General features: G+C 38.5%; 1 protein-coding gene across 1 annotated transcript; it reads right to left on the reverse strand.

Annotated features, from left to right (window-relative positions):
• Nucleotides 1-27,917: 27,917 nt before the first annotated feature.
• Nucleotides 27,918-54,390, reverse strand: smad6b (SMAD family member 6b). Its single transcript, XM_016550535.1, has 4 exons — nucleotides 52,904-54,390; nucleotides 50,311-50,367; nucleotides 49,011-49,088; nucleotides 27,918-28,838 (listed from the first exon to the last, which is right to left on the reverse strand). Exons 1-4 carry the CDS (start codon nucleotides 53,688-53,690, stop codon nucleotides 28,297-28,299), a joined length of 1,464 nt encoding a protein of 487 aa, XP_016406021.1. The 5' UTR covers nucleotides 53,691-54,390; the 3' UTR covers nucleotides 27,918-28,296.
• Nucleotides 54,391-72,089: the final 17,699 nt, after the last annotated feature.

Here is a 72,089-nt window from a genome sequence, read left to right on the forward strand (position 1 = left end):
TAAATCTGATTGATTTCTACAGCTTCGGGGGGTATAATAAAATACTATAGCAATAAAAAACCCAATGCTATTTTATGGTTTAATAAACACAATGGATGTAAATTGCTTTGCATTCATTCTATCGCATTTTCCAATGAGTTTCGGTGTCTATAAAGTATACCAGACTAATTATATCTTGCTAGTAGTGATGGGTTTAATCTAGTTGCTGAATCAATAATATCTCCTCTTTGGTTAACTGAGAAGTTATTTACAAATCAAGCAGCTTTGAAAATATAGATTTTTTCTAAGCTTATTTAATTTTTACATCCACTTTCTTCTTTTAATGCTGCCCGAGGAGCCGCTCTTGGAGTACATTAATTGACTTTTTACGAGTGCATTTGTTCCTCTTCCCAGCTGAAAGGGAGGGCGATGACCTTTTGATGCTCGGCCCACCACCGTTATCCTCTTTACGCTGCTTTACGGGCGGTTTGCTGTTGCCTTCATCTCCCTCCTCTGGCAGAGCAATGGTATTTCCTGACATGATATGTGCCTGCGAGCGTGTAGTTACATGAGAGCCCGTGTGTGTGAGAGCATATGTGTTTGCATGTAGGGGTCAGAGGTCAAACTACGGTGCCTGGAGGAAAGCAGCTCGAGATTGAGAGCACTTTAACTGGTTATTGCAACTCTACTGTTTATTTTAGCAAGAGGTCTGTAAAACTCGTCTGGTTTGGACTGTGATGTATGTAGATATAGCGATATGGTGTTAGATCTTGCGACAGGGGGAGAAGCTGAGGAGGAGAAATGGGTTTTCTCCTGCTTTATCTTTCATTCTTCATTTCTAACTCTTTTCCTGTTTGTTAGATTTTGCATACAAGTTAGAGAGAGCTTGTGTGTGAGCTTGTTCTGTCTCATTACACACAGACTGCATAGCTGTGATGGCTGTATGCTCTCGCTTCCATATGTAAACCATTTCCCTCCTTCCCAAAAGCCTGGCCTCATTAGCGCAGCCTTTATGACACGGCTCTACCTAAATGCCACAGATTTTTCCATTCCCGTTCTCGGTCCAAATACACACTGGCAAACCAAAAGCTCACAATGGTTTGCAAGACAGAGGCAAGAAATTCAAATACACATTGTGCATGAACAACATGAACAGTCAATATCATTTCTGAATATATAGATAATGTTTTTCATATATTTTATTATTTGAATATATTTAATTAAAAAAACATGAAATATAATTATTTAATATGAAATATAACATTTTACATTGAGTGTATGCTCACAAAACATTTCGTAGTATTATTACTGTTGAAAACGGATGTGCTGCTTAATTAATAAATAAATAATTTATTCATTTATTATTAATTTCTGTAGAAACCATTCCAGTTATTTTTAAGGATTCTTTGATGAATATACAATTTAAAAGAAAAGCATTTAATTAAAATAGAACATTTTATAACATTATAATTGTCTTTATGGTCACTTTTGATCAATTGAATGCGTTCTTGCTGAATAAAATTATTAATTTCTTTTGAAAACATTACTAGCAGAAAAAAACAGGGGAATGTCACCTATTCAGTAGTAACTACACTGGCTCTCAATTATATGGAAACACAGAGAAAACATTACTTTCATAAAAAGAGGACTGCATGAACTGTGCTAAACCACCAGAAGGTGGGGATGAAATCTCCTTAAAAAGTTCATTTCCGAGCAGGATCCATGAGCGCAAACGTTCCTTCAAAAGAGGGAGCCCTGGTAATGCGTGTCAGTAATGAAACGTCCCCAATGTGATGTGTGTTAGCTACTAAACTCACAATAAACACACAAGACAGAGAGAGTGCCACCTCAGCACTCTTCACTGTTCTGAAGTTTCTAGACATCACTAAATATAATGAAAAATCACTTGTCCTACATGAATGCATGCACGTAATGTTCATATGCATCCTTCTTCCAAACTTCAGTCCTTCAAAACCCACAAATGAGCGACTGAAACACAAGTAGATTGCGAGAGAACATAGTGAAGAAAAGAATGAGGGAAAAATACAGCTCTCGTTGCAAATGCTGTGAGGGCAAGTTTTGTTTTATGGTTATAGCTGGTTTAAGCATTCCACTAGTTTCATTTGAACAAGGAGATGCCATTTCAGCGCTTGCTTTTCCTTTCTGAGAGTGAGACTGAATGTAGACCATTTTGAGAGGCTTATCCGCTTTCTTCCTCCAGCCGCCCTTGAACCCCACACATATGTTTCTGATAGACCTTAGCACTCCACAGCACTCCTACTCAGCCTCTCATTCAGAAAGAAACGGGGGGAGAGGGAAGGGGAGGTGGTGGGGGGGAGAAAAAAGTTTCCACTGAAACACTAAACAGTTTATTTTCTCTCTGTCGTTCTCTGGGGCATGCTTTAAAGACTGCTCAATCACACGCTGATGTGCTCTCTCGGTCACACCGAGAAACAAACCAATGATTTAACTCTCCTCAAGGTCTCTCCATTCACATTTTGTTCCTCTCCTCCGCCTTATTTTCACTTTTGCAGCTGAGCTTGGGAGCAGTCTGAGTGCAATATTTATTAATTTAACATAAACGCAAAAATAAATTTTTCATCAGCAGCACATTTCATACATGCATTTGTGCAAAAGTTTGAACCATACATACACACAAACTCAGTAGAAATCTGTAAAAATACGGCACTGCATTGCGTTGTTTTAAAATAAACAGTTATGTTCGTAAAAAAAATTAATGGATAATGTCCCATGTAATGAGCTGGCAGTATATAGTTTTTCTGCTATTTTAATTTTTAAATTTTTTTTACAGTGTATATAATATATATAAGAATAAATAGGTGTGTCCAAGATTTTCACTGGCAAGGGCGTCTATAATAAAACCTGTGTACAACGAGATGTGTGCCATCACATATTTTCCCAATGTTTTATGTATTTATGAAACATGCAGTCAGAGAAGCTGAATGGTTTCACACATAAATGTGCCAGGAGCTGCAGCACTGGCATGCTTACACCACACACGCCGCCAGTCCTGCAAGTATCTCATACACAAAGTAATCCTTCATGCCTAATTTCCCTTTATCCTGTATAAATCACTATTAGACCTGTGCGGACAGATAGGGAAGTGTAAACACCTGTTGTGGTGCGTGTCAGAATTCGGACAGGCAGGAGAGGTGCATATGTGCAGGAGCCGGGAGAGGCAGGGTATTATGGGTTTAAGGGGAGTGTGGGTGGCAGATGGGTAAAATCAAAACCAGCCGAGACATCTTTGCTAGCAAGCTCAGCTGGAATAACTCTCTCTAAAAAGTTACTCATTCTCTCCTGAGTGTGAGCAGATTTGCCTGTCCCAAAAGCCAGGAGGCCAAATTCTGTCTAGTTCAACTCCTTAACAGTGTGGCTCAGGAGCCATGCTGATTTTATTGACATCTATGGAGAAAGAAATACACAGACTAAGTCTTGACTATCAGCACTTCAATTGATCCAAACGGTATGTGCCTCCCTCCTGAATAACACATCAATTATGAGCTGTCACTGGAGTTCTGTAGGTTTCGATAGCTTGTCTCTTATGGCTCAGATTACAGTAAACATTATTTTGGTCTAAAAAGAAGTTTGAAAAAGTGCTTTTGTGCAGTTTCATGACAAATGGCTCTAGCTTTCACAAATGTTCTGGTCCCATTTTGTGATCATTGTAAATCATATACATTTTCTTAGAATTATTATTTGTATTTATTTAATAATTACATTTAACATATAATTAAACCATTTTTTATTTTCTGTATTAATTAATTAACTTAGTCTGTAATGTTTCCAACTTGGTTATTCATTATAATATTTACTTAATATTACTGGTTTATGTAAATTATGTACCAATGTCCTGAATTTATTATATTACCATCTGAATAGAATGATAGATAGAAAGATAGAACAAGAGACAGATAGGTGATAGATGATAGATGATAGAAGGATAGAACGATAGATAGATAGATAGATAGATAGATAGATAGATAGATAGATCTGGACAAAAACGTTCCCTGACAAATTGATCCACATACATCGGCATTGAATTGATAAAACAGATATATACTGTAGTTTGGTAGATAGATTGGTAATACTGTGTTGTTAGCTCTGGCAGTCTGTGTTCTACATTTGGACATCAGCTCCACACTTTAGGGAATAAGGCTACACTCAGTACATGACCCTAGCAGGCAGAGAGTTAACCTTAAATAGCCTTTCAGAGAGTCCAAATTGACCCTATATCAATGTGTACAAGAGAGCAAAATGTGAATGTGAAGAGAAGTGTGTCTAAATATTCTCTGTTATGAAGGAATGAAAAGAATTTATGACATTTCAAAAACTGTAGGTGTATATGGAGGCAGATTTAAAGACACTTTAATGCTCATTTGATCCCAAAGATGCATTTACCTGCCTGTCTGTTGAACACATGCTGTATCACCTCACCTACATGACCGATTTCAGGACAGTTACATTTGAAAGTATCATTATTTTTTAAATTTTTCTTAAAACTGAAAACTCATCACTAGCTCCTCCTAAACTGCATTTAAAAGTATAAATTTTCCCTTTTCATAAAAATACCAACAGGCTACAACATTGGAAAAGCAGACAAATTTCAGTAATGTCTTTATAAACACAATTAGCTGAACTAGAAAATGCCTGAAAAGACTGTGCTTATAATCATTCAAAAACAAAACAGAAATAAAAAACAGCACTGTTTCATGAAAAAATGTCTGTCTAGCATCAGATTAACTGGGGGAGATAGTGGGGACATGTTGACGCTGCTCAGCCATTCACTAGTGCCACTGCTCAATGATCCAAAACATAATAAATCTAACATTTCAAATATGCTAAATGCAAAGCTGTTTATGTCATTGTGTACAAGTATGTGTGTGTGTTTGCGGGTGTGTATGTCTGTGTTATGGCCTGCAGGCTGGTTTAGCTGACCTCAGTGAAAGCGAGCCTCATGACAGAAGGTCTGGCATTGTCTCTGTGCCCAGGCTGCTGTGGAGCCAGCCGGTCTGCCGGCCGCCAGCTTTGCTTGCTTATAACTGCTGAGAACATCCGATCCCCTTGGGGAGGCCAGGGAGGGAGAGAGAGAGAGAGAGAGAGAGAGAGAGTGAGGAGGCCTCTACAGCACTCTACATTCTTTCTTCAACCATTATCTCTTCTCTTTAGAAAAGCAACATGCATTATCCACAGCGACGGCCATGTATGTTTGCATGTGTGTATTTATTTATCTGTCAGAGCCGGGAGAGGATTCAGAAGGAGTGGAAGAGACAATAGTAGAATAATGTGGAGTAACAGTGGAGGAGAGAACAGAGAAAGCGAAATATGGAGATAAGCACATATATCTTAAAAAGTAAAGAAATGGGGGGAAAAATTGAGAAAAAAATGACCCTTTGTTGCAATCCTTTTACAATTATGTCACTCTATTCAAAAATTCACTTTTATGTTCACATTTTCTTAAAGGTAAAGTGTGCAATTTCTTGATGTAAAAAAATAAATCAAATTGCAATATATTGCTTCATATTGCTAAGAAGTTTATAGACAAAATATTTGCTATCAAAACATATTTGTATGTTTTTCGCTTCTTGACCAGCTTGGTATATTAACATCATCTCAACCAATGGTGTGAGTTTAGGGTGGGGCTATGTGTTGGTCAGTAAATGGAAAACCTGTTTGAAGACACAGTCTTTAATTTTGAACATCCATTTGTTGTCATTAGTAGCATAGAAAGTACACAGTTGACATTTATGTGCAGTCCCTTTTCTTTGCTATTAAAGTTTAAAAAGTTTAAAAGTGCTATACTAGTCACTTACCCTATAGTGAAAAATAAATATACTAAAATGTATCTGAAATACATTTATTTCATGCTAAGTATACTACAAATACATTTGCATATCTGTGTACTTAATAAAAATACCCTTCAATTGTACTTTTAGCATGCTAAACTGGTATACTTAAAGTCTTAATGTCTAAACTGGAACAGCTAATTTTCTGCTTAGGGCACTTTAATTGTGCGGAAGTAGTGTTAAAGTACAGCTAAAGATATACTGAAGTATATTTGATTGTGCTAAAGTGGAACTATTGCAAGTATTGCTTTTGGTACACTTTAAATATCTTGCATTTAAAGACAGATATTATTCAAAGATCATACAGTCCTCAACAATAGTGAAATTAAAACACATTTTAGGCTTAATATTAAGCTTAATATAAGTAGTACTTCAAATAATGTTTAATTATAATTTCTATATCAGTAAGTCTAGAGTGATATGTCAGTAAATATGTTAATATATTTGAACTATACTTAGTATGAAATAAATGTATTTTAAATATATTAAAAAGATTTTTCCAAGTTGTAAACAAAACAACATTTATTGCAGTACATTTACAAGAAAATACCATTTCAATCCTTGTACTTTAAAGGAGACATATTATGCCCCTTTTTACAATATGTAATGTAAGTCTCTGGTGTCCCAAGAATGTGTCTGTGAAGTTTCAACTCAAAATACCCCACAGATAATTTATTATATAATTTTTAAAATGCCTATTTTGAGTGGAAGCAGAAACACGCTGTTTTTCGAAAAGACCATAAACATTACAGTTCACGTCTGCAGTAATAATTAACTAACAGACATGAATCCTAAAAACTAATAATGCCTGAGCAAATCATGACTTTTCACTTTACACCTACCTCTGACTAGGCGTAAGATTTAGTCTCAGACGTAGCACTATGCCGAGATGGTGCAACGGGTATAAATTCTACGCACGAGTCACGACTTAAAGCGCATTTTACGTCCAGCCTAGTCTTAAAACCGGGTGTACGTCCAGCTGGTGCAACCGGCCACTGATATACGGTTTTCTGAGTGCACACATCCGAAGCACACGTACAGAAAGTGGCTGTCACAGCATGTGAGTACTAAACTAAGTTCTCATTCACACACAAGTTTACGGGAAAAACACACATGAGTTACAAAAACAGTCGGTTATGTCTGTGAAGGTAAACAGCTGGGAAATAAATTGCATGTTTATTTTAGATCTGTGTGGCAGCAGCTATATACAGTAAATAAATCAATAAATCCACTGCTCTCTTGTCTCCTCTGAGGCTGGGACTCTAAACAGTGTTCTGTGCTCGTCTGTGCAGCCAAAGACAGAACAGTTAGCTTGTTTTGCTCAAACTTTCTCCATGGCATTAGAACTGGTACACCTTTGTCGCTTGCGAAACCAAAATGACGGCGCCGTGGGTTGAAACGTGCAGATTAAGGGGCGTCGACATGTAGCGCCGTTGTGCATCAGGCGTCCTATGTTCGAGTCCTGGCTCGCAGACCTTTCCCAATCCCGTCGCCCACTCTCTCTCTCTCCCTAACTTCATTTCCTGCCTAATTACTGTCCTATCAAATAAAAGGCAAAACCGCCAAAAAATAAATCTTTATAAAAAAATTCACATTGCGGGTACGTTCACCCGACAACGCCGTGCTAAAAATGGAAAAGTTATTTTTTAGCATTTTTCGCGTACAGACTTTCACAACAATGTTGTCAAAACGATCCCTGTTCACAAAGATCCATGAAAACACCTTAGAGGGTTACTCCACCCCAAAATAAAAATTTTGTCATTAATCACTTACCCCCATGTCGTTCCAAACCTGTAAAAGCTTCGTTCATCTTCGGAACACAATTTAAGATATTTTGGACAAAAACCAGGAGGCTTGTGACTGTCCCATTGACTGCCAAGTAAATTACACTGTCAAGGTCCAGAAACGTATGAAAGACATTGTCAGAATAGTCCATCTGCCATCAGTGGTTCAACCGTAACGTTATGAAGCGACGAGAATACTTTTTGTATGCGAAGAAAACAAAAATAACGACTTTATTCAGCAATTTGTCTCCTCTGTGTCTCTCTGCATCTGCATCACCGTAGTGACATTTTGGAGAATATCCGTCGAACGCAAACTGCGTACACTATTCTGTGTCAGCCGCGACACAAGGATACATTTTCTACCATAGATATGTATAGATGCCCCATTCGACAGCTCCAGGCACGTACAGTAGATGCGGCCGCCATCTTGGAACGGTCAACTTGACGTCATTCCCCATACTGTAGGTTCTCACAGAGCCGTCGAGCCATTCTGTGCAGGATTGTGGCAGCTTTCGAATATTCAGTGATTACTATGGTGAATGACGTCAAGTTGACCGTTACAATATGGCGGACGGCTTACATATAGCGGCCCATAGAAACAGTCGCTAATGAGGCATCTACGTATATATATATCTATGTTTTCTATGTGTATTTACGCTTTGATTTGAAAACAGCGCATCCGTGCAGCGCGGCTGACACAGAAGTGCGTACGCTGCTTGCGTCCAGCGGATATTCTCCAAAATGGTGCTACGGTGATGCGGAGAGACACAGAGGAGACGAATTGTTGAATAAAGTCGTTATTTTTGTTTTCTTCGCGTACAAAAAGTATTCTCGTCGCTTCATAACGTTACGGTTGAACCACTAATGGCAGATGGACTATTCTGACAATGTCTTTCATACTTTTCTGGACCTTGACAGTATAATTTACTTGGCAGTCAATGGGACAGTCACAAGCCTCCCAGTTTTCATCCGGACAGTCACAAGCCTCCCGGTTTTCATCCAAAATATCTTAAATTGTGTTCCGAAGACGAGCTAAGTTTTTACGGGTTTGGAACGACATGGGGGTAAGTAATTAATGACAAAATTTTCATTTTGGGGTGGAGTATCCCTTTAAACTACTGTAATATGCATGCCAGACCAGTATTTGGCAGTCACATTGTGAATAAAAACACTATGCAAACACGTAATATGCATGCGCATGACATCACCGTAGTATTGTATTAGTATTGTATAACAGTATTACTTTCAAAAACTTGCACTTTGAAACCAATTTGCATTTTCAGGCCCCCAAAATTACATTTTTAGTTGAAAACGGTGTTGTGTAATGCCCCCTCATTCAATTAGTTGTTAGCTGTTTCATTCAGTTTGTGTTAGTTGCCATTTCTTTGTAGCTGCTTTTCAAATTTACTAACAATTTTTCTAAATGAAAATTTGTTTCAAACTAAATCCTACACTAAAATTTGCAGCGAGTAAGACTTAGGTAGCTGTTCAAATTAACATATTCAAATTTGTTGAAGAGAGCATTATTGGCCATCCTAGCAAAGCAACATCAGCTCAACTAATGGCATGAGTTTGTTTATCTGACCAGTGGAAGACATGAGTTTTGGTAATTTCCCTTTAAGGCAGCAGTGCCACAAAATTACACACTTCAATGCCGTAAATTGGATCCAACATTACATTATATTGTCAGTGTGTGAATCATATCTTTAGTTGGAGGGCTCTCTCCAAGGGCCTCGTTCAGTTACGCTAATTCATCTATCACAGGACAGGCAAGTAGCCCCACACTCTGACAGAAACCAGTGAGCTTTAATCGTGACCAGACGCCCCTGTTAGAGCATGAAGCACTCCACACTCACTTTTGCTACTCAGTGTTCAGTTGTCAGCAACAGAGGCACTTCCAGGACAGTAAAGAGCACATCTTTCATCCAGCCCCAGGCCTCATAAAAAATCCGTCTTAAACAGACCTACATGAATGAAAGTATTAACAAAAAAGTGAAAAAGCGTATTCTGTACTTGTAATTACATAACCTTTGGGAGGAGATACCTTTTTTCAGCTGTATTTTCTAGAAATAGTAAGTTCGCTCATTCTTGGAGTTTGGTATAAGGTTGCTATACTGGGGAGTGGTGTTAATGAGAGGAAAGTAAACATACGGAGAGATGAGAGACCTCTAGGTTCTTCTATGGGAAAGGACAGACGTAGTAGTGCCACTTTTCTGAGCACATGGAAAACGCTTCAGCCAAGCGGAGAAGAGAGACACATCGTGTCCTTCACTACGGGACCTGAGGGGGGAGAGGTTGGAAAGAGAGATGAGACGGAAGTGGGAAGTACAAGGGGAAAAAGAGACAAATTGACCTAACATGAACTCAGCCAAATGTGGATGATAAACAAGGCACCACAGCTTATTTCTGTGTCTATTTGTTTAGCATTTCTACTATATTTGTAAGCGTTGTGTATGGAAAAAGAAGTGCAGAGCTGTGGAAATGTTATGCTGCTGAGTAAATGAACAGTAGATGTTAATTTAGGAAGATGTATGGGATACAAGAGCCCCTTGTTAAGTATTTTAGCCTTTAAAGGTGAGGGTTTTTCCATATCTATTCAAAGTTTTCCCATATTTGTATCCAGCCAGATCAGGAGAGAATATCAAATGAAATCTGGCATGTGCTCGGCAGACCAGCAGGGTCTGTTCAGGGTAAGCCCTTATTGTAAGAACATGATTCCACTGCCAGACATGGCCCCAAACAGAGCCGCACATCTGGGGTATCAGCTGGCCAGCAGCCCCCTAAAACGCTTCCCCTTCATGCTCAGTCAGTTGTAATGCCTTTGGATCTATAGCTCACACCAGAGGTCAGTGCAGGGCGCAGTGACTGATGATGGCTACTATCCACATCAAAGGGAGGTTAAAGCTCTGCCTGGCCAAAAACCCACCGGCACTCAATCAAACAGAACTTACAGTTGGGCTGGTTTATAGTGTAGCTTTATCTATAGAACCTGTTACATAGTCTTTAAGTTATGAAATCAAAATTGAGCCTATTTACTTTCTAAATGCATGTTTATGGTCTTATTGTGAATGATACATCAGTGAACGTTATTCCAAATAAATAAAACATTTTGTTTGTTTCCGTAAACTTTAAGCTAAATTTAGCAAATTGCTCCAATTATAAAGCAACTTTTCTTTTGCTATTGACATTGATTAGACCTCAAAATTGGATAACGTTTGCCAATCAATTCCATAGTTTGGAAAAAAAAAACATTTGAAGTTAATGTCTACCATGTCTACAATGTATTGTGACCTTATCGTAAAGTGCAGCCAATATACTGTTTCACTCTAAAAACATATTACGGATTTAAAATGGGTTGTGAATGGCAAAGGCAACACATATGTGGTTTGAAGGCAACACAGATGATCTTTTGTAATTATCTGTCCTCACTGGTCCCACTATTTGGCCATTTGGAATGGCAGAATGGCTTCATTGAGCCTGTGCACTTTAGATGTTCAAGATTTCAATTGGGAAGCACTTCAAAGCAGACTTGCTGTTAGCGTCGTACATCATCACTGTCCTCCATCAATGTTTTTGTCAGAGCTGATGAAAATATTTCATCTGCAACTTTTAAAGTGAGAAGCACCTTGAGCAATGGATTGAGCATACATTTTCTATGCTATTGTGGTGTTTATGAGGATATCTGTCGACACGTCAGCCATATTCCGTAGGCTACATTCAGGGTGATGAAATCTATCTTCTTTGTGTGCTACTCAACAGGTTTTTAGACTGTTAATAAACATTAGTGGTATGAATATATTGAATTGTCATTTCTTGTCTTTTACAGGTATAAAGTATACAACGCAAATAAATGAAACATAAGTGAATGACAAATGATCAACCAACATGCCTTAAGCAGTGAAAAAAGCAGTGACACAGCTGATGCTGGCAGGTCATATCATAATAACAAACTAACAATATTCATACTTTTTAACAGTAAAAAAGGATGTACTTATTCAAAAGAACCTACTCAATTTTGGATACTGCCATTGTTCGTTTATATCTGACAAACTTTATTTGGATGCACACAAAATGTTCCCCATTATTTTATAGCATTTTAATCGCAGTCTGGGCTAACAATTACATACTATAATGTGAAACTTTTGAAAGGTGGAAATTAAAGTGCTGGGAAAGGAAGCTTTAACAACAAAACAAAAAAGTGGTTTGAATTGAACTTTGAATGGAAATTTGACTTCAGAGACCAAAAGGCAAACACAGCTCTTTGATTTTTTCTGAGAACCATAGTGAAATACAGCTGACGTGACATGAGATCGTACATTTTAATTACAGACAATAAATAATACAATTGAAGCAGCTACTCCGAACATGTTTTTGGGAGGAAGGTAAACCTTTTATTCAGTTCCTCACCACACAGATGCCGCACACCCCGAGGATCTTTGAAGAAGTGAGGACGTTGCTTTCACTCCCTTTTGTGTCTGTAGTACACAAAAACTTCCCATGTCATACACTGAGTTTTGTTTAGCGGTTGTGCAATGTACATGACAATACAAACCACATCCTCAGGCAACGCCTGGCAGTTGAACAGCCTTTTAGATTTTTAACTACACAGGTCTCATTTAATCAGTTGTACTGAAGTATGCTTTTCATCTCTAATATGCCAAGGCAGTTTAACTGCTGTAAAAACCCTCCTCTCTTCATCCAAACGCCTTCGGGAGAGTAGGGCTATTTTCATGCTGTTAGAAGTCATGATCTTGTAAATAACAAAGTGCTGGGGTGGTTTAAGAAAAAGGAGACTTTTGTTACCCGTCTCTTGTCTGCCCCGACAAAGTGAAATTAAGTTATTCAGTTTCAAACCTGTGCCTGAACCAGACAGAGAGAGAAAAATCTCTTTTGTGCTCCACAGACGAACCTCTCTCCATCCTGGTCTCTTTTTTTCCTTGCATCTCGCTTTCACACCGAACAAGGGTTGACAAGCTCTTGTCGTCCCTGGCTGGTGCTAGAAAGATCCAACAAAAGCCCCCTTGTTCCTGACTTACTTCTGTCAGACAGTGCACTTTGATATTAAAAACTCTGGAGTAAGGGAGAGAGAGTGAGGAGTGACGGAGGGAGTGAGAAGATGAAAAGGATGAAAACAAACTCCTACTGTCTCCTAAGCTGGTGTCTGTAGGTGTAACCCCATAATGGACTCACAAATATTTGTCCAGTCAAAACAAAATAAAAATGGCTCTTTGACATTTTATAAAGTGGGCTTCGTCAGTTGTGACCTGCGTGTCCCTCAGCTCCATCTCCTCATAGCAAACACCTTCTGAAGCCTGCAACACTGATGCCATTGACACTTACAGTACCAGCCGGGAACTTCATCGGGTATCGCACCCTGACATCAAAAACGATCAGCACCAAAATTCTTCTGATGCTGTAGCTGTGTAAATGAGGTGGCAGAAAATTCATTGGAAGATGCTAAGGATAAATATAATGCCATCCAGTGTGCCAGCCATAGGGATGTAACAACCTATTCAGTATGTGTCTAAAGGGATAGTTCATCCAAAATCACCCTCATGTCGTTTCAAAACGGTATAACTGTCTTTATTCTGCGGAACACAAAAGACGATATTCTGAAAAAAATGTGTTTGTATAAATGGGGTCCAATGTTCTTCAAAATATAACAGGTTTAAAATAACATGAAGCTGAGTAAATGACAGAAATTAAATTTTTGGTTAAACGATGGCCATTTAAGAACCAGTGTTATGGACCGTTCACACAGGACAGGTTCTTGTGTTCAAAAACAGCTAGTACAGTACAGAGGAATGGAACAAAAAACAGGTGTCTTGAGACACACTTTAAAGGGGCTGTTTATACGGAGCTATTTTTAGAGTGTTTTTTTATATATAGGCCTAGACGTTCTATATGGACACTAAACAATATCATTTTTTTTAGCATCTGACATCTAGAATCTAGCATGTTGACCAGTGGTTCTCAACCATTTAGACTCGAAGGCCCTCCATTGTACAACACAAATATTCAAAGGCCCCCCATACTGGCTAAGATATGTCTTCTAGTATTTCTACTGACAACAATGCTTATTTTCAAACTTTTTCTTTAACAAAAATTGGGAGTATTGATATATTAAATTGAATTAACTACAACTCATTTTGTAATTACAGAAAATCCAAGATTCTCATTATGTATGTTCTTCAATAAAAACAATATAGTAATTGAGGGCAAAATAAAATAAAATTAATCCATCAATAAATAAAATTTCAGTTTACATCTCGATTTGTTTTTTTTTTCATTTTTTATTTCCAGTTTGAATAGCTCTCAAACGTTTTACTAAAATCTTACTTTTAGTACATTTTAAGTGAATTGTGGAGATACGAATCACTTCAAAATGACATTAATAGGATTATTTTTTAGAAACCATTTTCATTAACGCAATAAATTTGCCTCTCCAGACCAAACATTGGTTTGAAATGACTTGAGCTTCACATCAGGACAGTCACGATATAGATGTTGGACTAAACTACTGTTGCACGGTTGGCTGGCTGTGTGAACAGCAGAGAAGCGTGTTAGCAAGACAGGCTGCACACTTTTCAAACAGCAGCAGCAAGCCTGAGCATGCAGGTCTCTCAGGAAGAATGCAGAGGCCTCCTTGTCTCTCTCTCTCTTCTCAGGCGCCTGCTATTATACTGACTCTGGAGAAGCCTCTGGGCAGTTATTACTGCATTTATATTAATAATCTTGCTTCATTTTGTTCACACAAGCAGAAAAAAAAAACACAGACATAAGGGGAATGCCGACAGGGATGAAATGTATGCAGATAATGAGGTAAAAAGGAAATTCATAGGAAACAGCATAAGCTTTATAAATGCATTGCTATTGTAATGTTAAACATTTTATTTTTATTTTATTAAATTTTAAACAATGTAATTGTTTTTTCTTTTGCTAATGCCAAGTTAACCCCTGTATAGCTACTATGGTAAATCACAGGAAACACTACCATTCAAAAGTTTGGGTTAGTATGATTATTTATTATTTATTTATTTATTTTTAAGAAATTAATAATTTTATTCAGCAAGGACTCAAATCGATCAAAATGACAGTAAAGACATTTATAATGTTACAAAAGATTTCTATTTCATATAAATGCTTTTATTTTGAATTTTCTATTCAGCAAAGAATCCTAAAAAAAGGAATCACGGTTTCCAAAAAAACATAAAGCAGCACAACTGTTTTCAACATTAATAATAATCAGAAATGTTCGCGCACCAAATCAGCATATATTAGAATGAATTTTAAAGGATCATGTGACATTAAATGGCTGCTGAAAATTCAGATTTGCCAATCAAGATAAATTACAATACAAAGGTTATTTTAAATTGTAACAATAATTTACAATAATACAGTTAAAATTTTACTATAATGTTATCACATAACTCCTGTTTACAATGTTATTTTTACCGTCATACCGCACTGGCAAGCACAATGTTGTGTGGGTTTCAGAGCAATGCGTCTGTACACGCCGTGTATTGAGCCTGAGGTTAAACCTGCTCTCTCGTAGCTGCAGGGTCATTCCTAATAGGGATTCTTGGCCGTGTTAATGACTGTTTGAACATTGTCAGTGTCGTCATCCCTGACAGACTGCCGCCACTCGTACCTGCCGCCACAGGCGAGGGGAAGGGTGCTTGCATAAATCCCCCCGCAGGAATCCGTGAGAACCAGGCCAGGAACATCTTGCGTTCCTGTGACACAACTCTTTTTTTGTCGTTTGCAAGAAGGTTGTATGATTTGGTGTGACTGCCTGGTGTACCTGTGGGTTTAATGGTATACGTTCTACAGACATCAGTCTGTCTGTGAGAGTGTATGTTAGGTTTGGAAACTAAACCGCCATGGAAAGGGCCAGATGGAAACACTTCGCTGCTCCCTCTCACTATAAGCAGGCCTGCAAAGCTCACCAATGACATGTAATATATTTCTCCAATAACCTGCCTTAACAACCTCAAGGTCTCCATCAGGCCAAGACCTGATTACAAACTCCAGACATTTGAAATTCATGTAATGCAATTATCATATGGCCGATTTTCAAAATGAAGCTAACAGAAAAGCCTCGGTCAGTAAATGCAGCACACATGAAAAACCTTCACTTGTCAACTGTGCATTTCTGTCTTCCTCCCTCCCCCTTACCTTTCCCTCTTTTTCTATCTCATTCACTTGTCCCCCTTTCCGGCCCCCAAACCTCAGGTCTTTACTCCCAGGCGCTGACAGAAGTTAGCATTCATAGTCAATCAGTTCGGGCCTTAACAGGGCAGAGCTGACAGACAGGTCCAGATTAAGGCCTTAAACAGCCTCCAGTAGGATGGCACAAGACAAGCGAAGCAGTCAGGAGCTCCGGCAGTCTCAAAAGCTCAAAACTAAGTCAAACAAAAGAGAGAGGAATGCGAGCGGGGGCTTGGGTTACACAGCGGCTCAGGAATAAGACAGGTTATTAACACAGGGTGCTGCCAGGGCCTTTTAAAGCCTTTAGCAGAATTTTTTGTTCAATTTTGGGGGCCCTGGGTTCCTCCGTTGAAGATACAGATGGGTAGAGGTACACACAAAGAAGGATAAGCACATATTCTAACTTTCTGCTCTTTGCTTTGTTAAATAACCTGAACAGGCAATAATCATGTCAGGGAGATTTTTTAAAAGGTGAGAGGGTAAAAAAGTGAAGCAATTTTGTTCTTTTGCGATATACTGCAATGCTGAACTTTCTATATGTTGATTATAATTTAAGCAAAAACAACAACATCAACAACAACAAAAAAGCAAGTATTGTTGCAAATATCATACAACATATTATGTAACTTACATTTTAAACACAATATTGTTGTTACTTCCTCTGTCCAGCTTCTCAAAAAATCCTTTTGCATCTCACAGTGACTGGCTTACCCCCAACATATTTGGTCTGACATTTGCATAAAGTTGAGATTTTTGAACTTCCTAATGCTCTCAGTCACATGCAACACTTTCTCTGATCTGCTGTCATGAATTGAAAATGACTGTTCACTCCCCACCAGTAGACATGCACTCACCGTCACTTGTTTCAATCCTGAATGAATCAGTGTTTTTGATCAAATCAATTGAGTCAATCATTCAATGACTTGCTCCAGAAGACTTTTTAGTTGCATCCCAAATGACGCACTATGTAGTTATGCACTCAACTGTGTAGTGTAATTTTGTAAGGTTATTTTGTAATTCATCATCAGAATCTGATAGCCCCTCTCCTCCACTGATTAATTAAAGCTGCAACAGTTGAGTACATGAAGACTCCAACATTTCACACTTTTTTTTTCTCGATTAATAAAGTGCACTTTTTCTTTTTGTTAACTTCAGTGTAATCACATTATTCACACTAAAAACAGCATAGAATAGTGCATAAGTACGCAAATTGGGACACACCTTTTTAGTTCCTGAATGAATTTGTGGTTTTGAATGAATCAGTTCACTGAATGATTCATTGATGATGTTTCAATGGAACCTGCAAAAACTGGAAGAAAAAAAAAAACACTGAAAAATCCCCACCACTGGTGCACGCAACCAAACATAAAAGCAGTGTTATAAACAATGAAAAGTGCCAGTGCTGTTGTACTAAATACTGGCGAACAAAATGTGAGTTTTGGAACAAACTGTTAAATAATAAGCTGATGATTATATAACTTAAGCTAAAAAATACGTGTAAGTCATTTCCTCTTTGGATTTGCTGTTGTATCCTTAAGCTTTGTAAGAATGTAACATGTCAAGTACAGCAAGTCGGTTTGCTTCATCTAAAGAACAAAAAAAGACATGTAAATATCTAAAACCCCCAGCGAATCAGCTGGTTTGGATGTTTAATAAACAAAAATGTCATTTGCTGTACATCTAGTTCCCTTTTCCTTGTTCCTCTGTGTGTAGAAGTCAGAAAATAGTAAAATAAACAGTATTGTTGCCTTAATCAAAGCCACAGTGTGGAAGGGCCTGGTCCTGCTCTCTCTCTCTCTCTTTCAATTACACACATACACACAGCAGTCCAGTAGGCACCAGCAGCACTTAAAGCCACTCCCGTGGTTTCTCTTACTGGATTCCTCAGAGTTTTAAGGGCACAAGCTTTTCCACAATTTAGACTAAAAGAGCAGCGCTCTTTCTTTCTCTTCTTTTCTGTTCTCTCTTTCCATTTTCTTCCTTCATTTAGTCCCACGAATGCAACTGTTTATGACTTTCATTCTACCAGATACATGCGGTAGTGAGCCTGTTACTTACAGTAATGAAATCAGTTTGAGACTGTACACGTCTTCAGCTGTTTACCACAGAATCTGGGAACACAATTGCATTATTATCTATAAACGCTTCCCCATGAAATTGAAAACCAAACTTTCAGTTTCCTGCACTGAAGTGTCTTTATAAAATCGATCGTTTATCAAACAAACAAGTAATTGAAGATTTTTTTGTAAAAATGCAACAGATGGGTGTGGCCACTGTGACTCAGATATCAGAATGATTGAAGAAGGCGTCCAACATCTGGAAAGTCCATGTGTGGGGGTTGGTCCCTGGGGCTCTCTGGACATTTACAGCCCAATTACAGTGGCTGCCTCTGGGCTCCTCTCTCTCATTACCCCTCTCCACAGCACTGCTCTGGAGCCTGGCCCTCATACCAGCTTCATTCTCTCCCACAGAAATGTCAAAGTCTTCTGCACAAAAAAGCCCTCCACAGACGAATGCCGGCCGGGTAATTCGCCTCTTACAATACTGTAATTATATGCTGGATATCATATCTGGAATGAGTGTGCGTCTGTGGATTTATGAAAAGGAATACTGTGTGTGCATCAGAGTACTGAAATGCAGTTGTTTGCACACAGGTATTTTAGTGTGGAGACAGGCAGTAGTGTGTGCCCCTGGAATGTGTAACCTGACCTCTAAGCTGAAGCTGAATCTATTCACTCATCTTTTTTCTTCAGAGAAGGACTCAAATCCCCCTTTTCCCTTCTGCGCACACACATATGCACACTCTTTCTGGAGTGAAGCTGCAAATAGCCGAGCTGAAAACCACAATAAGAATATTATTTAGAGTCGGGAGGCATTTTCCTCACGGGCAATTCTGCATGAGATACAGCCCGAGATAAAGACATGAATGAAAACTACAACGCTGCTCTGTCTAATTCCCCTGCAAGAAGCACTTCAGATGTTTGGCAGCAGCAAACCGAGCTCTGTGATTGATTAGCTGGAGTAGAGAAAGAGGGAGGTATTCACAGAACATCTCTGATCTCCTCTGCTCCGCTGAAGTGTTCTTGAAGTTCTCCAGATTCTCTGAAAATGAAGACAGGAATCTTTAGGATATGCAGTGGACGGCATGATCTCGTGCATGCACAAACACACTACTGCAGCATTCTCACACATTGTGCCACAAAAATTATTTGCAGACTTTTATGAGTATAACACAACCTCACTAAGCTACCATAACTGTTTCAATTACCCTGTGAAATGTCGAACAACTGCACCTAATTTGCAGAAGGATTGCATTGCAAAATAGCAGCAGAGAACAAACTATTCTGCATATAACCAGCAAAAACAGGCGACGTGGACACCTATTCTCCCAAGAGGAAACCCGACACAGGCTTGCCCAGGAGCCCGGGCCCGCAGAGCCACCACCACACTGGGCCAAACCTCAGCCTGGAATCTTGGAAAGGCAAGCCAGTGTGACTGCATTTCCTGAGTTCACCCTATTTAAACTCACAATATGGAACATATTAGGAGGGAGAAGAGAGGGAGAGAAAGAAAGAGAGAGGTGGTTAGCATTGTACATTTTCTGTTTAATAGGCCCCCTTGGAAAAAAACTGTCTCTCTTACTGCTGATGGGACAGGCTGGTAGAGCAGCATAAAAGTAAAGGCGATTCTTCACCCCAAATTAAAGTAGCATTACATTGGTTAAAATCACAGAATGCTATGCCTTGTAAAAACAAATGGTACACGAGGGAATGTTGTGGCAAATATACGCAGCAGAAAAGGGCATCAAAGAATGACTTCACCAGCTTTTTTACAAATTTTTAGTCGCGAGTGATTTACATTCATTTTTGTTTCATTGTTTGTACCCACAATCCACATTGACAAATTTAGAACCAGTCATAAACTCCAAAACCTACTGAGTTGTCAAGCTCACTGGCAACATATAAAACCATGCCAATCATTTAGCTAAATATTAGCCTGAATTGGTAAGCTAGCTAGTTTTTTTCCAAAATGGCAGCTATGGGCCAAAGAGAGCCAAATGCTGTGATGTAAATTGAGCCAGCAACTTACCCCACCTTAAGACACTGAAGTTAGGTTAAATCACTGAAGTATAAACTGGTATTTTAATGTGATATTACTCAACTGGTTTAATTTATCATATATACACATATTGTTAGTAGTTTATTTGATAGGGACAGTGTAGAAATACACCAAATCCTTCTCTGATAAGAACCAGAAGATACTTTTCATCACTTTATAATCATATAGTCCCTAATGGCCTGTTTGGCATTGCAGAAAAGCTACCATGCCAAGAATATTTTGACAAAAATGTTTATTAGTTTTAGTAACATTTATTCCTTCTTTCTAATTCAGTTTTTATTTAATTTTATTCAACAAACTCTCAGTTTAGTCTGTTTTTGAGAAGGTTACAACTTTGTGGTTCAACATATTGTTTCAGAAATGCAAACAATTAAAGATTTAAATTTAAACTTCATTTGGTTGGTTTTATGTTGTTTACGTTAGCTTTAAGAAAAGAAATGATTGTTTGTAAAAGGAAATTTGATTATTAAATTCGTTTTTAAGAGGTAAATTATCTTTAAAATTTCACATGGGTTTGAATCAAATACTGTTAGATGGTCAGTTTATATCCAGATGGTGCATCTTGCTCGGGTCACTTTAGATACGTTCATTGTACTTCCCTGCCTCATTTTCCCTTATCTTGAGGACCACATAAGTAGAAACTGGTTCATCTTACCCCAGTCTCCCCTATGTATGTGTGTAGTTGTAGTATGAATGAAATTTAGACATACTACATTTGTTGTCACTGTCATGTGACCTACAGTGCCAATTGCGTCACTTAACTGCCATTCACAAATCCTCTCCTGTGGCCACATGGGATAGTAAAGTGTCCATCAGATGTGCACTTAAGTATCTCACTGGAAGTAGCAAGTCATCCGGGTACTTTTTGCCTACTGTCTTATGAATACTATGAATTCAGACACATTGCTCAGCTCACACTGTTCTATCACTCTGGATGTAGGAATATTCAGATGTAGGGCTAGTCAGAATCTGCAGTCATTTTTGTTAATCACTTATTTTGAAGGAAAATCTAATTGTGCCAAACAGACATTTAAATGTGGCAAAATCTATTAAATTAATGGGATAGTTCATCCCAAAAAAATGTTTTTGTCATCATTCACTCACCTTCAAGTTGTTCCAGACCTGTATGATTGTAGCCATTGACTTCATACAGTTTTGGAACAACAAGAGGGTGAGTACATTTTGATTTTTGGGTAAACTATTCTTAAGATGAGTTTCCTGCTGTCTAAATTGAAAGTTATGAATGATGGGTGCAGAAATCTGTGGGCAGATCATGTGTAGGCGTACATTTATCTGGAACGCTCAACAATTGGAAGTGAGTCATACGAAATGCAGGAGACTCAACTCACAAATGAGTTTAATACAGGGCATTAGATGAAGGCAATAGTCTTAATAAGTACACACACATTTGGGGTGAAATTGTATGCTTCTAATTATTAAAAAAAAAATTATGGATGCTTTGCTCTGTTAAATAGATTATATTATTTTATAAAAAAAAAATTGTTGGAACATTCTACTCTTACTATTTTTGCCTTATAACAATATGCTAAAAATAGTACGCTAGTACACACTTGCTAATTCAGCACTCCTCTTTCATTTTAAAAACCAAAAACCATCTAAGACTAGACTAAAAGACTAAAACCATCGCAATGCATTCTTGAATTACTTTCAGGTTTAAAGGAGGCATAAGGTAGGGTGACCATACGTGTCATTTTCCCAGGACGCGTCCTGGCCAGGATTTGTTTTGGCTTTGTTTTTCTGTTTTCATGCTTGCTGAAGGTAATGATCGAAAAGTAGTTTGACCAATAACATGCAAGGACCAATCCAATACATAATGGACCAATCATGGTGTGTGAGAAGGTGGGATCTACGGTCAAAGCGATGCAATTACGCGTACATATTAGGTGTGTTCGACTTAAAAGCAGTGCGGCTCAGACCGATCAGTGTTTGACATCAAAGTACCTCGAGAGCGTTTCGAAAGCATAACCGTCTGTATGGTACTTTGATGTCATACACCGATCGGTCTGCACACGCAAACAAAGCCAAAACCTAGATATTTTAGGCAATATAGAAATCCTGGCCAGGACGTGTCCTGGGAAAATGGCACGTATGGTCACCCTAATCGAAGTATAAATATAAATATAAGTATAAAGTTTAGTAATCGTTTTAATTATATAATAGGAAGTCCAGACCACAACTACATTGATAACGACACAGAGGAACAATATTGTTATCGTTCTTGTTGTGAATGGGCCTTTAGTCAAAAATAATTAGGCTAATGCTTTATTAATATTTAATAATATTGTATGCACAAAATCTGCGTACACACGTGGTGGACCGTCCATATGAAAAACCACCTTTACTTTCTTTAAAACTAAAGGACTGACAAAGTAATTTAAGTCTGATTCCATTTTAATGGAGCCTTTGTAGGGGTTAACTGAAAAAGGAATGCCTTTCTCATTCTTCAGAAAAAGGGGGGTCTTGGCCAGGTTTCAGGAGTAGGGACACGGTCCACTGTCATGGCTACATGCTGCTGAAAGCAAAGATTGTAGTGGAGTCTGGCGCAACGTCTCTGAGTTAAGAGAGAGAGAAAACATATGAATGTGCTCCATTTTCAAATAGAACCTGAAGACAATGAGTCAGTCTTTAAAATGCAAAAAAAAACAAAAAAACAACCCAAGTAGTTTACAAAGCCAGCCCATTGTATCAGTGCTTGCGCTAACAAGGAAGCCCTTTAAAGGAAATATTCTCAATGAAATTGTGCAGTGACTATAAATTATCAAAAGTCTTTAAGTTTGGTGAACAGCCATACTGAAACCGCAAAACTAAACAAGGTCTATTGTGTGTGTTTTTGCCTACACTCTTAAAAATAAAGGTGCTTCACGATGCCATAGAAGAACCTTTTTGTCTAAATCAGGGGTGTCAAACTCAGTTCCTGGAGGGCCGCAGCCCTGCAGAGTTTAGTTCCAACCCTGCTCCAACACACAAACCATGTAGTTTTCAAATTAAGCTGAAGGAAGAGCTTTGAGTGAGGTGAAGGCTCTGAAGATGTACCGGATGATTTATGTTATCAGAAATTTGCCCAAGGCTGTGTGAGTGTGTGTGTATTTTTGAGTGAGTGCATGCAGGGGAATGAGTGCATTTGTATTTATTGCATGTTAGACCCAAAACTCTCTATATGTGAATGTGTGTGTGTGTGGAGGGTGTGCTATGACATTCTTTTAAGCTCTGTGGAAACTCACTAAAAAAAATCCTGTGTGTACGTCAGTGAGGCCCCTCTTAACCCTGCAATTATAGAGTGAAGGGAGGGAGCAATGCAAGAACATTGCTGCTGCAATGCTCTCAAAAGCACCTCACGCTTTCAGCACATGCATTTCACCTCATGGAGGAAACTCTGCAAGGTCAGTTTGATCTACAGCTGAGCTGATATTGTCATAATATTGCCCAATGTACTTCTAAACAACACTTGTTGCCCAATCGTTTTCTCGAAAGTCAGAGAACATAGATAATGAACAACATGACAGGAAGATGGCATTTTTATCATGCTCCATTATCTGGGGTGTGAATGATGCACCTCAGCCACACCAAGGCATGTTAATCCAATCTTACGTTTCAGAAAGGGAGGGAACATCTCCGGCATTGTCTTCTCTTAATACCCCGAGTGTGGTCTCATCTCCTGCTCTGTACATCCCAGAACCATCAAGCTCGAAAGCGTGTGCGTGCATGTCCGTCTAACTGCTGTCAGGTGAAGTAATTAGAGCGCCCTGAGCCAAGGTGAGAAGACTTCCGCAGGTCTCACTCATGAGAGAGAGCAAGCAGGAAGTCTTCCAGGCGCTACATGTAATCCTCCTCCTCTCTCGCCCGCCTTCAAATGTGCTATTACTCCAGTGTGTTTGTGCCAGCGCCAGATGTGCCGGGCTGGATCAGGTCATCAACTACAGCAGCAGCTACTGTGCAGTACGGTAATCAGGCAGCTGCTGCTAACTGCTCCTCCACTCCCTGTCCGTCAGAGCTAAACATGGAGTTTGAGCAGCAACACAATTTGGTTGCTAGTTTGTGCAGTGCAATTCAGTTGAACAGTTGTCATGGAAGTAAAGGCAGGAGAAGTAAATAGTATACATGAGGCTGTTCTGTTAAGCTTATGTGTTATCATGGCTGTGTAAAAAGTGAGTGATTAACAGGATGTGACAGCATGCAATAAAACAGCAACTGAACACATTCCAGTGCTGCATCATCAAACACTCTGATAACAGCCTGGGGAATTACCTGGGAGTGGTGTAATGGCGATTTCTACAAGAATAAACCTGACGTCTTCATATAATTTCTCATCTGGAATTCTCTTAACACATGTATTATGATCTAGTAAAAATCAAGGGAAAAGTGACGTTCTGTCATCATTTATTCACCCTCATGTTGTTCCAAACCTATGACTTTTTTTCTTTCGCTGAACATAAAATATTTTTTATTCTTTCATAAAATAGTCAATGGTCACCAAGACTGTTTGAAAGTAAGTCATACAGGTTTTTGAGTGTACTATTCCTTTAACTGTCATGTTTACCAGATTTTCTCTTCAGAAATTTACCAAGATAAATCTTACATGTGTCTTCTCTCTAGAGTTTTAGAAGAGATTTCATCAGCATCTCACAATGTGGTCATGTTTGCCAAGATGAAAGAGTCTGCAATCAAAGGTTAGCTATGTTTGAGACCAAATTATCAAAGCAACGCTATCTACATTCCTTGTTTTTACTGTATGTAAAAAATGTATGTCTTACTGTATGTTAGAAATGATCTAATTTGACATCAAAAAGTTAAAAGACCTTTATGAAGTCAATTAAGACTTAGAGCAACTTATAATAATACATGTTTTACTGGTTTACGTAGATGTAAAGCAAAATGCACTTCTGTGAAAGATGGCACAGGACAAGGTGAGTCATAAAGTGAGTCTAAGCCATTGTTTAGTTTATAGAAAGACAAACGTGGGTGGGTACTGTGGGAACCTTTTAAATATCACTTTAGAAGTATAAAATTATAAGTTATCATCAGTGCAACTGACTAAATGCATGCATCTGTAAGATTAAAGGCAACCGCCTGCACCTGGGGAAGAGATGCTAAAATTCAGGATCAGGAGAAAAACACGTACAAAAAGGTTCCAGAAATATTGCATTCCAGACTGCACAAATTGTGTTTGGTTTGTTCAGATGGCCTTTTCGTGGGGGCGATTCTGGAATAAGCTGCAACAAAAAACAGGCATTGTGCTGCAAGCATGCAAGACTACTCTTGTCATCATTTCAGTTGACTTTCTGGATGATTTGTGACAAAAAACAAGTCCATTTTTAGTGTTTAGCAGTAATTACCCTGTGTGCAACAGGGGAGCAGACTCAAGGAGGGAGAGCATCTTGAACTCTGCGGCCTATGGAATTCATTGAGGGTTTGGCAAGAAGCACGTCATAATCACAAAGCCTCCTAACTATGCCTAAAAAAAGTAGTCAGATGCAAACTCGGGACACTCAAGAGCAAGCACGAACACTCAAAGACACTGACTTTTTGAGACTTTTGGAATTATTTAAACGTAGAATGATGCTAGAAATCTGGCTGTTGAAGACCCAATGGCATCAAAATCTGAGTTCTTGTGGCTTTTAGTCCATGTGTGTTATGGTTTGAAGCTATATGCTAGTGCACTCCTAAACACTGACAAAATCTGCTTTTAGCATGTCTACACAATTAAAACAGTCTTTTTCGTTTGGGAAAACTGGGTCTTTGTCAAGAGTGTAAAAAGTAAGATTCATTAGTATATTTCATTGCTCAGATGTTGCTCATTTAAAGCTCAGGTGTTTTTTTTTTTCTTTTTTGAAGATCTCAGTTATGTTTCATTGAAGTCTTCAATCAGTTTATCATTGAAACATCATTAACTTATTTTCTCAAATGCTAGAGGAAATGTGTGAAATTATCAGGGTCTTTTTCTCAGTAGAAAGATCTGAGAAGCAGGAACACTAAACATGTCTCCATTAGAGAGACACAAGAGTCTCAATTAAAGAAGAGGGAGAAAGGACATTCCAAAGAACTTTCGTGAGGCGCAAAGGCCACTGAACTGTACATTAACGGGCCAAACAAAATGGCGTGCTTGGCCCTCACCAGCTCATAGCAGCTTAAGACATCTTTGGCAGCGAGAAAGCTCTGAAACCCTGTTAATCAATACCATCCCTGAGGTAGCAGCACACTCGCTAAGCTGCTTACATGGCTTTTCCGTTTCTCCTCCTCCTTTTTCTTTCTCCCCCCTATCCGTCCCTCTCTTACTCACTCCACGCTGGAGTTGCTGAGGAGCAGGGCGCGTTCCCAGGCCTGGTAGCTCTCGTTCTCGCTATTTCTCTGGACCTCACCCAGGCCTGGTCTAATTAGGCCCCCTTTTGTACCCGCTGAGGTGCCTTGTGTAATCTGTGTACTATGTGTCTCAGGCTCTAGCCCTGCCCAGTATAATAGTCTGCCAGTTCCTCCCCGAGTGGTGATCCGGGCTCTCTTCCCATAAAGCAGACACAAAGGAGCAGGATAATGGCCCCCAGTTGCAGTTAGAGGAGCCACTCCTCTGGGCCGTTTGAACTTGGCACGGGGCTGGCGGCAGACACCGCGTAGGGAGAAAGAGCTTTGCTCTCTGTGTGAGATGGCAAAGCCGTTTCTGCAATACCTCCAGTGTTGCGCATCTCTTTGTTTACGGCACTGTAAAATTTACAGTCCACAATCTCGTCGCATTGTTTGCCTGTGTGGACCAGAATGTTGTTTTTTTCAAACTGGCTTTTGGCAGGTTAGTCCACAGCCCCCTCCTCCTCTCCCCCAGTGACTCTGACAACCAACACCCACAATTAGAAAGGAAGCCAGCCCTACCACATCCACCTTGGAAGTAGTTTACTGGCCTGCGCATAGTTTCTTTTAAAGGTCTTGGTTTTGCCATCTGCATTCATGGAGATATATCAATGCACTGGGATGGGAGCCACCACCTCCTCTCCTCGCAGAAGAAAGAAGCACAGCTGGTCCCATAAACCACTGACCACGGCCACTGTGGACGCTAGTCGGTGAGGAGCTGCAGGGACGGAGCAGAGAGGAAGCCATGCTTGAGGATACATCATCTTCTCAAAGGAGAAAAACTCCTCCTTTCTCTTCAACACCGGCCAGCAAGGCTCTCAAGGACCTCAAGGAACTCTGGCTGTAACCTCCTCTCAACCAACGTGTAGATGTGAGCTTGGCTCTGAAGCGAAATGAGAGATTGATGCCTGAAATAACTTTGCGCCACCAAAACGACCTCCCTCGGTTTCGAAATGTTAATTCCAGAGGTTTGAACAATTTTTAGAATGACAGCCAATGCCCAAAGCCCCGGTTTGAAAACTCCGTTTCAGCAGGTTGTGTGAAACACCACGTCCTAACCAGGCACAACGTTTCCAGCGAGAAGCAACATTACAAAATTACATTAGACAGCCAATCAGAGAAATTTTTAATGTTTAATGTACTGTTATGCAGAACGGGATTTTTGGACCAATCAGATTTCATGATGTTGCATCTGGTTAGGACACCATGTAAAATATAATTGAGGATGCGATGATAAAACACAAAGCCTAATATCAGATGAATTTGATAGTTTACACTTAAAAATAAAGGTTATTTATTGGCATCTATGGTTCCACGAAGAACCTTTAATATCCATTGAAACTTTTCATTGCACAAAGGTTCTTTATATTGGAAAATAGTTCTTTAGATGTTTTCACACCAAGAAAAAAAGGTTCCTTTAAAAAAAATATTCAGTTGGATCAAGTGCTTTGAAGAAACCAAAATGGTATCGCTGTGAAAACCCCCTTTTATTCCATTCACATTATCTTATTTTTTCATGTAAAAATAAGCATCTAGAAGCAAATATTTTTATGGGTGAAAAAAGGGTAAGTGAGAGACAGAAAGCACAGCAATATTATGCGAATACTTTATTATCAATGTGTGAATGGTGTTAGCTTTTCATCTGGATATTAATAGTATATGAAAACTATACACCAAAACCAGGCTCTTCCTATTTTTGCTGTATAATTTTTCAAATTGGTATTGAAAGATTCTTTATCTTTATAGATATTTATATATATAATATATAAGCCAAAGTGCATTTCCCGTTTTTTTCCTCTTGTCCATGTACACATTGCACCATACATAAATAATTACATCGTAAAAATGACTCAGTATTTACAAGTATAATATATATTTCTTATAATATATAAAACTTTATATTAAATCTAAGTAGATGATATTTGGGATAGGCTGTGGAGTCCAAAAGTCTCTCAACACAATTGAGTCCATGTGTGTATGTGTTATCTGTGGTTGTTGAGGAGGATCTCGAGCCAGCAGGGGCAGGAAGTGATGAACTGGCGGGAGTAACAAGGGCCCCAGCCTTTCGCGAAGCTGATGCGCACACTGTTCGGGTCATACGGTCCCTCTAGCAGCTCGGACTCGGCCCCCAGCCTGAGCATGGACGAGCGTTCGTAGTCAAACACTTTTATGGAGTAGCCGGGCATCACCTTGCGCACCACCAAACTACGGCTCCCCGGTACGTCCAGGGTAGGTGAGTTGACGAAGATGGGGTGCTGACTGCGGTTGTAGGCCCAGACTCCGTCTGGCTCTTTGCTGAGAAGCAAGCCATAACCGATCTTGCCGCGCGTCCGCTGCACGGTGCTGCTACGCTGGTCCAGGCTCAGCTGGCCGAGGCAGAAGCCCGTGCCTTGAGGTAGGTCATAGAAAATGCTGACGGCGGGCTGGTACACCGTGTAGAGGCGGCCTACCCGTGTCCGATGCTCCCAGTACGCCACGTTACACCAATGACTCTGCTTGGGGGCGTCAGGTGACAGACTGGCATCTGAAACAAGAAAAGAGAATGGGTCTGTTAGTAAGTTTGCAAATAAAATACAATGCAGACAAAATGAAAACATTTACTGGCCAGAAAGATGGTTTATTATGTGAGTTGAATGCTGCACTGTCATGTGCTGCCTCAAGAGGGCGCTACTTCAAAACTTAATTCATTAGTTATTTACTTATACTGAATGCAAAAGCACAGCTGAAGGTGGGAAATTGTACAAAAAAAAATTTACCCCAAACCAAAAATTATTAAATGACATTAAAAAAAATACTTCAGTTGAGGCTTTTATGCTCCAAAAAACATGCATACCTGCAATGCACACATTAGACAGAACAACCAAACACCCTTTAAATCAGCTCATTTAATTCACTTTCATGCCTTGGGAGTCTGTCTGCAGACTTCCATTTGGTGCTAAACCCTGAGTGAGTTACAGCTCCCTGAATACACGTCTATCTCAGCCACACACACTCTTAAATGTTTCTGAGTACAATGCGCCACGCATTGTGTGCATTTCTGCCCGCTCTTTCTTGATCCGGGGAGAAAGTAGTTGTGGAAGGGGGGATATGGAAAAGCTATGAGCTCATATCCGGCGACAACTCCCTCCCCCGTCTCTATTCTCCTCCACATTCCTGTGGGTGGGTGATGGTGGTGATGGCTTGGGTGGAGTGGGAGCGTCCCCTCCCTGCCAACTCCCGCTGTGGGCCTGGGGAGAGCTTTCAGCTCCCTGACAACTTAGCACGAGTTTGTGACCCCCCTGACCCCTCAGGCTTCACGCTATCAGCTCAGATTAACTTGCACATTGAGTGATGCCATTATTTCGCTCCTGAGAGGCTATTGGCAGGGAGATTTTAAGGGCCAGGTCTATAGTCCCTGTTCATTCAGGGTCTAACAAATGCCCAGGTCATTAAAAAATGAAACTTTTGACATCACTTACTCACCCTCCTGTCATTCTAAACCTGTATGCTGTACGTTTTCTGGGTGAAACACAAGCACAGGAGAGTTTAAGAATCTTTATTAAGCTTTTCTTCATATAGCAACAGTTCGCAGTGATCAAGGCTGTTATGCTCCAAACAGGATTTGTGCACTATATTTCCTGTCTTCTGAAGCCATACAATATTAGTGATGTACTGAAATTTCGGCAAACGTAAAAATAGGATTTTTCGGTTTCGGCCGCAACCGAAGGGCCATAATCATTAATCATTAGTAATCGCTACTGCAATAATGCATTTTGACTGTCAGAATTTGACATTGACTTTATGCAGACAATGTGGATAAGCTACAATGGGTAAACTTTCCTGTGACCAAAAAAGATCCTAGAACAGCAAGTAAAATTTGTTCTGCTGAAAAATTGAGATGTTGTGCATTGCACTACAACTGGTTTATTACCTGTGAACATTACACCCTGAATAGAATAACGAGAATCAGCCAATTAGCCTGAAACCTAGTTACAGTTTTTAGTTAAATTAAAAGTTTATTTTCGGTTTTGGTGTTATTTCAGTCACATCACTAGCCAAACTTTAAGATATTATTGACTCGCTGAGTCGCTGGTAGGACAACAATAACATGAAACATCAATAGCATCACTCATCAATAATATGATGTTATTAGTTCTTGTATGTCTGGTGACCAAATAGTGCCATATTTAATTTGACAGCCTGAATAAGTAAAAAATGTCTCAAATTTTGGTATGTTACTCAAACAGAGCAATTGCAAGGCTTTTGAAGACTTGGAATATATTTTAAAAGTCCTGTAGGGTCAATATGAACCGATTTGGTTATTGTATAGAATAGAGGTGCAAAAAGATTCTTCAAAAGCCTAATTTTTTATTTTGTTTATCAGATTGAAGATAAATAAATATTGATAGAATTTGCATTGTTGGATGAGCTATCCTTTAACCAGTGCCAAGATAGACAATCAACACAAACACACAAACTCATGAACACAAAATACACTGGAAAATAAACACCTCAAACAAATTCGAAAGAAATGTATTATAGGACAACTACTGCCCATTCAAGCACAACTGTTTGGATGTGTGGAATCAGGACCAATTTTAAACACACTTCTCTTTACCTTGCGCTGGGCCCCTGCATGTTAACATTACAGAATTCCTTACATCCTCTTGCAAGGTGGTTTTTCTGCCCGAATGATCTAATGAAACCATTGCGCTGGCCGTTTTCATCCAAAAACACTTCATGGAGAATGGTGTGAATAAATCATAATAATCATGCAGATTTTTCTCTACGTTAAGCCAGTAGCTCTATGTTAGGTCAATGGAAAGGATACAGGAATACATGCTTCCAGCTATGCCGCCTAATGAGGGCTGAATTTGAACTTATACCTAAATCAATGAGATGAAAAAAATGAAACAATGCGGCAGGAAGTTTCACATGGCCGTCTAACATAGAAGTGCTGTGATATGATTAATGACCCCCATTTTAATGTGAGCAAGAGGGAGAGAGATACAGAAAGGGGGTGGTTGAGTCTGCACTGCCTGCTCTGTGGGTTTAAACAGAGGTGCAAAGATTAAAGGTTAATAATCTATTTAATGTTTAGCTTGGGAGCGAACAATGCTCAGCCCAGAGACCGGCCCTTTTCCTGAGGGTGTTGTGCATGTGTGGTCATGTGTTTTAAGTATATTAGAGCTGAAGAGAATATCAGCAAATGTTTGTGTTTGAGAGAGGAGTGTGTGCTTTGGCTGTTCTCGCCTGAGCGGTGCCGTGTGAGTGTGTGTCAGTGGGAAAGGAGACGGGGAAGGAAGAGAACTAATCGGGCAAACTCATTAGAATCTTAGAACTCAAATCCAGCCAGTGCCTTCTCTTTGTTTTGCAGATCTACTCTTCCTTTACACTCCCTGCTGAAAAATCCAGTCTAAGATTGGAACATGGTAAATGCTTTCTAGTTGGTCAAAGCTGATAGACCATCCTGGACCAGCAACAAATCACCTACCAGTGTTCAAACCAGCTTAAGATGTTCAAGATGTTTTTTTGGAATATGTCCACCAGCTAGCGACCACATTGCAAAACATCAATACATTTATCAATAGTTTTTCTTTATTAGGTTCATTTTACAGTAAAAAAAAATTCTAAACATTGTGAAAACCCATAAAACAAGACATTAATCCTTTACCCAACCTTACTCATCTGGATTTAATTTTTTTTCTTATTTATTTTAAAATAAAACAACTTATTTCTAAGTTGTTTATTTTTTTATGCTACTGGCAAATGTTTGCTTACATTTACCTGTATTATATATATTGCATTTCTTTTGTTATATATAAATTATAACATATAACATTATATAAATTACAACATATAAATATGTATATATTTTTTACTGAAGAAAACATATAATAAAACATCTAAACCTAATTAAAACACTTTTTTTTTTACCCCAATGGCAAATATACTTGTATATACAATACATACATTTAACTTAATATTAACTTTATACACTTAAATTAATATATAGCTTTTGCGTGCAATGCATTAATATATATAATTAAATGTATGTATCTAAAGTAGATAATTAAATAGGTTTAGATATTTTATTATTTATTATTGTATTCTTTTTCTTTAATAAAAATATAGGCAGCGGCTATTTGCACTAAGTTTAAATAGCGATAGATGCTATTTACACTAAGTGAAAATAGCATATTTTCTTAGCGATACGCTATTTACACTAAGTGCAAATAGCCATAGCTTCCATTTACACTATGTAAAAATAGCAGTATTTTCTGCTATTTAGACTACTTATTGCAAATAGTGGCAAATATCTGCACCTCAGTATTGAAATACATTATAAAACAGTATGCAGTGCATTGAGTGTAAATTATAGGTTTTATTACAATTATTAAATGGATGCTGACTTGTTGTGACAATAAAGCGCTACCTACACCTAACCCTAACCCTACCCGATACTTCATTTTCAACTTTTAGAATATTTTCCTTCATTTTTATTGAAAACAAATGCCTTTCCGATGTGAAAAGGGACAAGAATGAGTTCTGCAAAAGGCGGATTCGAACTCGGGTCGATCAGTGGAGCTGTTCTTTGATAGCCGTCTTTTGTAATATTGTCTAGCCCAACCACACCTTGGTGGGCAGTGTTAGTGTAAATAGCCTCTGCCAACAAGGCGGGCTATTTGCACTTAGTGTAAATAGACACTCCGACTTTCAAAAATTTCAAAAAATTGACCCTTATGGCTGGTTTTGTGGTCCAGGGACACATATAAAAAATGATGCACAATATAACAAAACTACTCAAGCTACCATTATAAAGTTTTCCTTGCTAAATATTCATATTGCACAATGTCTGTCATCTCTGCATCATCCTGTGCTTCAACGGGCCATTTATCTGCGCACTTCAACTCAAGAAATAAATTTGGCCCTTGACAGAACGTTAAATGACTGAACCGCGTGGCAGTGTGTTTGTGTGTGCGTGCATGTGTTCAGGTAGGGGCTGGAAAATGCACATCAGCAAGCGCACAACAAGCAGGATACAGAGTTCCTGTCTCCCCCTTCCCTGGAGGCCTCACTCATGAGTCAGTGAAGAGCCTCTAACAAGCCGCCAGAGCTGGAAATACAGTCTTACTCAGACCAGGGAAGACAGACAGACGGACGGCACCGCGGCTCTAATCGCAGCCAATGATGGTACTTTAGTATAATAAACCTCATTTAGGCTATCGACTGCAGAGAGTAGGTGTTAGTTCAAAGGCAGTGGACATCTAAACTCATGTACCTTAATGACTCAGCAACAGTTTAGTTAACGACACTTAAGCGCTGTGGGCCTATCACTTTGAGTACAGATAATAACGGCAGACTAAGTGCTAACTAAAGTGAGAACGCCTCAGAATTCTTCAGTTTTTCTCTCTCTTTCGACACACCCGGACACACTTCACGAGGGGTGGAAGACAAAAGCTGGGAGCAATTACGCTTCTCTGCGTTCATTTAACCCCAGCACCTTTCAACAGCTCGGTTTACCCATTAGAAAGGTAGAGTATGTTATTATTGTTATTATATTCTCAAAACTGTCTCCGCCGGTGTCAATCTCCTCAGAGACACACGCTGTCAGCGGCTCTGAGGGGACGGCATCGTCTGACCCCTTCCCGAGCTCAGCCGGAACGACTGAAAAACACAAAGATTCACAAACATGCTGTTGTGTGCTGTAAACTACAGGGTTAAAAACAATTAGTTTAAAAAGTATCATTCTGTGCACAGCCCTGTGCAAAATTGGTCAAAAACGCACCAGTTGCTTGAGGAAAAGATTATATTAGAGTAGTAAACCGCTCAAAGGAAAGCAAACATGGCCAGCTGAGATCAAACAACGGCTAGGGCCTTGTTGACTAAGAGCTTAAGGAGGCCGTGAGACTAAAGGTTACTTTGTCAGAAGGCTAAAGTCTTTTATTTAGTCCCTATTTTGTTTTCAGACAAATACCAGCCCCTTTTACAAAGCTTGAAATGAACAAAACACACACACGCTCAGCTAGACAGCCACAAAGGTATTTCCTTTGAAATTCAGAGCTTGGTCATAATGCTCTGGTGGACGTGCTACTCGATCAGTAAGGTAAACATGCAATTCACAGTCCATTCCCAGGCCAGACGGTCACATTCACATCAAAGGAAAAAACAGTCTATGTTGGACTGGGCGGATTTGTGATATATACAGTGTGTGGCCATTAGTGGGCAGGACCATTTTAAGTTATTTACACGTGAAAAATGAAGAAATGTAGAGTAATGAGAAAAATACAGAGTGGGATGTGCCCCAGACAAGTCAAGACGAGGAATAACGTGTTATTAAGGGGTGTTGTTAAGCACAATTGTGTGGTTGTTTACGGTTGTCAAGCAACAGTGCAAGGATTCAACTGATATGCAGTCACAGTCGTGGGTATATTAACTATTTTACAATGCTTTGAATGTGGCAAAATATAGTTTTCACAATTCAATTTTACTGTTTTCAGTCCTATTTTAAAGTCCTGTACCTCTAGGGTTCAAAGCTGGTTTTGCACTGATGCCAGAGAATGAGATGAATACAAAAATTCGATGAAGCACATTTAATTTGTTAAATTTGGGGTCAATCTACTAAAGATTTCTTTAAAGTATTAAAGAAATTAAGACTTTTCAGAAACTTTCATTTAACAAGGATGCATTTAATTGATCAAACGTGACAGTAAAAAATATTTATAATGTTACAAAAGATTTCTATTTTTAAAAAAAAAGCAGAAAATAAAAATATTAAGCAGCCCAACTGTTTTCGACATCGATAATAGTAAGAAAGGTTTCTTGAGATTAGAATGATTTCTGAAGCTTCATGTGACACTGAAGACTGGAGAAATGGCTGCTGAAAATTGTCAATAAATGACAATATAAAATATATTAAAATAGAAAACAGTTCTTTTTTATTGTAATATTTTTCACAATATTACTGTTTTTACTGATGTTTTAATCAAATAAATGCAGCCTTGGTGAGCATAAGAGACTTCTTTCAAAAACATAAAAAGTGCTCTAAAAATATATTAAATGCGCACCTGGTTAAACTATATTGCAGGTGCTTAGTGAACAAACTGTGTTGTTAACTTGGTGTTAAACTGTTTCATGTATTTGCCCCATTGTGTTTAGGCAGTGCATTATAACCAAAGACAACAGGAATGGTATAAAATGAATTATGCATGAAAAAAATGTGGATCATATTGTATTTCAAACAATGTCTCGCATTACATTCTTGCAGATGCACAGGAGCGAGACTTCATGTGAGGTGGAACGACTACAAGAAAAAGACAAAAGACAAAAGATTTGGAGGATCTGCTCACACACACACACACACCCCACCCCTCCACACCACACCAAAAAAAATTCATTTGGGGTGAGTTGGAGGTAATTAACTCTAAGTACACAAAAGGGGGTTGATTTCTATGGCGATACTATGTGATTATCCACTAATGCTTTTAAAAGCACCATGCAGGGAGGAGAAAAGGCAAGAAAAGGACCGCCTCGGGGTAAACACACGTCCATAGAGCTCTGAGCAGATCCAGAGCGAGAGAAAGATCGAGAGGAAAAACAGCAGCTTGTCATCTCTTCCCACCAAACTACAGGCCCACATCCCTGTCTTTTTCATCCCCTCTAATCCAGGGAATTCTGAAAAGATGAACTCATTCCTCCACACTAACATTCATGGCAGCGAAGCTTTCTTGAATTGAACTGAACTGAGAGCGAGCGAGCGAGAGAGATGGAGAGGGAGGGAATGGAGGGGGAGTCTGAGTCTCTTATCCTGTGCCAAGGATTAGATTCCCTCCAGCTATTAGACTGTACCACTGCACTGACAGGCGGAGGGGGAGAAAGACAGAGAGTGTTTATGTGAGCAGGAGAAACAGAACGAGAGAGCACAGTGAAGTTTTATGGTGGACAAAATTCATCTTTTGACGCCACTCTTGACAGGCCTGGGCATTCTTCTTCTCACTGGGGTCAGAGAGGGAAGCTGGAATTACGATTGCCTGGACTGGGGGAAAAAGTGAAACATAACAAACAATGCCGCCATACTTCTCTCCCTCCGGCCTCTCTTTGGTACGGCTCTGATTTTTTAGACAACTATCACTACAGGGCGACTTACAACACACTAACGGGCCACATTTAGGCCGGCGTCTGTACTATCTCTGCCATCAAAGACTGCTTTATCAGCCAGACGCACTAACTGTGGCGGCACTCTCACACAGATGGGTTTCTTTCTCTTTGACCCGCTCTCCTTTTCTTCCCTTCACTTCATTAATTTTAGAGTTTTTACAGTTTTCTCAAGCTCCTTGTTACCATTGCTGGGCTGTTAAAAGTGGTGAGACAACATATCATTCAGGAAAACAGAACAAAAATATTCATATTCAGAACAAAATACTACATATACCTATAACTGCCAAAAGCTAATCACATACATACATATATGTATTTTCTGTCATAGGTTGCGACACTCAACTCCAAAAAAACAAACTGCTAACAGACAACTGTGACACAACAGGACTAGACATAAATGAAATGCTGTAAACGTCATTTTTCATAATTCATTGTAGCAACCACAATTATCATTATTTATTCAATGACTTCTGCAGCTTTATATTTAGGCCAAAAAGGGGCTATGCAATCTTTTATGAAAATGCAGATAAACAGAATTCACAGTCTGAATTTACAGAGTGCACGCAGATTGCATTGCAAATGGCAAGTGTGTATTTTAATCCCTTCACTATGGCTCTATAGTGTTAATGACGACTTGGTCAAATGTGCGTAAGATTCACACCTCAGACCCATATAAAGCACAGCTTAGCTCAGATTCACTGACGGCCGCTGCTGCCCTGCCTCTCTGGATTCCTTAACACTCACTAGTGTTGACATTTCAACACATGGGCCATCTGAGCCCAGAGCAACAAATGAACGAGTATGCGGTCTCCCCAGGTCAGATCGCTGGGCCTCTGCCGTGATTTCCACAGCAGAGTCAAACGGTGCGAAGACCCACAGATCTATGTACTGATCTCCACGGGTGAGACTTAGCCAGAAGGACTGGGGGATCCAAAACCGAATTCCTTTACCATGAGAACAGACGGGGCAGTGTGAAGGACAAACTCCCAGAAATACAGACCATCTACTGCTCGCTCGCAACCTCACACTGCTGCTGCTTCTATATGGGAGTGTGGGATAGATTATTGGTTCCTGTTTGAGTGTGAATGTTTAGCACTTTCAAAAAGCAGATTAAAGGTGACTGCATAGTATTTAAGAAGCCATGAAAATATCCATTACTTTCGCCATAAAGATCTGATGAACTCTGAAACCCTTTCACTAAGTACTTATCTGTCATTTAGTCAACACTTTTATCCAAAGCAAATTACAGTACACTCATTATGGGGACATTCCAAAATCTTGCAGTTAAAATCCCTGAAAAATAATTACTAAGTTACACCACCCTGTTAAAAACAACTCTTTAAAACAATATGGATTGCTCTGCCTATATTTTCACTGGATCAACCACATAAAATAAAATATAAAAATAAATATCTCTTATATGTGCATGTGTGTTTATGTAAAAATATATTTTATAATTATTAATTGCATAACAATTAACTTATATTTAATATAAATTTGTAATTATATATTTTGTGTCAGAAAAAAAACATTTATATTTTTCATTAATTCTAACGTAAAACGAATTACAACAATTTACAATTATTTGTACATTTTTTTATTTATTAATATTATTATTATTATTATTTTGCATAGAAATAGCAATTAAATAACCAATCACAATTTAGCTGAAAAACACCGGCACACAATTATTTATAATTTTCAACCCATTGTAACTGACGCTGCCAAGACTATAACAAATCAGTCTCACAAATTTGAAGACATATTTAGAACAGCAGAATTCACAACAAAAAACAACCAAATTAGTAGTTTGCAAGACATAAAAACACACATGCATGATCAATGAACATAAAACATTACTGAAAACACATCGGTTATCCAATAGGGCAAATTATAGATTTACTGGTTCCAGTGCCATCCTTATTGTTATTCAAGGAATAAAGATACAAAAAATACAAATCATCTATTGTTCAAGTGATTATGATCTGTTAAGTGTAACTTATCAGAAATCCAGACTTTGATCACCGCAAATATTGCTGTCATAAAATATATTAGCCTTACATTAATGGTAAATGGGCTCTGGCAGCTAAATGTTACACAGCAGGTACGGTTTCAGAGCAGGGAGCCAGGCCAGTGGTTGAGACAGTTCTTGAGCTCAGGTTAATTTAAGGCGAAAGCTATGTATTTGGATACAGCTCATCTGCAAGGTGATGGACACATACTCAGCTCAGATGATGGCGTGCTATTGATCGGCCCAATGGATCATAAACACTCAAGTGAATGCATCCTGACAGCCATGCCGTCTTCGCCTTCTGTTTCAGTCACAAAAGCTTGAAGTCTCGCAAGTGCTGGGTAGCTACACAGCTGCTTTCTAAAACAAAGCAAATTGTTTATGTTCCCCCATTAAAAATGCACAAGCGAGCACTTCTAATACTTTGTGAGGTATCAAATCTGTCAACATGGAAGAAGAGACAGTTTAATGCTCTAGGGCTTGGCGATATATAGAGCAATGTTAAATTAACAGGTTTTAATGTTACTTCCTAAAGATATTAATAGTTTTATAAATACTAAATAAGTAGGCTAAATATTGGTGTTTATCACAGTGTTGTTTCATAAGTGCATATAAATACAATTTAAATGATTTACAGTAATTGACTGTTATTTTTATAAGACAAACAATTTTTTTATTTGATTCTACTTCATAAAAGTGTCTGTTAAGAAAAAACACAAAAATATTGATTAATGTATCAAATATCATCTAAATGAAAATAATTAAGATATAATTATCTACATAAAACAAACTTACTCAGTTCTAGAAGGCTTACTTTAGAACAGCTTATTAGGTAAGAAAGAGACAAAGCAAGACAGACAAAGACACAGAAAGACTGAAATAGCCAAGCACCAATGACATAGCCTTGAGGCACACCAGTAGCATATACTTTAAAGGGGTCATATGATGCGATTTCATTTTTTCCTTTCTCTTTAGAGTGTTACAAGCTCTTGGTCTCCCCCCAGACATGTTTACCTCAAAATACCACTAAAATCCATGAAATACCCCACAATAAGCAGAAGTGAATAGGCTTGTTTGCTGTGGGTTTTCCAAGTCCTCAATAAGGGCCACTGAGGTATGGCATGAACTCCCCATTGAGGGCTGTAATTGCATTTAGAAAGAGAGACCAAACTCTGGGCACAGAGCAAATACGTCCAGTTAGTGCAGATCAACTTAGTGTTCCTCTTGCTCTCCGGTGCTCACAAATCCCGTTTTGTGTCTCTGAGGGAGTCTTTTGTTCCGCGCTTAGATTGACCAACAGGGCAAACTAAAACAGGTACAGTGTGCTTCGTCATACCACTAATCACATCAGAGAATGTGCTGCGGCTAAGTGAGTGAAAGAGTGAGTGATTGCAGTTTGATCGCCAGGCTTGTCTCTCTTGCTATATCTCTATCTCTCTTTTCTTATCTGTTTTGCAGTCATTAGCGTGAGGATCAAGGACTCCTAAATGTTAAGAAAAACAGACGGCTTCTTCTTTAGTCACTACAATAAGTTGCCTATTTTGCAATACCTAGGTACTACTTGGTGAAATATTTTGTAAGAGTGTAACAGTCAAAAGTTAATTGCATGTCACATCTGCCAATGGCAATTGAACTGAGAAAACATTTTTGCAGTATTTTTTTAATTAAAAAAAATAATCATTATATACATTATATACATACATACACACACACACACACACATATATATACAGTGGGTACGGAAAGTATTCAGACCCCCTTAAATTTTTCACTCTTTGTTATATTGCAGCCATTTGCTAAAATCATTTAAGTTAATTTTTTTTCCTCATTAATGTACACACAGACAGCCATATTGACAGAAAAACACAGAATTGTTGACATCTTTGCAGATTTATTAAAAAAGAAAAACTGAAATATAACATGGTCCTAAGTATTCAGACCCTCTGCTCAGTATTTAGTAGAAGCACCCTAAGAGTGAAAAATTTAAGGGGGTCTGAATACTTTCCGTACCCACTGTATATATATATATATATATATAGTTAATTCTAGATAAGAGGCACTGAACTCAATCTCTTGACTTCTTTGAGAGTATAATAGAAGTCCCCCTTTGTGAGCTCAGCTCCCTCTGACAGACATGCATATCCTGCTCGGTTAGTCTGAATAATATTTCCATAATTTTGAGCAGCAAACACAAGGGGGAAAAAACAACTCCCCTCACAGAGTTCTGGAAAAATCCAAAAATATGCCAGTGCCAATATGATTTAGCCTGACAAGTGTGCACTGCCTTCAACCCTTTTGATTGTAGCACCCGTTTCTAAAACAAGAGAACATCATCACCACTTGGCCAAACTTGTGGAAAGAAAGAAAAAAAGAAAGGAAGAAACAGAAAAACTAAATCGAGAAATTACACATTAAAAAGTAAAAAAAAAAGGCTTTGTGACAAATGTATCCTGTGTGAGAATAACATTGTGTCAAAAGTAGTCACACCTAGAAGATGTACACAAAACTAAAAGGAATAATTCACCTTAAAATCACAAAGAAAGAATGACGGTGAGTAAATTTGAGTGAACTAAACATTTAAAGACTAGCGCTCCATTCCGCCCCACACATCGTGTCCGTTTCTCCATGCACGCTCTGTGTCTCTCTCTTAATGAAGGTTAACGTGAGGATGTCGGACTCCATGGGGCCCTGCAGTTAATCCACACAGTGCATTCTGCAGGCCAGAGGAATGCGTTGGCTCTCCCAGTTTTAAAAATACTGACTGACATAGGTCCCTGCACAACTGTCAATGTTCCTCTGGGGAGGAAGGGGGGAAAACATTCTTCACTTTATTTTAGCTAGGCAATCAAACCACAGGCCTAAATCACCGCTTGTCCATCCCAGTGTCAGGCGCAAGAATTTATTTTTTACCGTTGATCCTAAACTGCTCAGAAAACAAAACCGGCTTTTGCATCTACTACTGCCACCTTTTTGCTGGCTACCCTCTGGGCACAGGCCAGCTGAGACCGAACGCAAAAGCTGAACGGAGTATTGTTCCCCCTTCCACAGCCTTGAGAGGAGGCTCGCTAAAACACTAAACTAACAGTTGGACATTCCATACATTTTTAATGGCATGGCTGCCTCTTTATTTGTTTCCCTAACCCCGTGGCCCGGACTGAATGAATGGCTCTATTGGAGGAGGCAGGCAGGCGCAGCGGCGTGCAGGGTGGAGGGAGAGGAGAGATGGGCTGCCCCAGCCTTCCCAGAGCGCATTGCAGGACTCGATCTCTCACTCATTACTGGGTGGGGGTGGGCTCAGTGAGGAAATGATTACCTGGACGAATGGTCTGCAATTTTACACAAACTCTTCTCTCTTTTGAAATGGACAAACACATTGGTTGTCACATATACTAGATGATAAATAAGCATGCTTTATGTCACAGTGTAAGCCTTTAAAATAAAATAAAATAAAATAAAATAAAATCAAACAAAACAAAACAAAATAAAATGAACCCTCTATTAAATACTGTGACTGCATTTTGATGCTTTCTGTAAATGTGTAGATCTAAATTCACATTAGACTAAAAGAATATGCCTGACTGAAATTGATGTCACATTCACTTAAAAGAAAGTTCTATTATCATACTGCCACTAGTGACTCAAATAGTGATTCTTGATATTGATTTTGTGAAATACGTGACTGATATCACAACAATACAGCTAATATAGTCTTTGGAGAGACAAAATCTCTGCTTTTCCAAAATGCTTTACATCTTGAAATATTTACTGAGGTCAAACAATGTGGTGAGAAAAAAATACAATTTAATGTAATATCCTTAAAATCCAAGTCCAGTTCCTCATTGAGAAGGCCAAGCTGCACGTACTTACACACGTAAACCTACTGACAAAGACAAAAACATGCAGAGAGACATAAACAGCATTACCATAAACAAATATGCATATCTTTTTCTCAATCTGTTGTGAGATACAATAGAGGTGGACGACTAATTCAGCTTTCCACTATTAGCCGATGAGCATTTGTTTGCCTTGTTTACGCGTGTTATGTAAGGGGAAGAGGAAGTCGGTCATTCAGGACAGGAACACACGCTCAAGGAGAGCTGTATAGTATAGCCATGACGGCACGGTACTGCCTGTGTTATATTTACATACTGTGCATCTCTCCGTAAAAAAAAAATAAATAAAAAAATAAAATCAAACGAATGCTACACAGACACATGTAGTCTCACACACATATACAAATGCACATCCCAACCCATCACCTCCAGGCCGCTGGGCTTCTCTTCAACATTCCTCAGCTTCCCCCTGCCGTCAAAGGGGTAGTTGAGCAGCCCCTGTGCTACAAAACCCAGGCAAGCTTTTTAAAACAGGATGTTTGGCTGAGGCCTCCTTCCCCTCAAATAAACAATCCGCAGAACCTGATTTTCTGGAGGCAGGGTGGAAGTACTCCAGTCACATTATTTCCACATCCCGTATCCTGGAGCACTTGGGGCCCTGGGGGAGTGTGGGCAGGCTCTGGGGCTGCGGTGGAAACCTGAGGCCCCGTGCCAAGCAACGGGAATAAGGGAGAGGGAGAAAAAAGATAAAAGGAGGGAAAGAGCGAGAGAGGGATAGATACTGAGGTGAGGGAATATGAGTGGGGAGGGCAAAAGGGTGGCCCCTGCACTGTCCACCCCACTGTGGCTCATTTTTCACTGGCAGAGTAACACTGTTACAGCGGCAGGGCAGCGTGTGCGTGTGTGGGACTGTTCTGTCTTTCTGTAATATGGACTGGCATGGGTTTTTAGGAAAGAGAGTGGAAAAGGATAGCTCAAACTGAAACCGTCCCAATGCAGAGCTGTTTAGACTCTTAAAGTTGCATAATTCATTATTCGTAGTTCTGCTGTAAATGACGTAATACAGCTCATGTCACTCCCATGATCCAAGTTTACCTCAGAGACGGAAAAAATACAGTGTAGTTAAAGTCTTCGCATTGCGTACATAATATCAAATGTCTATGATCTTTCTCATGATCACTGGTTTAAAGGAAAAGTTTATACAAAACTTCACATTTTGTCATCATTTATTCACCCTCATTTCATGAACGTGTTGGGAAGTTTGAATCAATGTTATTTTAGTATTATTAATATAGTTATTAATATTTTGAATTATCTTTTATATTTTAATTTTAGTTTCATTTTTAGTAATTCGTTTAGGTGATTTGATAATTTTTATTATTATTTTAAAAAATATATTTCTAAAGTTTATTGATTGATTGATTATATTCTATTTTATAATTGGTTTAGTATTTAAACCTAAACTCTTTTCAGTTAGTTGCTAAGGCAGAATATCTAATTTTGGTTTAGATTAAGTTTAAGTAATGTCAACACTGGTTTGTATATGCAGAACTGCAAATAAGATTTAAGAGTGCAAGATTGCCTTACATGTTAAACTGTTATACAGAGTAATGGTTTGACTTGGAATATAGAGCATAATGTTTTGGCAATCTTTCTGGTACTTCCATGATGCTTTTTTGGAGCTTGACAGTACTTGATCCGATCGTGATCTCAATGTATAGAAAAGATCAGCATAAACATTCTTTCAAATTTCTCCTTTTGTTTTGTTTTTCTAAATCATACAGGTTTGGAACGACATTAGGGTAAATAAAAGATGACAGAACTGTTATGAAAGATTTAAGCATTGACAACGAAAAGAATTTGAAACTCAGTCTAGATATTTTCAAGCGTCTGTGAGCCAGCTGATAAATTGAGGGGAAGACATCACATGCCTTTTAAGGCTTTTCAGAATCTATGGGCGCAATCAAATCAATGGTAATCAGCACGCCGTCACATGCTTCGATTACTTTGTTTAATTGTTGGCCGTCTATATGCCCTTTTCATGCACTGCAGAAATGAGGTCAGATCAGACCTAGACAGACTGGCATGTGTGTACTGCTGCCAGTTTATCACATAAAAACACGTCTGTTTGTGATTTTCTGATAGGGAGAGTATGTGATTATGCTTGTGTCAGACTATCAGTCAAAACAAAACACACGCTGGCCTGTAAGACAGCAGTTTTATGAAAACAAAGACAATAAGTTGTACTATCAATACTGTGATCAACCAGTGGCTCCTTGTGAAAGCAATGCTGCCTGTTTAGATCAGTTCGGATTCAGCACCTCTCATACTTCATGACGCATACCCTTTTTCCACTGAAATTGTGCAGATCGGTAGATCTCTGAATCTGCCCACATTGCCGTTGATCTGAGAAATCAATAATAACTGAATGTGTTTCTACATGACCAACTCACAAACCAATATAGCACATTATAGTATTTGTTTATTAACTGTTTAAATATATAAGATTTCATATTTCAATTTAAATACAACTAATTTAAATGATTTCAAATGGGGAAAAATAAATGCATTGGAATTAGTCTAATGAATGAGCACCGTGCCACATATTCAGACAATAATGGGATTGATCTAGTTTTTCACCATTACATTTTGCGTTTTTATGTGGTCTTTAATTAAAAACTATACTTGGAGATATTATCCCATACCCTGGCTTCTGATGTTACCTGTTTATTGTTTAAAACCACCAGATCTAATGAGCAAAGCAGAGCCAGAAAGGATCCAGATTGGACACCGACACCACTAACACTGTTGATGGAAAAGAGGCTTTGGTTTACAGTCATAATGCTGATCAGTTTGGTAAAGTCCAGTACAGTTGAATGAGACTGTCACTGCTTTCCATTTTTAAGACATACAGCACCGATAGGCCACACATAGGGACGCCAGCCTGGCTGTGGTCTACTCCCCAAAAACAGAGAGGGCAGTGTAAACATCACAAAGAACCAGGAGTGAACCCAGAGTAAAATTACAGATCACCAAACCATTCCTCTATACCCGACTGAGCCTTTACTCCTCCTCAGGCCAAAACAGTACTCGATGAACCTACTCGCACAGCCATCCAACCGCCTTTCCTACATTCTCAAGGAAAAATAAACACAACATACAAAACACAATGGCACCACAGGGCTCCTCAGTGGGACGTGGGGTCTCTCTCATAGTGACACAACTACAGTAAGTTCTCACTGTGATTGTGACGTCTTAAAGTAAGAACGTACATGCGTGAAAACACATTGGATTTGCTTCCTTTTCCACATATGGTGACAAATTCCAGGGGGATTATTAGGGTGCATCTCTCAGCTGTAGCACATCAATGGCTGTTCTGAGATTGATTTGTAAACAGCCACTGGTTTTTCGGCCCTGCCAGCCTTCCACATCTGTCAGATCCCTCATCATAGAGACTAATAATCACTGGAAAAACAATTCTACTGCTCTGCAGCAGGGATGTGCGTCATTCAGAATCCAATTGAGATCTTTAAATTCCAATTCACTTGCTGAATTACTAGCAAATATAATGCGGAACTGCACTCGAAAATTAGAGTAGAATTTAGTAGAATAAAGTAGAAGTAGAAGTTGGAATTAGAAGTAGAAGTTATATATATATATAGCATCAGAGGATGAGGAGACCACCTCCCAATACAGGGGCTTGCGAACCACAAAGATCACAAAAACCCCAATATAGAGAGGAAACAAACTCACATGCATGCAGTTATACAGGAAGCAATGAGACCTACTTCAAAGAACATAATTCTGATCTCCACACGGCCACAACAAGGAGTGAGGAAACAGGTGGGCTGCATTACAACCCAGTCACAGCTACAGAATGTGACTGGAACCACACGCGCGCACACATTTTTACAGACACATGTAGCACATCACGACCACATGTTTCGACGGCCATGCATTGAAAACATAGCGAACACTTAATCAATAGCTGTGCGTTGACACAGTGTAGACATAAACTGACAAACACAGTTGCTATTAAACGAGAAACTGCGGCTGAAACGCCGAACTATAGACATTCAGATACAAACAGACAGAGATGTACCCAAACACGGGAGCGCAGACATCTTAGACACCAACACAAACACACAGAAACGCAAATATTCACAAGGATTCCAGGACGTGCAAAAAAAACAGTCGTGCACAAACATGCAAAAATGCTAAATACATGCAGAAAGGCTCACAGAAACTCAATGAAGATTTGAGCTGAAAATCCTAATGCAGTGTGCTTCAAACAAACTCACTGAGGCAGCAAGACATCAAAGACCTATTACATAAATAGCCTCAGATCTCAAGCATCCACAGACTGTCTTTCAAACCAAGACGCCAGATTCTCTAAAATCTCGCCCTTGGGCGGCAGGGAGTTTTCATCAGACTCGTTGAGATGTGTTCTGTTGCTATTGTCAAACAGAGTGGATGAGTGTTCAGAGCAGGAGTTACACTCGCCCAGGGGGCTGCAATCTGCTCCCCCTCCCACCTTTGGCCCCCCGGCCTCACTTTCAACAGCTTTACTAGTTCCTGCATGTGGGTGGGGTGGGATAAGGGACTCAGGGTGGGTGGATGGCAATATGTATGAACGCTTTTAGATTTTAGATCCATTTCCTTTCTTTCTTGCTACACAGGTAGCATAAAGGAAAGGGATGAAATTCCATAGGTGACCCTCTACAAATCTACATACCTTATGTTTAGTGATTTGGAGAGGGTCACCTATGGAATTTTAACAATTTCAGCAACAGACATTCTTTGGAGAGCTGTCAATTCAATGCTTCGCACCAAATTATTATAAGCTGTACTGAAAAAAAAAACCCTGCATGTGATGTATTTTGAATGCTTAAAGGCACAATATGTAAGTTTTCGTCGCTAGAGGGCGCATATTCAAAACAAACAAGAAACAAAGGTGTAGTTTGATGACGCCGTGAATTGAGTGTGGAATCATGGGAGTTGTCGTCTTCATTCTCACAGCCGAAGCAATCTGACGGGACTCGGGCAGAAATCATGTTAATTGATGCACTGGTTTTAAAATGCTATACTTTGTATAGAAATAAATGTAAATATTAAAACACTTTTTTACTCTACATTTGAATTTATTATAATGTACAGTATGAAAAATTAACATTAATTTCCCAAAAAAATCACATTTAAAAGAGTTACTAAAATACTTAAATGAGTGTTAGATGATGGCAAAAAAAATAGTTTTAAATTCTACAACTGAATTTAGCCATCACAATATAAAAAAAATTAATATTTTCCAAAGATCACATTTAACAGTGTTACTAAACATTTTTTTTTTAAGTGATCTAAATGCAAAAATAGGGGAAATGAGCATGCACATTTAAATATCGACAATATAGATTAAATGTATTAAAAAATAAATAAATTGGCCAATAACAAATATGGTACCATATGCATGCTATATTTGTCAGTATATGACAATAATAAACATATCTAGTTAAAAACGCTCCTGCATGCAGGCTAAAAAGGCCTGATCATGAACCTACAAGCAAGTCACAGCTCACACGAACCAAATCCAGAGAAAAAAATCTCAGCAAGCATTTGAAACATCATTTGTTTGCGCAAGGAGTGTCGCCAGTCTGTGAAGTGGTGGTGACAGGGTGCATGAAGCCACAAGCTCAGGTAGCTCCTTCTGGGAAAGGGGGTGGATTGACCCGCTCTCTTTGAACGCTATTTCTAGCGCTGCAAAACAAGGCCTTAGCCTTTCTGTCTCTGCGGCCATGATCCTACGCATGCATGGTGCGGTTCCAGTTTTATGAGAGAAGCATGTTGATTTCATTCCATAAGAGGGGAGTGTTTCATCTCAAACCATGACACAAGACTGTTTCTCCTCTTTTCTCTCAGTGTGGCCCTTTCACAGCAATGGAATAAAGCCTACTCCGGTCAAGATAGAGCCGTAAAGGCTGATATGTGCATTTGTGTGTGCGTGTTCTGTTACGCGCTGTTGTGTGCAGAGCATATAACGTGACTCGGTGTGCTCGAGTGTGTGTGTGCTTGGATCTTATTACAGTTTGATCCCACTCAAATATTTCTGAAAGAAAACAGAGGAGGGGAGGCAGGCTCTATGGCCAGTCAACACGGCCCACTGAACCTCTGCTGGGCTCACAATGAGAGCTTTATCTCCACCGCACTCTCTCCACTCCTAATGGCCTTTAATGAGGAGGAGCAAAGCACAACATAAAAACCAAATTACCTGCAAAGTTTGCTCATTTATTCAAACACACTCCAAGGGAACCCGCAGAACTTAGGACAGCGGAAGGTATGCCTTGCTGTTTTCTTTGCATTTTAGACTTTTACTGAGCACTTAACCCCTTCCTGGCCCTTAAAACGGATGCAAAACTATGTCACTGGAATATTCCTGCCAAACTCTGAGATTTGTATGACAACTAACAGGGAACACCCTCTGCATGCTCACTGCTTTCTCTTGCAGCAGGGGGGAAAAAGTAAATATCTGGTGCAAGGTCACCATCACAGGCACGTAGCCTTTGTTTGAACAAAGATGTTACCACATGAGCTCTCCAGGACTGGAAAAAACAGCAACAAGTCTGACAGTGGTATAACAGGCCATGCTGACACGAAGACTCCAAACAAACCGAATTAAAACAGAGCAACTCGACAATTTAGAGCAGATATATTTTAAACTCACCTGAGAATTCCCCTTGGGTGACGTTAGGCGAGCTGGCAGCCTCTGTTTCAGTGTAAGACAGTGTGGAATCTGACAGATCTGAGGAGATAAAGGATGTCATCTGGTTAGAAATTTCATTTTCGATCCATTTTTAATTTGATGATACAACTAGGAATTTTAAACGCACAGCTACCAAGCAACATGCCATAGTTTTCTATTATATAAATACCTGCATTACCCTTCAAAAGTTTGGGGTCATTAAGATTTTTAATACTTTTATTCATTTACAGTGTTACAAAATATTTCTATTTCAAATAAATGCTGTTCTTGTGAACTTTTGATTCTTAAAAATTCTGGAAAAAAAAGAAATATCATGGTTTTAACATAAATATTAATTTTCAAATGTTTCTTGAGCGCCAAATCAGAAAATTACAATGATTTCTGAAGGACCATATGACACTGAAGACTGGAGTGTTGGCTGCTGAAAATTCACATTTGCCATCAAAGCATTGAATAAACATGTCAAATACAGAAAACAGACAAAACCAGAAAACAGTTATTTTAAATTGTTATAATATTTATAATATTACTTTTATTCACATAAATGCAGCCTTGGTGCGCAACTGCGCATAAGAGACTTTTTTCTAAATAAATCCTACCGACCCCAAATGTTGAATGGTACTTTAAATACTTTTTTTTGTTTGTTTGTTTTTACATAGAAGCGTGTTAACTAATATATTTTGCTTTGCTGTCAAGAATTGTGAAATCTCATTTTGTACTGGTACTGTATCAACAGCTGATATGTTGATATTGAGCCAATCCTACTAACAAATAAATGAGTTATCAGGCTGAGCTGCAAACCACCAAAGCATCAGTTCCAGATGGTACCACCTCCTATCAACAGTGTGCCCGATGTTGAGCTATGGTACCGAGAGGATATTCCAGCCCAGTGCCAGGTCCCAGCACCCCTCACAACAGACAGGGCCGAGCCCAGGCCGGCTCCAGATTGGCATGCTGAAAATGGACCCGCCGGATACTGGCTGCAGCCTCCACTGGCTCTCAGTTGGTCACTGTGCCTAATTGCCACCATTAAAATTCTTCACGTTGTTCTACTTTTTGCTTCCCCTTTGGCTCTCCGTAAAGCCAGGGATTCAACCAGTGGGTGACAACTGATGGTACTGACTTATTTTGGCCAGGTTATTTTGTTACACAGATTATTTTATTACATTTGTCAGTAAATGATCTCACATCATCTGTTCCCTCAGAATGTGCATGTACATGATCATTTACAATGATATTAGAGCGTGTATGTGAAACTTACCCAGTGGCTTGTGTTCTTCGCTGGGGGAAAGTCTTGAGTATGGAGGAGGAGGTGACTCTAAAATATAACAGCAGTATGATTACAATTGGAATAGAAAAAAGGGGAAATTATATATAGATATATTATTTAATTTGGACAGACTAGGTTGGGTCTGTGGCTCACAAAATGAGCAATATATTAATGACAAAACACAATGTAGATGATATGTACAATCTTGTCTACAGCACTCTAGAAAATATATGTATTATATACTGAAGGTCCATATGCTATCTGTATACACAAAACTGCACAGAAAGCGGCCGGTTTCTGCAAAATTCAAATGCCTGCCATTTACAAAGTTCCACACATTTCCTTTCTTGCATATTCAGTTGTTTAATATTTTTACTAATTTTATACTGCTTTGAGATATCAACGAGAGTGTACTACTCTTAGTCCTGGTTAACACATTTTCCCATGTTTAACACCATGAGTTAAATTTTTTTTTTTTTTTACATTTATTTTCTCAAAATCACTGGAGAAAAAAATCTGCATTCCATCTTGGTGGTCTGGTTATTTCCTATACAGGTAGGTGCTGCATGTTACCTCAAAATGCACAAACTTATCTTTTAATAGCAGCTCAGTTTAATACTTTATATAAAATAAATTTCTATTTATTTTCTGTAAAATAACAAAACACCAAATACCATTTAAAAAATAGTAGATTAAAACAACAACACCTTGGATTAAAAAGAAAACACAAATATTTAATTGTATTTTTCTGAAGCTGAATAAAACTCAAAGCGGTTAATATAGATGATTCACCATTTAATGGCATGGACACCAGTGATGGACTAATACAAAAACAACGTATATATGCCGTTATAATTAGGTTTTTCGAAATTTCAACGCGCAAAAACGAAAGGGGGGGGGGGGAACTTCGAGGACACAAAGGAAAAAAGTATCTGGATAAGTAATGACCTCGCCTTTTGCTCGTGGGGGAAAAATAAAAGCATAATGTGGACTGTCTCTTTAAGAGTGGCGGCAGTAATTGCCAGGATCCTAAACTCAGTCACTCAGATACACAGCGAGTCAGTCTGGCGCCAGTTGTATGCAAACTGTATATTACCGCCACTCCTTCACCTAAATAGCATGAGGGGTCCTCCTAGGGAAAAAAGTGACTTTTAAAGCGCAACTTGAAACTGATATCTTTGAAAATATCAGTTTAATTATATCAGTAAAATATTAGTGAAAATTAACCTTGCAAAAATCCGCCAAAACCATGGAGTTTGAAGATTGAGAGGGCTCTGTTGTTCAATCGCATGAAAGAAATACCATCTTCATGGGGACACGCATGAGCGCCTGAGAGCTATGTGTGTCTCTACAGAGAACAGAGGGGAGAGAGAGGGGCTGCTGTCTCCCTCAAGCGTCTCTGCTCTGAGAAACTCCAATAAAACGCTGAGCAAAGAGTGTAATTGTCAGTTTGAAGCCTTTGATTTAAAATGATCTCTTAATATGCGAGGATTTATTATGGAAAAACTGATTTATAGCTTGCCAAGTGCCTCAGGTTGCCAATGCCCTCCACAAAGGATTGTCAATCTATCATATGAATGCTATTCTAATCGTTACGTTAGTTCATCAATCTGTGGGATTTTAAAGCATGTGAAGAGCGGTTTAACTAGTTAATCTGCTCGTTTGAGTTGTTTGAGACTAAACATATCACAATAACATCTGAAATTTAGAAACTAACAAGTATTGGTCATTGTGAGCCTAGTGAGAGGAAAGTAGCCAGCGGATGGCTATATTATATTATTGCTAATGATTTGACTAAGGAAAATATCGGAATGAAAACGTACTTGCGTTCCTTAAATTGCTTGGACTTGGATTTTAGATCTTTAAGGCCACACAGCCAGTGTTTACATGAGATCAGACTTTAATGAAATTTTCTAAATCAAATAAAAATGACTGTCTCAACCGTACTACTAGCCTATTTGAGAGACAATTATTTGGAGAATAGCTACATAACCCATGTAGGCTACCAGCAGATAATTAATAAACTAAGCAGTAGCCTAATTTAATCAAGGTCACATATAGTAGCCTACTGTATGTCAATTCAGAAACCTGCATGAAATACATTTTAAAAACGTCATGCATTTTATATGCAATTATTATGCTTGTATTTTACTTCTAGATTCCTGGATACAATGCAACTGTTATGGAAAATTATGAAGTAGCAGAAAATTAAAACAGGACAGTGCAGGGCTGCTATATTGTGGACAATGTGAAAATTGCTCCTTTTTAAGTCACTGTTGTCATTACTTAAGCTATTTAGAGCACTGAAACGTAATTGCTTACATTTTACTAACAGTATTTCTTTTCACACTGAATAGCAAGTCGAAATTCTTCTTTGCTATTGCACTCATTTTATCAATGGCATTCTGTAGTAGGCTAGGCTATATGAATCACTGTAACAACAAAGCTTCAATGCATCTGTTAGGGGAACCCTGAGGAAAGCCCTTTGGCATAACAGCAGGTTGAAAGCGAAGTCTAATAATGAGAAAATCTAGTCAGTTCAGGTTTTATACATAGGCTACCCGTCAATGGGATCTTCGCTTACCTGGCCCACAGAGTCGGCTATAATGATATGGATTGCAGCACACTACCGGAACGTCCTGAGCTCCGAAGCTCTTGCACTCACAGAGCGCTTTAAGCTGGGCCGTATGCTGCAGGTCTGACCACCGGTAAAGCTTACAGATGAGCAGCTGTGGAGGAGCCATGTGGCCGCCTAACAGCAGCTCGGTCCGCGATACCATCACACAGTCGCTCGGCATCCCTCCTTTGGACTCCACGGCTTCCAACAAAGTATCCAAGGTTTTCTCCTTTAGCCTTTTTAATAGCGAATAGGTGGCGGTCTTGAGCTCCTGCTCCATGACGGAGCGAGGTTTCGTCTCCTGGCTCTCAAGAGGACCGGGGTCCCGAGAAGAGCCAATGTTCCTCAGCACGAGCCGGCACGAGCCTCGCTCCGGGCTTCTAGACCCAGAATGATGGTCCCGATCTTTAAATAAACAGCAAGTGACTGTTCTACAATCGCTGTCCTGCACAGCCCGAGGGCTTCCCACCGTACACACCGTACCCCCATCTTGGTCCAAGACGCCCCCTGAGGTGCCACCACCGCTGCTCGCAGTGGGATTCCTCGTACACACTTCCCCATAGTCCACGCCAGGCGACCCGCTCGGGGTCATCGGTCTGAACTCCGTCTTGGGAATTTTCTCTGGGTTGGAGCCAAGCAGATCGTCTCGAGACCCCTCGCCGCTTTTTCCATATCCATCGCTCCCCTCTTTATCTGGAATCAAACGGCTTCTCCAGAGTCGCCGCACAAGACCTGAGCGTTTCGTCCTGAACATACGACAACTTGAAACTCTAGATGAGTTATTTACGTTCAGATCTTAGCGATTTGAAACTATTTCTGAGCTCGTGCAACATTAATGTTGGAAGAATGCCGTGCAGCGCGTGCACAGCCGAGCACCGTATATTGGTGGCAAAACCACAACATTAGTTTTGAAGGCACACTATTATATTGCATTAAAAACAGAGAACATCAAACACCCGCAAGGCTACAAGGAACGCATTCATTTTAGAAGAACGCTGTCAAGTAGTCTACAAGAGAACAATGTTTGGAAAGTGGAGCTACAGTGCGATGCTTTTTAGATTTTAAATGCACTACGGGTTTTAACTACACCAAAGACTTTTGTTGTCAAAATCCCATGCGAAATGCTACTCTAGTCGCACGCTCTCAAATGTTTTCGGACTTTGAAACACGTTCAAATCCACTCTTCAACAGCAGGTCTGGTGACATGAATGAAGCTGCTCCTCGGCGAATTAAATCCACAGACAATTCCTCACAGAATTCACCATTCCGGTTGTTTTCCACTATTCCAGCGCACTCTTTTTTGCGATCCCAAAATATCCTTGTGCGTGCGCCGGGGCCAGAAAATGAACAATCCGTGGACTTATAGTGTGCTCCTGGTTCCGTGTTCAGACCTGGTCAAACTGCAACCCAGATCTCTCTCTCTTTCTCCGTTTCTCTCCCTTTTTCCTTTTTTTCTCCCCCTGTCACACACACATACGCACACACACAGGGCCCCCGAGGAGAGCGATGGAGCCATTGGCTGACTACCATCATGTGCTAGTCTAGACACTTTGGCGGCTCTGAGCTGCAATGATTGTTGCGCAAACAAGGTTTCAAGTTTCTTAACTCTTAAAGGCGTAACATCCATCTATTTCTTTTCTCATCATATATCCTAACTAAGATGATTGTTTATTCGAAGCAGAGCAAGAACTGCAAGTAAATTAGAACAAATGCAAAAATCCAAGAATTAGCTATTTAACAAACATTTCCAAGATGATGTCAGTGCAACTTTACTCCGGTCATAATTTTATTCCAGCGTTTCACAGGGTTTGCATGTATATCTACAACTATGTACTTTTCTTTTCTTTTCTTTTTTTCAACAAAAGATAATCTAATAATTTATTTGCATAAGAACTTTGAACAGCCGTTAACTGCACTGCATAATATAACAAACCACTGAAAGTCTGAAAGAAAAAAGTTTTTATTTATATTTAGTGGCCTCTTATTTATTTCAAACGTAAGAGTAGTTTTGGACGTTATACTGACACCTATTGGTCTGGATGCATTAGGTTTGTTTATTTAAATTTTTTGTATATTTTCTCATTTTACACAATTAAAAAAACTACTGGGAAATAAGACTATCTTTGAAAAGAGAGACTTCACAAAGTGAAGTATAGTGTGTCTCAACGCTATTTCAACACATATTTATGTTGTTATGATTAATAGTAGTAACTAATTCACTTGGATGAGTTTTATTCTAATCTACATGCAGTTTTATTCATGTAGAATGAAACTGCTTCTTATGTCTTAATTTGAATGATTATATTCCTCAAAAGTGCTATTCATTTCATTTATCTTTTTTATTTATTTATTGCATTTTTTATATCTATATGTAACTACTTGAGAACTGCTCTGCACATCTAATGTCTGTCTTACACCAGTAACTGCCAAGTTCCTTGTAAATGTACCTTGCAAATACATCCGAATCAAATTCTAAAATAGTTTTTGTTATTGTGATGCAGAGTGTGCATTACCTGCACATGAGGAATTTTCAGTAGACTGGGAAGCTTGCAAATTCCATACAATGACCTCATGAGCTGCAAACGGCTCTCATTTGGGTGTGAATTCCAGCAATAGGTCATGCATAGACTGTGAGATGCAGCCCCTTTAAAACCCCCTTCAATTTACTAATCCTAAGTAGCCTGAGATGTAATGCATTCATGCAAACACAATACACCTTATACTTTGACCTTTCGGTTCGATCCATTTTCAATTTCAATATAAGCTAGATTGTTCCACATTATTTTTCTTCCCAAAAAATAATAATAATAAAGTAAATCCTATGCATATACATCCAAATGTTAAAGTTCTTTGGCTTTCATCACTTTTCCATGGCATTTTGTTCAATCATGCACATAAAGGGTTAAAGACTTTGGCTGGAGTAGACCAGGCAGGCGACATCTCTCAGTGTATTAACTTGCTCAAAGTAGCAAAAGTTCAGCACTAAACACTGCCTATTGGTTCCTCAACATTTACAACATGCCCCCGGAGACAGGGATTGGTTGAAAGGGGAAGAAAAACGCAAATAGACACGCCCACTGTTGTTACAATTGACAGTGAATGAAATAAATTTCCCGGCAGCTTGCCAGAAAGCAGAGCACAGTATTTGACACGCTTATTCTGCAAGAAGCTATGTAAATACAGTCTTAACAATGGACTTGTGCTGACAGCCTTATTTATCAAATGATCAAGAGGATGTGAAATTAAACTGTGTGGGAGGAAATCCAATCTAAACCATCCAATAAAGACTCCAAGCATCCCAAAATGAAAAATATTTGCCTATATCAAAACTATGTCAAGTAAGGCATCTTAAAGCACACAAAAATAAAAATGATTCTCATATTAAAATTGAAATTTCTAAGAAGTACTTAAATAGGTTTACAACACTCATAATGAAACAAACTAAATTCTACACTGTAAAACAAGCACAAAAAAAAAATAAAAAAGTTGTATTAAAGCATTGCAGCATGTGTTATGTGTTTATAACCGCAAACAGATTTAAAATTATGCAATAACATTGATTATAAAAGTATACATTGCAATTTTTTCTTGATTTAAATTTTTAGTAAATCATGTGGTAATCTTATTTTAAAAAAATATATATATATATGTTTGCACATCAGTGTGTGACTAATACTGCACGTTTGGGTTGGTTGATTATTAAATTTGATAATTTTTCATTTATTAGTTCAAAAATAGCTCTCTTTACGCCCATGTTAAACTGACTTACTATAACTTTTGAAATGTGCAAGTATATGTACTGATTGAGCAGTAATGTAATTATGAAGATTATATATACAATTTTCATTTTTTAACAATAAAATTAAGTAACATTTCCTGCAGCATAGATTTACAACTCAATACATATACTTGTACATTTAAAAAGTTATAGTCAGTTAAACATGGGTGTAAAGAGCACTCTTTTTAAACTATAAATAAATGAAAAATCATCAGATTTAATCATCAACCAACCCAAATGTCCAGTATTAGTTACACACTGACATGCACACACACACACACACACACCTGTCCTCTCCTTCTGCGAGTAAGAGTAGTGTTCGCCTGTGTGTAAGCGGGAATCAGATTTCCCTGGCAGGTTCATGGAGGTTAGAGAGAGAGAGAGTGCATGGAGCCCCTCATGCCTGCTCCGTATTAGAGGCACCTGTTACAAATACATTCTCTTTTGTAACTTAATCACACGTCAGACAGGGCAAAGAAAACTGTTATTGCAGCACTGCGCTCCATGTTCAATCATTCTCACACTTTCCTGAAAAATCTGTGAAAACCCCACTCATGGTATAATAGTGCTAATAGTAGCCATCCACCCACCTGTCTTTTGACAGGTATAGTTTAGCTAGACTATCTAAAAAATGTCACTGTTTTTTTTCTTTTTCCCAAACCATATTGTTTCTTTTGACCACATTTTACAATTTCATGCCTATAGGATGTTCTATGATAAATGACTTTTGACTTCATTCACTGGCTATTGATATTTAATAATGTGGTTACAATAAAAAAAAAAATTTACCCTCGGCAATGTTTTACCTTTCAAGCATTGAGAAACAACGATAAAACAAGTTTTGCTTTCTGTCCAACACCATGTAAGCCTTGAGAGATTTGGCATTCAAATGGCTTTGGCAATGATCATTGTGTTTCTCAATTCCAATCGCTTGATGATAAATGAGAAGAGAGCATTTTTAAGGGAACATTATGAAAGCTATGCAAAAAGCATACAAGGAATATCATTAAGATGGTGTTTTTGGCCAAGGAAAGACATTTGTGGTTTCATGGACTTGATGTTTGCAAAAACAAAGCCTGTGCATATTTAGTGTAATTTACATATTATTGGATTCTTTTGATATTAGTAACTATGCAAATACCGCATAATGATGAATTATTCACCCCTTAAATTATTTCCTGAGGTTGTCTCTGAATAATTTCCCTTCTATCCTAGAAAAAAGGGGCTGTGTATTTATCAGTTTTACAGTGACAACATGTTAACCATTAAATGTTGCCTTACCACATACACAGTAAAATGATATAATACAGGGGTGCCCAAACTCGGTCCTGGAGGGCCGGTGTCTTGAAGAGTTTAGCTCCAACTTTAGATATAATAGTTCTTGCAATTTTATTGTAAAATAAATAAATTAATTAATTAAAAAAAATTTAAAGTATTGTTTAAAATGTTTTTATAAGTAAAAGTATGAAATGAGTTTACTCTATTGACCCTAATGTTTGCTGCATATGTGAAAATGTGTAAGAAAAGAGCTCTTCAAAGAGGAGGAGGTAATTGAGTCAGAGGGCTGAAAACAGGGCCCAGCTGTTCACACAGACTGTCCCCCTGCTCCACTCTTCTCTATGTGACCAGTAAAGCAGACTGTCCGCACCACTGGAGACCCCGGGGTAATAATCCAGTGGTCACGCCAGCTTGGTACAGCACTGACACTTCAGAGGGAGAGGATAACAAATCAAATTAAACACAACCGAGAGATACGTGCAGACAAAGCCCCAGGAATCAGGAAGAAAAATGGTATCTGGAGAGAAGCTTCTGAGATATTAATGGCCTGTCTTAGTATTATGGCGCAGTTGAAATATAAACTTTCTTTGATCAGTTACAGGGAGTTCTTTTCGCATCGGATTGAAGATGGCAAGAGTTGCACAAATGTCTCAAATTGGAAGACAGAGCTGCTTTGAACATTTAGTCCTGCCAACAGCAATGTTGCATGAAATGAGCTGTTCATATGACACTTTAAAAGATATCAGATGCATACTGATGTGCAATGGAAAGCAAACATCAAACAGTAAGATTAGTTTTGAACATTTAAAATTTTGGGGTGGTCAATAAAAATGAAAAATTAGTCTATTCCTTAATGAAACGGATTATCCAACATAAATAAATTAAAAGAAGGAAGAACAGATTGTTTAGAGTGATTTCCATCCAAGTGTTCAAGCATCTCATGGGATATTTCTGCCTTTGGGATACCTGGGGGAAAAAGTAGCAAAATAAAAAATATTATAAATTGCAATGCAATGCAATGCAATGCAATAAAATAAAACAGTTTTCATTCAAAGGATATACACGTTACTTTAATGGAAATTATCTTATTATTTTTTATATTTATATATATTTTGCATATCATTGCTCTTTGGTTGATTTTGATTGTTTCTATTGTCCTCATTTGTAAATCACTTTGGATAAAAGCGTCCGCTAAATGACTAAATGTAATATATTAGTTCATTTACTAATATTATTAATATTGCTAAAGTATATCCAGTACAACACAGTATAATAATTAAACACATGGTTTGCATTCATGAATGGGTACTAGAGCCTTATTGATGTTCATGTGGGGGGTACCTAAGACAAAAACAGTTTGAAAACATTAGTATAGAGGAGTGCAAGAAAGACTTTATTAAGGAAATCAGTGGAGAAGGAGAGTACATGCAACAAAACAATAAAATGCACCAGCCTGTGACAGCAGTCATATATTCAAAGAGCAGGAGGCATTAATTCTCCATGAGGAAATTGCGAGGGAGTTCAGTATGAACGGATACTAATGAGAAACAGGCTTGCACACTTAGGCCCGTGGACGCAGTGGGGGTGGAGGGCACTGGAGTGGAGGGGATTCTACAGCTAATCAATTCACTCAATGCTACACTAGACAAACCCGCCCCTGCATATTCAATACTGTACAATCGTTCCATTCTTGGTAAATGCCACAAGACATGTCTGTGTTATGAGACAAAGAAAAAGAAAATAAAAAAAAGGTTGAATCTTTAATTGGAAGCAATCTGATTCACTAGGTTGTATTGGAGACGGGAAGACCAGGAAGACGGGGCATGAGGCTGGGTGTGTCATCTTCTCTTTGTACCAGTCAGGGTAATTTGTGCCCCTAGGGGCAGACTGTCAGTGGCCAGGCTTCACCATCACATTCTTGCTGATCCGGCCCATTGTGGGCCCATTCCACCACTGAGGAAGCTTGGGAGCACAAGGGAATAGACGTTACAGTTGCATTACGGGACACTTGGAATGGTCTCCTCAAGCACACTAGCCAGGAATAGTTAAAGGAATAGTTCACTTTCAAATTTAAATTTGGTCATTATGTCGTTCCAAACCTATATGACTTACTTTCTTATGTAGAACACAAAAGCAGACAATTTTTAGATTTCACACATTGAAATCCAGTTTTGTTTTGGACACCATTGACATTCACTGTATGGATAAAAAACCAAAACATTTTGTGTTCAACAGAAAAAAGAAAGTCATACAGGTTTGAAATGACATGAGGGTGAGTAAATAATGACAGAATTTTCGTCTTTTCCTTCTGACAGCTCCTCGAAAGAACTATGAGCCCTTAAATCAGGTCAGGTTTAAGAATTTAGGCCACTTCACAGAAAAAGAAGAATGTAGATTTGTATATTTTATGTTGTTTTATGACACACTGACTCAGACTGAATAAATGTTAGGTAGATTTATTAGAGCAAAAGTTTAAGATGAAATCTTTTGCAATGCTATTCTGAGTTTGGAACAGTGGATCGAGTAATAAATCTGGTAATAATTTATGTTCGTAATACATTACTCCTCCAAACTTGCCTCTAAACATTCCACACACTGCACCTTTTCCTCCCATGCTTTCTGTCATGCTGCTGTCAGAAGTCACGACCCCAGAAAAGCAGGAATGGCTCTTTAAAGACGCACTGAAAGTGACTAATGAATCAGAAATGTCCCCGTTTACATCAACAAGTCCCAGGAAACACAACTAATTAATACTTGAACATGGGAAGCAAATCAAATCAGGACACCTGTGGTGTGTCTCTACCACATAGTTGTTTTTAGAGGCTGGCATTGCAAAATACTGATCAATAGTTTGGTTATCTGAGTGTTGCGTGTTTTTTTTCCTATCTCTCTTCCTGACCGGGAGAGACGGCGAGGCTGAGCCCCATATGACTGGGTCACCAGAGCCCAAACCTGAGACACACTTGTGTGAAGAATAATATTTTCCAGCTTTTTATCAGCATTTGTTCAGTGGGTCATGGAGACAGTCTGTCTTTGAGAGCCAGATAACCAAGTCAAAACCTCTAATTGCACTGTCTCTGCCAGATTGATTTAAACCCAGTCACACACACATACACACACACACACACACACACACACATACACATTCCTCTAGGCCCTAAATTAGAGGCATGTTCACTGAGGAAAGGCAACCCTGATGGGAAAGACAACCTATTCCTTCTGTGAACCACCCAAACTTTGTTTGTGACTTCTTTGGCAGATTAATTGCTTGTAATGATACCTTTGTGAAACTTTGTGTTTAATTTGAATTAGATGTTGACTTAGGTTTGGGCTGACGTCATGTTTGACTATAATATTGCAAGCGTAATCACAACATCTTCAATTATACAACAGTTAGTTACGATTCTCGTATTTGATTGACTGAGGAGCGTTCCGAGAGCATTGATATAACAGTATAACAGCACTGGGATGAAGGCAAAGGTCTGATTGGCTGACTTCTACAGGTTTTCCAGGAGACTAGTGTGTGGAGATCTTTATTGGTCTGCCAGGAAACAAAAGCCGTGTTTACAAGTTCCGAAACTGCAGTGATGAGTGCTTCAGAGGAGCAAATAAATGCTGAATTTAAAATGTTTGTGAAGTTCACGACATAAAAATGTCAGAAGATATTTTGTTTGACGTTTTGTTTGAGGCACTTAGTTGAATTTAAACGAGACGTGTTTACGTTTACCATGGAATACTGTACTATTTTCTGAGCTTTGCTGACCCTTTGGATTCTGGCGTGATTCCATTTGATTAGTTGTGTGTTTTCTCACATCTATAATGAAAGATCAGGTGAAGTACCTCACTGAGAATATCTGTGGCATATGAAAGTACAGACAGTCTGTTATAGCACACATTCTATTATTGTAGCGACATTTACCTGCACATAAACATGTCGTTGAACAAATCAAAACTATGATCAGTCACTTTATTACATGTCAGTCTGGTGGCCTCTTCATCATTAAGTGGCCAATTGCGGTGAAGAATCATTTAGAATCAAGTCTATATGTTGCCAGGCAAAGGTCTGGCTTTGGGAGACTTGGATTCTGCTTTGGATTTGTTTGAAATCCAATATTAGAATATTAGATGGCCAAATCACAGCTATAGTAACTATGCCTCCTTTCAACGTATAACCAAATCAATGTAGCTGTACCTAATGTGCTAAAATGTATAAATTTACATACCCAAGTGTATTAAAAGACTAGTCTAGGCTCATTACAGCAAGTATGTTTATGTAAAGGTTTATACATTCATAAAGTTTTACTCAGGATTGCCTGCAGTAGTAACCAGGATCCATTACAGTAAGAATAATACTGCGTGAGAAAAGATGCCAACACATACAGAAGAAAAAGTGAGGGCCAAAATAAACTGGCACCAGGCAGACTTTCACACCTTGGCATAACCCAGTCCTCACACTCTGGCAAAAACATTCACATGTAGGCCCTAAACACACTTAGCATACCCTCCACCAATAACAGATTATTGACTTAGCACAACAAAGCATTCATAACATACTACATCCAAAAAAAGGCCTACTTTTCAGAGGGCGAAGAAGGGGAAAATCCTACTCCCAAATGGGTGAAATGAGAGTATCAAAGTGCTGAATGTTTTAATAAAAGTGTGTTTTTAATGTGTGCCGCCATGGCACAGTGGCAGGGAATGGAGGACCGCTGGAGAAAGCACAAGCTCTCTCACTGTGAACCACTGTACTTTATAACGTTTCCCGAATGCTAATAAATCTAGCACTCCAAAAACCCATGGTGGAACCAAATTGCCAAGAATGACATCATCCAGAGGGCGAAGAAGGGGGGAAAAAATCCTACTCCCAAAAGGGTGAAATGAGAGTATCAAAGTGCTGAATGTTTTAATAAAAGTGTGTTTTTAATGTGTGCCGCCATGGCACAGTGGCAGGGAATGGAGGACCGCTGGAGAAAGCACAAGCTCTCTCACTGTGAACCACTGTACTTTATAACGTTTCCCGAATGCTAATAAATCTAGCACTCCAAAAACCCATGGTGGAACCAAATTGCCAAGAATGACATCATCCACAGACACTTTTTATGATTTCACAAACTTCATTTGCATGGGGCCACAGAGCCAGCTATGTACCCCATCGACAGGATGGGCCCACCAAGCCATTTTACGATGCCACTTGCAGTTCTGAATGTATATGACTCAAAAACATAAGAAATAAAACATCAGTAGCTGTTTGCTCATTACAATGTGCTTGTGCTAATGAAGGCCATCTGCTGTTGGATTCCTGCTTAATTGACGATGTGAAGTGTGACATGGCAAATCCCATCGCTCAAGTGCTAATGTGAGCCTCAGGGCTGAGAAGTTCATTATATTGCCTTGTTACTCCTGGAATTTGCTTGTTCCATAGGCTTTGTTAACGCAGATCAACAGCATTCCTGCATGGCAGAGTAATTGAGCATGTGGGCTGATGTTTGTCTGAGCATTCGCAGGCCATTTTAATAGCCAAATTCTTCCTCACATTGGCAGAGGTAACCATTTTGATCCATTTTCAGATCAAGTGTTTTCTGAAGGCCATGAGGAAAAAAAAAACTCTTTCAACACCCCATTTACATGAGAGGGTTTACAGAATGATCAGTTACAACACACAACAGCAATGAGAGCACACATAAAATCAAGTGAATGGGTATAAACTGTTCTTACAAGCATGAAAGGCTTGTTTTTGTTATGACACCACACCCTATAATTATTATCATATGCAGTCACCATTGTGCCATTCTTGAGTGGACTGTACAGTATATAAGATTAAACCAAAAGCCTGGTGAATATGGCGTTCAATGTTAAAGATCTTATTGGAACAGGATAAGACCAGGAGGTCAAGGTTTGGCTGGTCAGCATGTGCAACCATTTGTTGAAGCTACAACACCATTATATGGACAAAAAAAGCATGTTTCTTCATTGATGGTTATTCAGAATCATTTTTGTTTTTGAGACAACATATTGTGCACTATAAAAAGTTTTAAAGAAATGAATACTTTTAGCTAAGAACTATACATTAAATTGATTTTTTTTTTAAAGTGACAATAAACTACATTAAAATAAATGCAAATAAATTATAATAAATTTCAAATAAATACTGCTCTTTTGAACTTTCAATTCAACAAAGAATCCGGAAAAAAAGTATCACTGATTTCACAAAAATATTAAGCAGCCCAACCATTTTCAACTGTGATAATAACAATAAGAAATATTTCTTGAACACCAAATCAGCATATTAGAATTATTTCTGAAGGATCATGTGATACTGAAGACTAGAGTAATGGCTGCTGAAAATTCAGGTTTGGTATCACAGGAGTAAATTGCATTTTAAAACTGATGTCTGTGCAACACCAATAAATTGAATACCAAATAAAGCACCAATACAATAAAAATCAATGATTGTGTGAATGACTTTAATATTAATGTGTGCTGTTACCTCTCGATTAAATGCAACACCACAAACCATAACACTTGTTTGTGCTGTGGAACTCAGTCTCTTTGGTTTATTCACTGCACGTGTTGAGCTTGGCTTGGATATCTGAGAGTTACTTAGTCACATCCTTTGGAAATATCAGGGATAGAAGATTGTAAACATTGTTTATGGAAGAACTTTCCACGGAGACTGAATTCTCATTGCTGCAAATGAGAAAGAAGCCAATAACAACATGCATTTTATACAGAGGGACCAAAGTTTATTTGTTTGTTTGTCTGTAATATAGTGCCATGCCAGCTACCAAGGCTATATTCATGGCAAGAAACAACCAAAAAATAATAATTTAAAATAAAAATACAAAAGTAACTAAATTAAGTTATACATGTGATGGTTTCTTTACTTTTCAGTAAATTTTTATGAAAAAGTTTTTATTGAAGTGAGACCAGTTTTATTATTATATAAATTATATAAAATTTGTAAAAGTATAGTTATAAAAAATATAGTTATGTAAAAACAATTATAACATTTTAGCTATGCATTTATTTTAATATTCGGTCATGTCTACGATATATTTTCAAATATTCAGAAATCCAGGTCAAGTGTCCTGTTATAATGTTATTTCCTAACATTATGACAGGACACAGGACAGCTACTGCCTTAATCTGGTTAAAGTGTCCATTATTGTTTTTGATGTTATTTTTGCCACTCCTTCATGTTACCCTTTCTTAAAATGCTCATTAGTGCTGGGAGCAGTTAATCTGGTGACGGGGGTCCTGATAATGATAACTGGTTTGCCTGGCGTCAGGCTGGTAAATGGCAGTGTCTCCCCTTTAAGAGCCAGCTGATAGGCTATCAGCAGACAGGCAGTCCTGGGGAGACAGGGCGTCCGGCTCAAAATGACCTCCCAAAATAGAGCATTATGCTGGGCCTCGCCGTCCCCTTCGTCAGAGAGGGGCCTGCAAAGGGGCAGACACAGGAAGAGTATGTCATCAGGCCAATTTCTGTTAATGGGAGGCAGGAGAGGTGCTGGACACAACCAACAAGAGGTCAAGACTAACAGAGGTCGGCTCTGATAAAGGACATTTGCGTGCCCAGTTGTGTCCCGTCTCCTGTCTTGTTCTCATGCTCCACACGCTACTTCTCAAAGACCATCTTTGTGATGGAGGAAGCTGAGGTGACATTTGTGCTATGGGAACCAGAACAACCGTTTCAAACCCTAGTGATCTCAATAGGCAGCATTTTAAGACTGGATTATGCGGCCATCGATACACAAAAAGATTTAAATCAAAGGTCATTGGTATACATTTTTAAAGAAAATGTACTGCAGCTTTTCTTTTGTAAAATGTCATGTTTAATTTAATGTGATTGTAATTGTTTGTGAAATTTACTAGAATTTTCCAAAAATCTACACCAAATTATTTTAGTATACTTTCTGCCCAATTCAGCATTGCATAAAAAAAAGTATATACTGTCTCTGTGTGTGTGTGTGTGTGTGTGTGTATATACGCAAAAGAAAGTAAGTCATTCAGGTTTGAAACAACATAAGGGTGAGTAAATGATGACAGAATTTATTTATTTATTTTTGGTGAACTATCCCTTTAATGTTTTTTTAATAAATGAAATGATACTCTAAAGAAGAAACTAAAACTACCAGCAGATGGCGGTAAATGTCTTTATCAGTCGATTCGTTCAAACGGCTGATTCATTCAGGAATTCAGTAAATGGCTCTCTTATGAATGGGTCTTTGAATCATTGATTCACACGATTCGTTCAAAACGCAGATTCATTCATAAACTAAACACTGCTGTGTTGCTCACAGACGCACAACAGTTCTGCTGTGGCTTTATAGGTAATATTTTCGTTGGCAAAATTGAACAAAACGCACAATATTGTGTTTAAATTTTGCACAATATTAACTTCTTATTTACTGAACTGTTGTATAAAATCACATTTGCACTCGTGTCCTTTGTGACAAAAACAACACTATATTGCTCTCGCTGCTGGTGTGATATCGCTTATCATGTGATATAAATATGAGACAAAAACTCATACAGGGGCATTTTTTTTGCCCCATTATCTTGAATTTTAGGGCATAACTGTATTTTTGGAGTTGTTGTCCGGCATCATATTTGTCAACAGTCAACTGTATGGAATGTAAGATGACTGTACATGTCTGGGGGCGGGGCAGTGCGTTAACTGCGTTAAAATATTTTAATCGCGTTATTTTTCATAACTAATTAATTAAGCTAACGTTAACGCGTTACACTGACAGCCCTAATATATATATATATGTGTATATATATACATATCCTCAAAATATAAATTTACACAAAAACATTAAGTAGTACAACTGTTTTCAACACTGATAATATTTGAAATATTTCTTGTGCAGCAAATCAGCATATTAGGATCATTTCTGGAGTGATGACTGCCGAAAATTCAGGTCTGCCATCACAGGAAAAAAAAAACAATTTAAAATATATTGAAACATAATATTTCACAATATTACTAATTTACTTTGTTTTTGATCAAGTAAACGCAGCCTTGGTAAAGTTGGCAAGCATATGACACTTTTTTTTTCAAAACACTAAAAAATCGTACTGATCCCAAACGTTAGTGTGTATATTTCTATATTCAAACAGAAATGTTGCATATACTGAATTCTTCATAAGACCTACTGATTTGGGGAAAACCAAAAGTAAAAAAACACCAATATTGCCAATAAATATTTGACCAGCTTGCTGCTAGTGAGTCCGTGCAGAGCGTGTTGGAAAGCAGACCCTCTGTTTGAGCAGCAGCTATGTCAAATGGAACATGCTGTTTTCATTACGTAGCTCGCACTGTCTCTCTCCACCCAGGGAAGCTGGGTGATTTAAGCCCTGCTGGTGCTGCTGAGGTCATCCTTGTGACCCTCTCTCTCCACTCTTGATTTATTCTGGCGTGGTGGGCACACTTTCCACCGTGACCCCCAGCCTTGCCCTGGCCTGATCCTCCCAGAAGAGTCACTTGTTTGGAGGTGCACAGAACATAGGCAGTAATGATGGTGCTATGCCTCTATTTCCTGTCTGGTGAAATAAATCATAAGGGAAAAGGGTGCAAAAAAGAAAAAGGACGACAGAGAAACAGCACAGAGAGGAATTTAAATCAAGTAAGGTAGGGAGTCAGGACCGTGGTTTAACTATATTTTATTTCCAAAAATCCAGTTAAAAACTGCTAAACCTAAAAAACAAACACCTCAAGAATGCTGCATTCTTTTTCATATAAATTTCTTTTAATATTAATATTACTTTTTTATTTTGTAATTATATTGTATTCTCTTTTATTTATTTTTTTACTTTATATATTATTTTATGACAATTGTAGGTTTCTGTACACAGGGATTTTGGAGGTTTTATAAAGGTAAATGTAAGACTTTTTTAAGACCAACTAAAGAAAAAAAAATTAAGAAAAAAAATTTATTTGTCTTGTATTAGCAATGCTTCAAAGTTCTCTGCCCCCAACCACTATGATATAAAATAAAAAATAAAATGTTTTCATACTCTATTGACAGATTTGTTTTCTTTTTTCAATCAAAAACTTACTTAAATTTATTTAATTTCTCAGAAATGTCTGTCTTTTTTTTTTTTTTTTTTTAACATCTTATTTCATGACTTTCAGCTCCAGTTTAAGACCTTTTAAGGCCTTAATTTGTGGAAGGGCAAATTAAGACTTTTTAAGACCCCTTTAAGAACTGCAGAACCCCTGTGTAAAGCATGATGTAAATAAATAAAATTGCAAATAAATCAGCCTCAATATACACAGGGCTCCCTTAGTACCAATCATTCAGTTGACCCAAAGACTAGCTGATTATGAAAATATGTAGATTTGCACAGTCCAAGCATAGGGCAACCAGCCTGGTTTGGGAGTGCTGGGAAAAAGAGGGAATGTAAGGCTGGCATGGAGCACTGGTAATGTTTTCTAACCTGAAAAGGACACCACAGCCTTACAGAAAACGGTTGGCAGACACTCACACTATATTTGCAGAGCTCCAGAGTTGATTGAGCCAGGCCTCTGAGCATATTTCAAAAACTTGCTGTATCCAAACCAAAAATAAGTTATCTATTTACCACTTATTCCCCCTAAGCTAAATGTATTCTCTTACTACAGTTTACACCAAATGTAAACAGGTTTCTCAAGTGACTGATTAACCTGAAAACTTGATGAGTCACTGACACAACAGATGCAGAGACCCACAACATAACTAAACTGACAAAAAGGCATATGCACACTTAGGCCAAGTCAATGGGAATTTAAACTAGAGCAGTGTTTTGTTTTGTTTTTACCAGGAGGCTCGGGCCCACCCAGGGGGCCTCATCAAACTTTATAAAATTAATACATTAATAATATATTAATTCAATTAAATCGCTAAAAATAAACACATAAAATCACAATGTAACTGAAATTATATTTATTTTTTAATTTCACTCAAAAGCTATCGTTTTAATTGAAGACCACACAGATGTGGAATACAGAACTTCTCGAATCACAAAAAATTAATTGTGGTTCATTTATCTTATATCAACCATAAAACGAGGGGCTTTGAGTTAAAAAGCTTGAGAACCACTGGACTAGATGTTCACCGAAGCAACACTGAGCAGTAAACCACATAGAAAAACACAACAGCTTTGAATAAAGGTGGCCAAAGTGCATTAGATCAGCCCTCCTCCACACATCACTGCCGATATACCAATAAGCTACTGGCGCAGAAGAGATTAATCTCCATATGTCCACTCTCCTGGGTTCCCCTGACATGGAAGCCATATTAAAATCAATTGGTTTGTCTCTTGTCTTTATGGTCTGGGGAAGCCAGTGAAAAATGAATCTCTTTAAGAGGTGATAAAGTAACAGCTTGGCACCAGGGGCCATGGATCTTAGCAGCTTAAAGTGACAGTTCACCTATGTCTTTCCAAACCTGTATAATTTACTTTCTTCTGTGGAACCTAAAGAAGATATTCTGAAAAATGTCTCTTTCGTTGTCCTTTTTGTTTGTTTGTTTGTTTGTTTTTTTGTTTCATACAATGATGATATTCAATGGGGTCCGAGGCTGTTTTTGGATTTTGACTTTCACTGAGTGGACAAAAACAAGTAACTAAGGCTGGGCGATTTGGAGAAACAAAAAATCGAAAAAAAAATTTTCCTGCTAAAAATTTTGAAATTTATATATTTTGTGTGTGTGTGTGTGTATAATAATAATAATGTTTTATTTTGTCAGAAAACCCCAGAGCCCTAAAAGTTTCTCTTTTGTTGCCAACAGCCAGTTTAAAATTGCTTCTCATTAGAAGTTTGGAAAGATGGTTGGTGGATGTTGCGTTCCCAAATGCCTGTTACAAGCAACCCAAACTTGCAGCCCTTGCAGAGATGGAGTTTGTGTAGAGTGGTATATACTGCAAACTGAGATGCTGAAAACACCAGATCATGAGCTGCTCACATGTAAATGAACACAGTGCCATGTATCACTCTAAAACACACAGTACATAAAGTTAATTAAATTGCAGCCTTTGTGATTTGGTAACTCAAACTTAACTATATTGTGATTTTGTGTTTTGAAAAAGAGAGAAAGTCATACAGATTTGAACAACATGAGGGTGAGTAAATGATGACAGAACTTTTATTTTTGGCTGAGCTATCCCTTTAATAGGCCTCGTCTGTGAGTCTTTGTACTTTAATACCAACACAAACACTTTCAGTCTTACTCAGCCTCAAGTTCACCACACCAAAAGAATGCACGACAAGAGAACAAATACACAAGAAATGCTTGTTGACACGGCTTCTTCAAAGATTCCAAACAGCACCTTTTTTCCCACAGCGGGCCGCCTTTCTGGTACCGCCGGGTGCTCGGTGAGGAGTCGCAGTCATCAGGGCTCCTGAAGGGCTAACGAGTTCTAATTCTGATTTACTTGATCTGGTATCTCAGAGGAAGCCGCAGAGTGCCTGCCAGTCTGGCTCCCCTCATGACCTCAGCACACAGGCCTGATCACAATGGGCGGCCCAAAGTAGCCCCACAGCCTCATGGGTAACTCACAGTCAGTGGCAGGGGGAGGAAATCCTTGTGGAGTTTATGTACTCAGAAGGGCCATCTAAGACAGACAATGTAATAATATAATTAGGGGCGGCTTCTCTGAAGACTTCGACTATCAATGGATGGCTTTATTTAGAGGCTGTGAGCAATAATGACTGATACTGCTAATCAATGCCATTTTAGTATCACTGAGATACTATCAGTTTAATACAGTTACAGTCTAATACAGTTTTTCAAATATTATTATTTTTTTAGCTTTAGTAACTTTGTAGTGTTCTAAAATTTATTTTAGTTTATTTCAGTTAACATTTATTTCATTTCAAGTGAAGAAAAGTTTTTTTTTATGGTTTTAATTTTAACCCTACTGCTAGTATGAACTAAAATACTACACTGAAAAATATTTGGTGTAGGATTTACTAGGATTTAACAATTTTCACTCTGAATTTCACAAATAATTATAAAGAAATGGCATGTAACACATTGAGTTAAATGTGAAATTTTGAAATAGAAACAATAAAATATTATTTTCTAGTAAAGCATACTCCAATAATGTTTTTTTTTTTTTACAACTTCAACTTAAACAAAAAACAAACAAAAAAAACACATTTTTTACAGTGTACAATAAACCCAAAGACCCTCCCGGGATATATTTCTGAACCGCTGACAGTTGTATGGAATATATTTGCCATAATAAAATTTCTTGATCCCAACTCTTATTCAATCATAAATACACAAACACAAGGAAATGTGTCTGGACAGGAGGAGGAGGGGCTGATTTATTGTTGCTTCCTTTAAAGCCGAGTAAACTGTGCTTTTTCACTGTTCATATAAAAACATCCTTGAATTAATCTGATCCATAGACTCTTGGTGAGAGTTTGCTACAAAAACATGGCTTCCAGTTCAGGGCTGGTGCTATACCAAGGTGGGAGAATGTTGTGGCAAAGTTAGCCTGCCATGAAGCCCCAGCTCAGAGCTGCATCTAAAATTCAACATGATACATGAAGTGTTTTATGTAGATCTGAGTTTGTGTACTCTCCAGGAAACTTGTATTGAATTACAGTCTCAAATGTATGCTACTGACCAGCCTCTCATACTGTCTTGCATGACCTTGTAGATGCACACAATGTGATCTAGTGGGGTTTTGTTATTATTATTTTTTTATTTTTAAGTGAACAAATTATTCTCATGATTCATGTTACTACATTTGCATGCCACCTAATAATCAGTTTATAATCAGATTGCAGGTGCAACCCAACTGAAAAGTCTTCATGTAACACTTCAAATCAATCCAACTGAGCTTGAGCTCTTAAATAATCAGTTTAATGGGAAAATTTAAGCATGTAAACTAAAAACTGTAATTATGCTCACAGTGACTTTCTCAGTTTTTCTGAATTCTGCAGTTGTGTTCAAAATGGATGTACTGCAAATGCAAATGAATATGTGAATCGGATTGCAAAGTTTAGGGTACATATAAAAATCAGATTATATCGGATTATATTAATTTGGATTGCCAAAAATCATTGCATGTAAATATACTGAAATCTCTCACTTTGAA

The sequence above is a fragment of the Sinocyclocheilus rhinocerous genome, unplaced genomic scaffold (genome assembly GCF_001515625.1).
Source record: "Sinocyclocheilus rhinocerous isolate Xijiao unplaced genomic scaffold, SAMN03320098_v1.1 scaffold1938, whole genome shotgun sequence".
NCBI lineage: Eukaryota > Metazoa > Chordata > Actinopteri > Cypriniformes > Cyprinidae > Sinocyclocheilus > Sinocyclocheilus rhinocerous.

Bases quoted from the DNA above. Each gene is read 5' to 3' on its own strand.
- smad6b (XM_016550535.1), bottom strand. From the start codon at position 53,690: ATGTTCAGGACGAAACGCTCAGGTCTTGTGCGGCGACTCTGGAGAAGC. The intron at 49,089-50,310 runs GTAAGTTTCACA...TTATCTCCTCAG, and splicing joins CGAAGAACACAAGCCACTGG to ATCTGTCAGATTCCACACTG. The intron at 28,839-49,010 runs GTGAGTTTAAAA...TTCTTGTTTCAG, and splicing joins CACCCAAGGGGAATTCTCAG to ATGCCAGTCTGTCACCTGAC.